General features: G+C 43.1%; 1 protein-coding gene and 1 long non-coding RNA gene across 8 annotated transcripts; one reads left to right on the top strand and one right to left on the bottom strand.

Moving 5' to 3' along the window:
- Nucleotides 1-2,835: 2,835 nt before the first annotated feature.
- On the bottom strand, nt 2,836-52,684 carry LOC102558564 (interleukin-1 receptor type 1). Of its 7 annotated transcripts, none has more exons than XM_006269717.4 (12): nt 52,537-52,684; nt 38,019-38,102; nt 36,545-36,611; nt 32,597-32,813; nt 30,513-30,702; nt 27,433-27,607; nt 22,024-22,089; nt 17,497-17,617; nt 15,653-15,798; nt 12,104-12,247; nt 10,442-10,606; nt 2,836-3,661 (listed from the first exon to the last, which is right to left on the bottom strand). In XM_006269717.4, exons 2-12 carry the CDS (start codon nt 38,028-38,030, stop codon nt 3,264-3,266), a joined length of 1,701 nt encoding a protein of 566 aa, XP_006269779.1. In that variant the 5' UTR covers nt 38,031-38,102; nt 52,537-52,684; the 3' UTR covers nt 2,836-3,263. The 7 variants fall into 7 exon arrangements, with proteins under 7 accessions (XP_006269779.1, XP_059576995.1, XP_014455938.1 ...); XM_059721012.1 differs by having other exon boundaries at nt 52,543-52,684; XM_014600452.3 differs by having other exon boundaries at nt 52,549-52,684.
- On the top strand, nt 39,881-45,831 carry LOC132247768 (uncharacterized). Its single transcript, XR_009459171.1, has 3 exons — nt 39,881-39,980; nt 40,978-43,935; nt 44,576-45,831. It is a non-coding gene; the product is annotated as an uncharacterized LOC132247768 (long non-coding RNA).
- Nucleotides 52,685-57,751: the final 5,067 nt, after the last annotated feature.

Here is a 57,751-nt window from a genome sequence, read left to right as displayed (position 1 = left end):
TACCGCAGGACAGCAACCAAAGCTGGCGCTGTTACACTGACCCATCCACAGAAAAAAAGCAGCTAGGAAAACCACTGAGGCCCCGACCACACATTACATATATTGCACAATTCCCAGGACAGCCATGCAATATATTGAGAACAGCACATATGCAAAGTAATTGTCATGCAGTTAAAATGACTACCCAGATATAAAGAGAGCCAGCCAGCTATAAAGTTACTGCTCAAAAAGGTGTAACAATTCTATAACTGGTTTCTATCCCATTTTCATTTGAACATGTAGCAGGATAAAAATTCGTAAAAGAAGCTAAAGAAGGCACTCTGGAACCAAAAGAAGAGGAGTTCTCTTCAGCAGGGAGGATTTGGGATTCAGGCCACAATCTTTTCAGGCCTTAGGGCTAGAGCTCCCAGGAGAAACTGAGCCCCATCTGCCACTGTGGCAGGATGGCTTGGAAAGTAAGGCAGCTTTAGCCATTAATAATGCAAATGCCCTAGGAATAAGAAGTGCTGTAAGGTGAAGGCACTGGAATTTGAGTAGGAGGCAACCAAAGGAACGGCAAAACAGAATGTACCAGCCAGACACAAGAGCAGTAAATAGAAGAGATGCTGCATTGCTTCCACTACTTAAATCCAACTCCCATCACACTGAGGGGCTCCCATACTGCACTGCTGTGAATTCTCCTATCCCTAGTCTTATATCAATGCAAATCCTCTATTACAAAACCTAACGTAAGAGTAGACCAGCAATCCTACATTCACATGCACAGCTGTACTATCACCGGACCATAAGCCGACTTAGCCAATATTCTTATACAAGCCATCTGCAGGTGTCTTTACTAGCACCTACATCATTGCCCTCTCAAGTGGCATTGCATGGTACTACAGCAATGGTAGGAAAGATCCCCAAAGTTTGGACTATAAAACAAGGCAAAGCACTTTCACCGTTGTACATTTATTACTGGTGCCAGTGAGAATTGTGAGATTCAACCCAGAGCGAGGTTGACACACCAGTGAAAGACAGGTTTAAAAAAGATCTTCTACTTCAGCATGTATGCTAACTCTCCCTGGATTAACCTAGTTGCATACACAGCAGTAAGTAGAAATTTAAGTTAAAATTCCCATGAGCACCATTCTGCCTTGCCCTTCCCTTTTATAGCTGTGGTATTTCTTCCATACAGATGCAAAGAAAACACAGCAATGTTTAGGTTGTAAGACTGCACACAAAGTACAATGTAATAATGAAAGCTCCCAAATCAGTGCTCTCTTCTGCTTTTATATTATACATCAGTGACCAAAGTGGCTATTGCCAGAAGTAGATGTTACCACCGATTTCTACCAACAGGTTCGGTTTCTGTTTTAGTGAACGCACCACACACACTGAACTCCCCAGCCTGAATGATCAGGTACCTGTTTACAGCTGTGTCGACTGCAGATGGCTTTTGATCTACATCCAGAATAGAGCTTGAACTCAAAAGCCTCAATGAGATGCCTCAAACATAAAATTCAAGAGAAGTGTAGATAATAGGAAAGGACAAAAGATACCACTAATGCACTAATATATACAATACAGTATATGTTCAAATTCAAAAGAAAAAACCCACAAACATCATATCATCACTCACAATTACTTGAATGAGGAAAATCGTATTAGCCAAAATGAAAAAATAATATTTCACATATACATTAGTCTGCAAAAGAAGCAAGTTTACGTATTCAGAAAATTCAGAAAAGACACCAAGGCATTTTCTATAAAACTTGCATCCAAATCTTCCACAAAATATAATCAGCAACATCACATCTTTGACGCAAGGTATCTCATACTGATTATACTATATCCAGTCTATGAAAATATTTTTTCTAAAAAATCCATCGATTACCTAGGTTGAATTAAATTCCTTTTAAGTAGTAATTGTAAACAATTTAAAAAGTCAGATTTTTAGTGTCAGAATTTAGTCTTCTGTATTAAGTATGAAAATATCTGACCTTCCAAGTGCAAAGTCCATTTACAGTACTTAAAAGCGGACCTCAAAAATTCCATAGTGGTAAATTTGATAATTTGATGTATTTTAAATATAAATTTTAGTCAAATTCCCCACATTTTACCTTTCCATCTCCCTGTGCAACAGATGCAAATAAAATAATGTGGCATTTAGATTTTTACTTTTCAAAAGCCAAAGAGGAAATCCCACCTGCTTTAGTTTGGAAATGTGCATGAGTATGTTTGTACAGCTCCACAGATTTTACCTTGTATCACTATCCACACATTAAGGGTCATGTATACCACAATAGTTGAGCAACTGTATTTTGTACAATTTGACTTTATTTTTTAAAGCCAAGGTTAGGGGGACACAGTATAGAATTTTAGAAGCTCAGTTTCATTTTCAAAATGACTGTATATGGCAACTGTTACTAACTAGGCCATGTGTGAATTTTAAAATTGGCCAACTGAGATGTGTCTGTGCAAAAACTTTGCCCAATTTTTAAAGTGCATAAGTACATTAGAACACCCATACCCCTTAATGCTCCGAATGCATATTCTACCAATGCTAAAAAATCTTAACTGTTATGCAATGACCAAGAATGTTTTTAACATTAGACTGAAAAGGAATTTATAATAAAAAATAGCCTTGTAACCTTGCATCACCTGCTGTTACAAGCACTGATCTAGAGACTAGTTGAAGAGCAAGGGAGAGTGTTAAGAGGGCAAAGCATTCTTTAATAGGCTAACACAATGTTCCTTTCTTGTGTTCTCTCCCTCCTCCCCTAGGAAAATATCACAGTGATGTGAGGAGTACAAAGATTCATGTTGCACTGGACTAAATGAGACAGTGATTAATAAATGGCAGCAACTGTAACATTTTATTTCAACCAAAACAACAACTGGCTTCAGGTATTAAAAAGTTTGGATATAAAACAATTTCCTTCATGTATATCCTTTTTAAAATTTTCCAGAGTGGATGTTCTAAAAATGCAAACAATATTTTCTTCCTTTACAAAAATGTTCTCCTCAAGAAGTCCTGCTGTGCTTATTAGTGTCATCACTGCACTATTGATATAATGGTTCAACACGTTCTGCCGATCTGGTCAGAAGAAAGGATAACCAAGTCAATCACCATTTTGTATCTTTAGAGGAAGATAATGAGACATCTTCAGTCCTCAAAGCCTCCAAATGAGATGGCCTGTATATAAACACATACACACAAATATCCTTCATTTAAAAACATTAAAATAAGACTGCTAGGAGCCATTGAAATTGAACATGTGTCATCTTTCCAATACTGGTGTTTGGGGAGAACTAAAAGTTCTTGGTAACAAATGTTGTTCTGAGAAAGCTATATTTGCTCTGGATGGCATTTGGTATCGTACATTTTTCCAGAATTTTGTATTTGCTGAATGAGATCTCTCAGAAAAGTCTCCTTTCCATCGGATGGCCCCATGTTTTTCCTTAACGTATCTGATGGATTCCGGCATGCTTGCGTAGTCCTTTATTTTATTGAGTTCAATCAGAATCACTTTAATTCCATCACGGATAAGAGCATTATACACAGCCAGCTGCTGTTCCGAAGTATCTTCTAACACATTGTAACAAGATGATTCTGGTATTAAAACAATTATAATTCTTCTACTTTGGTGGATTGTTTCATCAACAACGTTGATCACAGCTGTAATCAGAGGAAGAAAAGATTTTCAGTTCCTTCAGAAACATAAAGACTGTTTGTTATTTTCCTGTTTTGGCTGCTTAAGTATCTAAACAAATGCCTGGCTAGTCTTTATTTATAACTATTGTACCCATGACTATACCCAGCTGATCTTATTTACAAAAATGAAACCTGCTGTTCCACATGCAGTTTTGGCTGAAGCTATCTATTGTTATGACGCATATTGGAACCAGTGTCAGGAACAAGCCAAACATGTAAAACCTAAAATTTCTATGAAAGGAAAATCAAAGCAAAATATTTGGTCTCTAAATTGTGCCTGTCCCCAAGGCACAATTTTAGTTGAATACTCAATTTTGGTAAATGGTTGACAGTAATACATTTCAGAGGAAAGGACCCTCCCCAAGCACACACTTTTGAGCAAACTGCTGCTAATATTAGAAAGGCCTAGGAATCACAACCAAAACACACCAGCTAATCTATGCCACAGAGATGCAGTCCATGGCTGCATCTACAGTCATGCCAAGGAACAGCTGTTTTGTGACACTGACTGTGCAAGTAACTCATGACTGCTGCACAAAAGCGTCTTGTCACATTTCCAGCCACACAACGCTACTATGCACTAGTCCCATGACAACTAACATGAATACTCAAGTAGTAAAATAAGTGCTCTGTGCTCCTAAGAAGGTCTTCTGCCAGAGTAGAATAGAAGAGTAAAAAAGAAAAAAAAAAACCCTCTTTCTATCCCACATGGAGTATCATTCCATTAGGGGTGCACCGATAGAGATTTTGGGGGCCAATACCAATAGCTGATATTTAACTAGGCATACTAGCTGATACCAGCTGCACGCAGCTGTATCAGAAATCGGAATGGTAAGTCTGTTGTTGTGGAAGGGCACATGGAAGGGGACGGAGACAGATCAACGCCCCCTGCAGTGAGGGACGGAAGGGGCAGGTGCTGCTCAGCCAGGGTGAGGTGGGACACAGGGCGGAGCTGAAGCTTGTTGGGTGGGCAAGGGGGGTGGCTTCTGCCGCTGTGCACACTCTGGTTGGGGGAGGCAGTGTGTGGCCTCGAATCAGCATGGAGTGGCCGGGCAGGTGAGCTGCATCTGCAGGCTGGAGCCAGAGCTGCTCCAGGCTCTTCTTGGTGGGGGCTGGGCTTGAGGCAGGTGGCAGCAATGCTGGAAGGGGGGCTGCAACCACCCCAAATTTTGCCATAGCCCCTCACCCAGTGCTGCCACTGCCCGCCCAGGACAGTCCCGGCTCAACCTCTGTCTTCCCTCACATGCTGGGAAGAGCCAGGGCTACATCAGGCAGGTGGCAGTGGCACTAGGAATGGGGCTACAACGAAATTTGGGATGGCTGCAGCCCACCTCCCAGCGCTGCCGCTGCCCTCCCCAAGTCCAGTCCCTACCGAGAAGAGGCCAGCACAGCCTCAGCTCCAGCCCACAGCTGCAGCTCACCCACCCGCCCCACTCTGCACAGATCTGGAAGCACAAGCACCCCCCATGCCTTTCCAGGGTGCACAGTGACGGGAGCTGCCACCACCCCACATGACCCCGTGGACAGTCCCCAAGCTGTAGCCTCCAACTCCTGCCCCCCCATAGACTAACCTGAATCCAGCTGCCAGGGCTGTTTCCACCACCCTGCCTGGCTGTATGCTGGCCAGATGCATGTGCACACACACATACACATGGCACCCCCTGCCTCCAATCGCCCTCCCCCGCTCCCCCAGCCCAAAGCAGCTCCTTGCAGGCTGGAACATTGCAAGGGGAAACCCATGCTTTCCAACCGTTTTCTTTTTTAAAGAGGAAAATACGTGTTTTTCTCCTTAAAGAGAGAAAATCTACACTTGTCTCCTTCAAATGAGAAAATCCACATTAGTTCCGCAACAAATAGAAAACCCATATTTCTATTGATAACACAGCAGCTCAGACACTGCTGCTTTTGGGAGCCACTTTGATAGGGGGAGCAGAGGAGCAGCAGTGGCAAGCCCAGCCAGGCAACACAGACCACGTGAAGCCCAGAAATGGGAGGAAGGGCACACCTTTGAAGGAGAAGCTAACTGATTCACTGATGAGTTATTAGGCCACCTGCTGTTTTCCTCTTAGGCTATAAGTACTAGTCCCCGCCTTGCCCTTGTTTGCTCCCCCTCTCCTCCTCCTTGGTCCTCCCTCCCTTCCTCCTGCCTGCCCTGCCACCTGGTTCTTGCAGGGGCACTGCATGGCTTCCCTTCCCCCCTTCCCTGCCACACTGCTCCCACTTGAGCTAAACAATAACTGGTAAAATAGATTGTTATCACTGGGCTTATTAGTTAAACAATTAATAATTGAATCTTTCACATCCCTAGATAAATACTTAGTTTCATCAATGGTATATATTTACTAATAAACTTGTAAAATAATATCATGTATCAAGTACATGGCCCCTAATAAAGAGGTGAGATTACGCTGGGATTATAAGGAAAAATCCTTTTTGGGTCACCCCAAACCGCACATCACTGGCACTAGGGAACACTTCTGAAGAAATCTAAGCATGGCACTACCTGACCCAAAGCTTGGTTTTCAAGTGCTAGCCTGCCAACTGATGGCCCCCACGGGCTGTGCGCTAAATGTTGCCATGAATAAGAAACTGCACTTGGGCTGGGATTATATAGCAAAATCCACTTTGGGTCACCACAAAACATGTCTCTGCCATGGAAGGACTCTCCCTAAAAAGACTAGACAGAGTCCTACTGGACTCAAAGCTCAATTTGAGTCCCAAACTGACAACTGAGAGCCCCTCAGGCCTCTGTAATGAGTTGCCCTGAATAAGGAGCTTTTTGAAGGGATTATCAGGCATAATACTTTTTGGATCACTCCAAACTACACGTCATCAGCTCCAGCGGACTCTTGTGAAAAAGCCTGAGCCCAGCATTTCCCAACCCAAAACCTGGTTTCCACGTGCCAGCCTGCCAACCGACAGCCCCCAGATCAGTGTGCTATTTATATTGCTAATGATAAGGAGCTGCTTTTAGGCTATGATTATGGGGCAAAATCCATTTTGGATCACCCAAAACATCACCACTGAAGGACTCTCCTGAAGAAGCCTGAGCAGATCCCTGCTTGAAACTGAAACTCGGGTTTTTGAGTGCCACTCTGCCAGTTGACACCCACTCTGTAAGGCCTGTATGCTGCTGTTCTGCCAGGCGCTGGACAGTAGTTAGAATAGCTGTGTACAAATATAGGAGTTTTACACCAACTTTCAAATTTATCTCAAGCCCCAACCCAGAAACTCAGTAAAGTAAATTTGAACTGGGTTGTTCAGACCCAAAATCTAAACAAACCTGCCTACTCACAAGCAAATGTTAAATTAAAACACATTACAAAAGAAAAGGGGACCAAGGGTACAGCCTAAGCACAACCTTAACTACTGATGTTTAACAGTAACTCAAAAAAAAAAAAAAAAAATCAATCACAGTCATAGTTCACAGCAAAGCAAACTGGGGAGTTGCCACCTAGCTCAGCGACTGCTGGAGGTCTCCTTCACTCTGCTGGGGGTCTCCTCCACACTGCTGGGGGTCTCTGCCACTCCTCCATGCCTAAATTCAGCTCTTTATTCAGGGCTATGTACATAGCACATAGACCTGGGGAGCCTGTCAGTTGGCAGGCTGGCACGTGAAAAAAAGTCACCCTTCCAGTCAGGCAGTGCTCTGCACAGGATTTTTCAGAAGAATCCCCCAGTGACAGAGATGTGTAGTTTGGGGGGTTTGCACCATAATCCCAGCCCAAACTCATCTCCTTATCCACGGCACACAGGCCTGTTGGAGCATGAATTGGCAGGCTAGCAAGTGAAAACCGAGCTTCAGGTCAGGCAGGGGCCTGCCCAGTCCCCAGTTTGGGGTGACCCAAAAAGGATTTTGCCCCCAAATCCCATCCCAAATACAGCTCCATATTCAGGACAATGTACATGGCACACAGCCCTGGGGGGCTGTCAACAGGTCAGCAGCTACTCAAGATATGTGCTTCTGGTCCAGCAGTGCCTTGTCCAGACTTGTTCACAAAAGTCCCCCTCGTGGCAGAGATTTGCTTTGAGATGACCCTAAAAGGATTTTGCCCAGTAATCCCAGACTAACTCAGCTCCTTATTCGGTGTTTTGTAACTAGCACACAGCCCTGGGGGGCTGGCAGACTGGCTGGCTGGTATGCAAAAAACACTCAGGGTTACATACACAGCTCACAGGCCTGGGGGGCCATACCTTGGTAGGCTGGCATGTGAAAACTGTGCTTTGGATCAGGCAGGAGCCTGCCCACACTTGTTCAGAAGAGATCCCCCATGACGGAAAAGTGTGTTTTTGGGTGACCTGAAACAGGTTTTGACCCATAATCCTAGCTGAGATGCAGCTCCTTATTCAGGGCAGCGTACATAGCACACAGATCTGAGGGCTGTCCGTTATGATACTGGAACACAAAAACTGAACTTCAGGTCAGGCAGCACCCTGCCCAGGCTTCTTTGGAAGAGTCTCCCAGTGGCAGAGACCTGTGGTTTGGGATGACCCAAAAAAGGACTGCCACCCATAATCACAGCCCAAATTCAGCTTCTTTTTCAGTGCTATGTAAATACACACAGGCCTGGGGGGCCATTGGTTGGTAAGCCACCATGCAAAAATTGAGCTTCGTGTCAGGCTGGGACTTGCCCAGACTTCTTCAGAAGAGTCCCCCAGGCATAGAGACATATGGTTTGTGGTGACCCAAAGTGGGCTTTGTCCCATAATCCCAGCCCAAACTCAGCTCTTTCTTTGAGGCAATGTACAATGCACACAGCTCCGAGAGGCTGCCAGTTGGGAGACTGGCATATAAAAACCAAGCTTCAGGTCGGGTAGCGTCCTGCTCAGACTTATTCAGAAGCATTCTCCAGCCATGGAGATGTGTGGTTTCAGGTGACCCAAGTGTTTTGCCCCGTAATCCCAGCCTAATCTCAACTCACTATATAAAGTACATGGCCCTGAATATGATTTTACACTTTATTCTTAAATATATATTTTTTAGGGAATTCTATGTCTTTAACATGCCTAATTCATTTCTATCAACCTTTAATTGCGTAACAATTAGCTTTGAAAAAGGAACCAGGAACCAAGATTAAGGAACTGAGAATAAAGAATCAACTTCAGCCTCATTTGTGATAGGAAGTGGGTTCAGTCATAAATACTATACTTTTTCTTGCATACAACATGCGCATTTTCCCCAAAAAACAGTCACTGGTAATACCAGTGCACATTATATGCAAGAAATATGGTAAGAACAGGTTCTGTTGCTTATTGGGAAAAGCAAAAGTAAACTGCAGTGATCCACAGGGAGCATAACAATGATCAAGCTTGGTTCCCTAGCTGCTGCTATTCAGTTACTTACTACAAAGAAAGATTTTTCTTCTCTCCATTCTGCCTTTCAAAAGCAAGGAGTGTATTTTATTCTGTGTCATATACAAGAAAATAAGGTATTTCCTAAAATAACATTTATTCAAACAATTTGCATTAAACGGATGTAGAATTTTAAACTTCATTCTCAACTCGTATGGTTAAGGGCCTGCAGACCAAGCCCTACAAGGAGAGACTAGAGAAACTGGACCTTTTCAGCCTCCGCAAGAGAAGGTTGAGAGGCGACCTTGTGGCTGCCTGTAAGTTCATCACGGAGGCACAGAAGGGAATTGGTAAGTATTTATTCACCAAGGCGCCCCCGGGGCTTACAAGAAACAACGGCCACAAGCTAGCAGAGAGCAGATTTAGACTGGACATTAGGAAGAACTTCTTCACAGTTCGAGTGGCCAAGGTCTGGAACGGGCTCCCAAGGGAGGTGGTGCTCTCCCCTACCCTGGGGGTCTTCAAGAGGAGGTTAGAAGAGTATCTAGCTGGGGTCATCTAGACCCAGCACTCTTTCCTGCTTATGCAGGGGGTCGGACTCGATGATCTATTGAGGTCCCTTCTGACCCTAACATCTATGAATCTATGAATAATCTTAGAGTGGCCCAGATAGTTTTGCAAGCATTATATAAAATAGTCCACAAGCAAGTCTGAGTATTTCCACACACCCCTTTTCCTCAGGAAACCAGTAGGAGATTTCTCCTAGCTTTCAGCACCAGGTACCTTTCTGTACCTTAAATGTCAGAATATTTTTTTTTTTAAAAAGGATTTCTCCAGAATTTCTTTTATTTTAAAGACTATTGCAGAACATTGTTCTGATCACAGTGACCTCATGATACTGAGGAAAACAAAATCTGTGCATATCACATTTTTCCAAATGAACCACTCCTATTTTATTTGTTCTACGTGGGCTTCTGCCAGAGTCAAAAAGTAAAGGGCATTCACACCAGAAGTGTAGACACTTTATAGTGATTTGCACACTATATGCCCTTCCCACCATCCTTGTTTTCCACTTGGTTCTCTCTTGTCAGCCTCAAGGATTGCCCGTTTTCCTTCTTATCAGCTCTCTACTCCCAGCTGCTCCAAGCTAGTTGCATGGTAATGGAAAGGCAGGACTGACTTCAGATGAACAGGGGGAACAACCTCACCATTAACAGGAAGAGAGGAGCAGACAACTGAGCAGGGAAAAGCACTGGAGCAGCGAAAGCACCTACTACAGTGGTCCCATAATGGCCATGAAAAAGGAGGCATGGGAATAAGAAGGCCTGCACTAACTAGACCACATGCAAGATCAGCACACAAGTTTCATTACCTTGTGTTTCAATTATCCTTGAAGCTTACATTTGAAGCCAGTGAAAGAAAACATTGATATTCCAATTTTAAAGAGCTTACCTTCCCCTGGTAAATCATCCCTTCCCAATATGAAGAGATTATAGCCACACTGCCTCTCTAAAACTTCTGGCAGCATCTTCAGTGCAAAAATATCTGGCGAGTAGATGCAGCTTACTTGATTTTTTGGATAAAGAACATATGCATCATAGAGCTTCCCATCTGAAACTGAAGAGTAAGAATATGATTACGATCAACAAGATGTTTTAGGAAAATGATAGTTTCCCTGCCCTTTACACTGCTTTGGTTCCTAATCCTAGAATTAAAAAGACAGCGGTGTAAATAAAAATAGAAATAACTATAGACTTCAGTTTCCAAACTTGACTAAGACAAGAAAAAGCCTTAAAGCTGACTACCTTCAAACATTCTTTTTTATCTGCTAAATAAATGCAATATCACCAAGTATCTGGAATTTAATTGTTACAATACCTCAAATTAATTTACATTCAAAAGTTGTCTATACCTAGATGTTTACTCTTTATGACCAAATCTAAAAGAGAAACATCAACCCACCCCCGGTCGAAAAACACTCCATCACTGCCCACAAAAAAATCCCCAATATTTTAAGATCTGGAAAATAAATTATTTTAAGCAAATGTTACAATAGGCTAAATTTAATAAATTTTACATAATTCCAGTAACAACCCCAATGCACTTAAATAAATGCATTTTACTTCTATAACAGTAAACTTCCTTTTAGGCACTCATAATTGGTCAAGACACCATCAGCCTGTTCTCTCATATGTTGCTCTCCCATTAATGTTAATCGAAATCCAGGCACGTACAGACAGTAAAAAAAAAAAAAAAATTACAAAAACTATGGATGTGAGAGAACAGGCTTCAGGCAGACATTTTCATTTGTCCTTTCCTGCTTTCATAAAAATACATTTTCATATAATCTGTTATTGCTCTTATAAGATTAGTAATTAAAAACCATGGTAAACCATTGCTGTGCAGCTTTGAGTACATACTGTATGAAAGAAGCATACTTCAGCAACTTCTAAGGCAATGAGCAATATGCTGATTAGGATGAAGTCTAGATTTCCGAAAGAACAGCCTGGATGATACTACCAAAACACATAAGCCAGTGAGACTAGTTCTCTGCCTAATGGATGTAGACTGCTTTCTAAATGATTTAAAAGTTTGAGAAGCAAAATTTGTTTTGGTGATATCTTTTATTGGATCAAGTATGTAGTTGGGAGAGATGGTAGACAAGTGTTGAGTAGAACTCAGAGGTAGGAGTGGACCAGGGAAGTTATACGGATTGCACCATAGCCCACCTGTCTGAGGAATGATATAAGCAAAGCTTTATTTACATGCGAGTTCTGACTCCTCATAGAATAGCTGCAATGAGCCTATATTTTCCTCTCTGCAATAAGCTTTCAGACACAAGCATCTTTCATATCTGAGGAAGAAGCAGGTGCATCTTAAGCTAAATATTGGTCTGGCACAGTTACAATAACACCCCTGCCTTAGAAGTCTGAAATATCTACATTAATTTTCTAACATAATCAAAATATGCTATTCACTTTAGATAATCCCAAATAGGATTATTGACATTCCACTAAGGTCATTTGCATTTATTGTACATTATACACAGAGTTTGTTCTGTTAAAACCATGGCCTATAGTCTCAACAAATAACTATATGGATACACAGACCAACCTTTTTTAAACAGGAAAATATGACAGGATTTCCGGTACCAGAGCACAATGTCAATTTTGAAAAGCTTGTAAATAAGCACAGCTAAAACTATTACAAATACCAATGAAATTCCTCCTCCAATCAGGTATCCATGAATATTTGGAACTGCAATAGAAAGTGGGACAAAAAAAAATATATATTGGACATAAAATATAAATTGCGGCATATGTCAAACATAAAACATCTCGTCAATTCTAGCAATCTTTCTTCAAACTGCCTACCTGCACAAGGATTCAGAATTAATAATCAGCAAACAAAACTGGATTTTCCCTGTATTGTTTCAACAAGGACTATTACAGGCAGATATTCTACTGAAGTTAGAATGCTTGCCATCTAGTCCCAATGGAGGAAACCTTCCAGGCAAAAAATAACTCACAAATAAATCCTATTTTCCAAATCAAAACAAAATTCTAGTATTTCTTTATATACAACAGCTAAATCTACATTCTCATACAAGCTTCTGTTGTTAAAAAGTAGCACAATTGTGGAAAAACAATAAAATAAAGAGGAACATATGAATGTGTTCTATTGGTTCTCCATTAGGCTGAACACTCTTTAGGGAAATGACTATCATTTACTAACCGACTACACAGTTTCTAGGACAACACGAGCTCAATATGGTAGAGGTTTCTAGAACACTATAGTATAAGCAACAATGAGCAAAAAAATCCTCCTAACTTCAGTCAGACCTCTGGAAACACAGGACCTATGAAAACAAGCCATATTTACATGACTAAATATGGTTTTAGGAGTATAATTTTAGGCACCCAATTTTGAACAGAGTTTTAAATAATAAGAGGAGGAGATTAGGACCAGCTACAAATAGTGATTTTGTGGCATTAACTACAGAATTCGAAAGAAAACTTAAATAAATTCTAGAAAAAATTCTACTATGTTTCTATAGCATGGATTACTACAATCAAATCTCTGAGAGAGAGGTCAAGTAGAGCACACAGTCAGAAAACATCCCAAAGAGATGCAGTGTCCCTGTAGGCTAAATTCTCCTGAAATTTATGTTGTCTCTACTGTGGGATATGTTTAGTCTCCTACACACAAAGAGTGCTTGGGAAGGTGTTTTTGTCTGATGAAGTGTCTTTAAACATGAGAAGTTTCTCATGATGATATAATCAGAAAAGACGGAGAGGGAAGAGACCCCAAGAGCTGATCTAGACCAAGCTTCTGGTCCAAGCAGGATCATCTCTGCCCAAACGATCCCAAATGAATGTTTTATCTAACCTGCAAATATCTGCATTTGATGTGTACTTTGGGATCCTTCAATTTCTGTGTAACAGAGTTTAGGGTGAGCTTCGTTACTCAGAGGGGCATGGGCAACAGCAAAGCAGTGGGCAAATGGCTGCAACCCCAATCAACCTATTTGGGAACAGGGCCCAGCTGTTTCCTATGAGAGCATGGCCCTGAGCAGTGAAGCCAGCAGTCTGCTGCTGGCAGCCAGGATACCACCGGGCAGAACTGCTGCTCACAACACTGGATGAGGGGGATTATGAGCCTAGGGTAAGGCAGGGGATGGGGCTTGGAGCCCAGAGTGGGAGCTTGGAGCCCAGGATAAGGCTGGGTGTAAGGCCATGGATGCCATCTGCGAGGCATGGGAAACAGTAGGGGAGAGGTCGGAGCCGTGTCCAGGGGCCCTTGGCATCAGGGCAAGTAAATGGGCAGCCTCTCACCTGACTGACATCTCAATCATTATCATCAAGGTATGGCAGGTGAAGAAGTTGGGTGACAAGTGGACAGGCCAACGATTAGATCAGCCCAGGGACGCCCACTTGTTACATTGTGGCATCATTTAAACTTCTCGTTGTTATGACACCTATTTCCACAAGTTTTTAAATGAAAAAAACAGTACAGAGAAACTGTAGCACTCCACGTCTTTAAAGTATGACCATATTTATCCAAATCCAAGATGATTTCAAATTTAAGATCATCCCTCCCCCCCCCCCAAAAAAAAATTAGATTCTATACATGGAAAATTATTAATTTGTTCCAATTTTCCATACATATAATCTAATTGTTGTGGGTCATCTTAAAGTCTGTCCCCTGCACTGCTGTTGCAGGGATAGCAACAGATCCCTGCCCCCTTGCCTATGCCCCCTACCCCCATGCTGCCTGACCCTTCAGTGTCTCTCCCCAGCTCTTGCCCCTGTCCACCCACCATGTGACCCCCTGCCACCTGCATCCCCATGTTTGTGCCTGACTCACCTGCCCCCTGTCCCATCTGCCACCTGCTCCCTAGGCTCTGCACCAGTTCCTGTTCCCCCCCTGCCACCTGTTCCTGGTAGTGGAGTGGTGGCTTGTCACCATGGCTGCTGGAGCCACTGTGCTGAAGTGGCTTTTGAACCCAGAGGAAGAACACTGCCACCACTTCCTCCCCCTCCTCCCCCGCTTCCCAACCATTTCCCATGTTGTCTATTGGAGTTGCTAGCAATTTGAGTTGAGTGTCCAAAGATTCCAAATTTGGCAGCTGGCAAGGAGATGGAGGTGAAAGCAACAGTGGCATTCACCCCTGGGATCCTAAGCTGTGACAACACAGCATCATTGGCTGCAACAATGACAAGCCCCGCTGGCCAAAATTTAACCCCTCATGGACCATCACTTAAACAGCCTTTAACAAAAATAAGACCGGGAAAGTCAAATGTGACCAGGGAAATTAAATCTCTAGAGAGAAAAAGGCAGCGAGCGTTCTAACCCATAAGTGGTAAGTTTAACAGATTTCATAGACATTAGGGGCTAGAAGGGACCTCGTGAGATCGAGTCCATCCCCTACACCATAGGCAGGACATCTGCAGGGAGCAAATAATCCCAGCAAGATAAACATCCAAACTCATCCTTTTGAATGAGTCCAGAGTAGGTGCCTGTACCACCTCTGTGGGGAGTCTGTTCCAGACTTTGGACACTCAGACTCCAAAGAAGAAGTTATTCGTTATATTGAGTCTGAATGGGCCTTCTAGAAGTTTGTGGCCATTACACCTACCTATCCCTCGGGGGGCCCTGATGAACAAGTATTCCAGATCCTGATGCACCCCCCTTATATACTTATAGGCAGCCACCAAGTCCCCCTAAGCCTTCTCTTCGCCTAGCTGAAGAGTCCCATGTCCCTCAGCCTCTCCTCGTAAGGCTTGCTCTCTTGGCCTTTGATCATATGTGTGGCTCTCCTCTGAACTCTCTCTCCAGAAGCCATATCTAGAAAAGGCTAAATCATATGTTTGCTTTAAGATATTGACAGAAAAAAGTGTTTCATTAATAGTTTATAAAAGAATGATTTTTTTTTTAAGTTCAGAATTTAATAAATTTAAATAAAATTATTTAAATCTGGCAACAACAAGGATTTATAATGCATTAGCTAACACACATATATAATTACAACATATCAGTCCTATTTAATCAAGTTATTTTTGCAGCTGAATTCAGCTAGTGTCAACCATTTTCCTGAATTGTTCCCTTTATGTTAATTTATCAGGTAAGAACAGTAATTATTGAAATAATGCTCAGCCTTACCTGGGTGTTCTAGTTTGATGTATACTGTAGTATGTCCATGGGGATAAAAAACATGACAGAAAAATTTATACAAGTAATCTTTATTGGTCACTTTTGAGATGTTGAATTTTGCTCCAGCTATAAGTAGTCCATGGGAAGACTGTTTCCTACCATCATAAGAAATAAAATACCAATAAGTAAATTAAACATTAAGATTTCAATGTGTACTAGAGAGATCTGTCTGCAAATATAATAAAATTAATTTTTCACCTCAAAAATGTATTAAGTAAATTCAGATTGCTTGCAAGCAAACATTAGCTCCCTGATATTGGGATTCAAGACTAGAGTTTATTGGGAATTTCCCATTCATTTTTTTAACAATTTTTTAGAAAATTTGGAGGTTACAGGAGGGGGGAAATGCTAATTAATTCAAACAAAAATATATACATTCTTCAGAAAATGTTTCTCAGGTCTAGGATAGGAGTTCCAGAAGATGCAGATGAAAAAGAAACTCTCAAATGCACCTTCCCTCAAACAGCCCATAGACCAACTATCAGGGTACTCATCTGAAACATAGGAAACTTAGGTTCCCACATCCAAAGCTTACATGAAGCCAACTGCAGACTTCTGTCTATTCTGCAGACTGTAGCCACCTAATGCATTTTTACACAATCAAGTGCCACAGGGCCGGGTGCTGTAACGCTTGTAGTTGTGTAAGTGGTGAAATGCGTGTCAGTGCTAAGAAAATGGCAGCGGTGCACTTTTGAACTAAAAACACATAGAAGGTGGTTTAGTTCAAAAGTGCACCGCCGCCATTTTCTGCGCGCTGACATGCATTTTGCTGCTTATACAACAACTGCACACGGCACAGCACAGTTCACATCAGCTTACTTTTGGAGCAGACTTGATTAATCAGATCCCAATATCAGAGATTAATCAAGTCTGCTCCAAAGCAGCAGATCTCCGGTACATCACGGAACAAAAAAGTATGCGTATAAATGCCCCTAGCCATGGAGGCAAAAAGCTCAGTATCTGCCAATTTACTCTGCCACATTTTTGGCCAAGGCACAAAATAATGGATGTATTGGTGTCTTAGTTTTTACCCTGAATAAAATGCAAGACAACAAGGCTTAGAGGCAATTGACCAAAATGCATGAGACTATAGTGCAACAGAAAGCTTCTTGTCCTGAAGGAGCTTGCAGAAAAAGTAAAATTAAACTTATAAACAGTTTTCCTAAGATGAAGGTCAACCTTTACTTGAACTTCCCAAAATAATGAAAGAAAATACTCTATGAGGGTTTTCAACCTTTTTTGATCAGGGTACCCCCGGCAGCCAGTCAAGAAGCAGGGAGTCCCTTGGCATCCAGTTGACCAGATGGGGGAGCGGTCCCCCAGCAGCCAGTCGATGAGTTGCCAGGCGGCAGTGAAACCGGAAATGCTGCCAGCGAAACTGGAATGCCTCTTGTTTCTTTGTATGGCTGCCTTCCAAAGTACCCCCAGGGGTACATGTACCCCTGGTTGAAAATCCCTGCTCTATGAAACATTTTTTACAAGATCAGCTGATTTAACTGCTTTAATCTTAAAAGACTGTAACCATTTATTGCTGGCTGTAAATGTACTGAACTGGTTTAGAAAATAGTGTTGATTTATACTGCAGAGAAAACTTTCAACTCTCTACTCTTTATTGGAAACTAGGTGAGTGTCAAGAATGTTTCATCTTACTTTTTATGTCCTACAATTTGGATAGCTGCAGAGACAACAAAGATTACTAGGTGGATTCACAGCTAGTGGACTGATTCACAGCAAATAATTTAAAGCATCTTAGTCAGCAATCCATGTGCAATTTAATGTGCAAAAATACTTACTCATAGAACTCTTCCTTGTATGTGTTATCAAAACTATCAACATCACTGTTATTGACTTGCCAGTAAGGAGTCAAGCCATCTATGCCACTTGATACATTACAATCTATGACCACGTGAGATCCTAAATAAAACATTTAAATATAACAATTAAAAATCTTATATTACGTAAGGGGAATGACAGAAGTATGTAAGCAGTTTGGGATACCAAAAAAGTTACCTAACAACAGACTAATTTTTCCAGACATACTCCATACTTAACGTACAAACATTGCATATGCTTAACCCTCAATCTTTGGGGCAGCAATATTCATTGGGACGCACAAGCACACAGGGAGCCTGCTCCAACGTGCTGGAAATCCAGCACGTTGGAGCAGACACGATTGAGTCTGTTGGACCACAAAGCCTCACACGTCACGTGCATCAGTGGCACAGCACACTTCCACGTTGAGAAAATGACGGCAGCGTGCTTTGAACTAAAACACATATGACGTGCTTCAGTTCAAATTGCATGGCTGCCATTTTCTCAGCACAGAGGTGCATTACACTGCTGATACAGGTGCTTCTGACAGTACCAGGAGCTTTTAATTAGCACGGCTTCCTAATTAAAAGCGGCCAGCACCACATCAGGAGCACATGTAAAAATGCCCAAAAGGCCTAAATATTACTCAATTTCTAAGCCACCATAGAATCTTATGAGATCCCACAGTAGCAGGGAAGAAGGGCAGGTTTTGGCTTATATATGGATAATATAACTTGAATCACTCTAGATATTGTAAGACATGTTACTTTTTCATCCTTCAAGGGCTTGCTTTTTGTATGCCACCCTTGGTGATCCACAAGCAGTAATCTGATGAAAGAAGCTGGAGCTGAGGGTTCAATTAAATACAGACAATATTGGAATTCTGCCAAAGCAGTACCAGGTTTAAATACTTCTACTGAGGAATAACATTTAGTAAAAGTATGGCTTGAACTCCAAGTAGCTGCTTGGCAGATGTCTGAAAAGGGTAGTCAAAGAATCTGTCTGAGCCTTTGTGGAAGTGAACCCTTCACTAAACTGGGGAATTTAATATAGCACAGTACCCACCTGGACAGCCTCTGGGTTGATATTGCCCAATCCTTCATTCTCATCCCAAATGCTATTAGTGTCTACGGGAAATCTTGAAGCATTTGTACCTTTGTAAATAGAAGGGGGCCTGTTGCACATCTCATGTCTGCTTAGCTTTACCTTGTTTACTATGTAGTTTGGGAAAATATATTGCTAAATAACTTCATTTGGCTTAAATGTCCATAATTACTTTGGTTAGCACTTTGTGCTTGAAAAATTACTTCATCCCCTAAGGAATGCAGTACAGGAAAGTGTTTACACATTATTTCCCCTCAGTTCTAGCTGATGAAAGTGCTACCAAAAAGTAAGTTTTCATACGTAAGTGCAATAGGGAATAGGCTGTTGGGGCTTCAAAAATGGGTGAGACATGACACAAGCCCAATCAGATCCTCTAATGCAGATACATGAACTAGTGAAGATGTATAAATCAAGTCATTAAGGAACCTGAATATAGCAGGGTGGGAAAAACTGTAGCTTCCAGTGAGAGGAGGATATGTAGAAATAGTTGCTAATGTGGTCCCCAACAGTGTCCCTATTCTCTGTAGAGCTCAACAGCCCAAGATATTAGTGGAGATCTTGAAGCCAACACTGTTCACACCAAATCTTGAATCTCTTCCCACTTAGCAACATAGGGCATTTATACACATACTTTTTTGTCCCGCAACGGACCAGAGAGCCTTTGCTTTGGAGCAGATTTGATTAATCAAGCCTGTTCCACATGCAAGCCGACGTGAACTGCGCTGTGCTGCGTGCAGTTGTATAAACGGCGAAATGTGTGTCAGCACGCAGAAAATGGAGGTAGTGCGCTTTTGAACTAAAGCGCCTTCTATGTGTTTTAGTTCAAAAGCGCACCACCACCATTTTCTGTGCTGGATTATGACATGCTGAGGCATGCTAAAATATGTCCAGTTTAAGAGGCCCCATATGATGAAAATAATCCACAAAAAATGATTTTCATGAAATTGAAAGATGAATTATTGTTATTTCTGCACAAATTTATGAACTCAATATGAATAATAACTGTGGAACCATATATGTTCTAGCAAATTGCCCATCAATAATGACCGGGGTGGGGGAGAGGGGGGTGCAGAGACAGAGCACCGCCACCCCCTCTCGGGGGGGAGTAGAGAGGGGAGGTTGCATGCGGCGACTGCTGCCACCACCCACCCCCCTGCACTGCTGCCACTCTGCATCTGACCTCGTGCCACACCCACCCCTCGCTCTGCATCCAGCTGCAAAACAACCCTCCTCCCCACTCCCCAATCTGTGTGGGGTGGTGGTGCTCCGTACCCACCCGCCCTGCCCTTCTCAATGCAGCAACTGGCTGGAGCCACACCCCCCATGAGCATTGTGGACAGACACAGACAGACTAAGCCCTTTATGTTTCTATATATCTATAGATAAATATTTTTATCATATTAAAATGAAAATTTCCAGGTTTTTTTTTCTTATTATTTAGAGGCCACTCATATTGTGAGGCCCTAAGCTGTAGCTTAATTATTTTAAGCCTAAATCCAGCACTGGCTAACACACACTTCGCCACTTATATAACTGCGAGCGTTGCAGAGCCGGGCACTTTTTAAAGTGCCCAGTGTTGTGGCGCTTGCATGTGTAAAAGTGCCCATAGATTAGTTTCCTAGAATCTTTCTTGTTCTCACACAGCAGCATAGGAAAGAGTCTACCAAAATAATCTATTCCAGATAAAACCATTCCTGACACCTAAGGAACAAGATCTCAATTAGAGCTGGATGGTTGGAGGGAGGGTTTGGCTGTAACTTTTCGAAGAAAAATGAAAAACTGAACACCGGAAAGTTTTGCAGATTTATAATTGATCCCAAAAAGCTTATCGAAAAAAAAAAAAAGGAAAAGAAAAAGAAGAGTCAAAGATATTTCAACATTTCCTAACGAAAATATTTTGATTCAAAATTACCACATTTCAATACTTCTTTCAATTAGATTAAAACCACTATATGCTCAAAAATGCAAACAAAACAATATTTTTAATTTTTATTTTTTGGAAGTGCTTTCTCAGATCCAATATCTATGTCTGTCATCTAAACTCAGGCTGTATGGTACAGGGAGGCAAGAATTGGGTGAAAGAAGTTTCTATTGTCAAGTGGTATCTTAAAAGAGGTAAGGGTTTTTGATGGACAAACAAAAACATCAAATCCAGGTAGTAAAAACTGCCTCAACCATGTATGCGGGAGGATCAGTTCACAAAACTCAGTATGAGAAAAGAGATTGTCCAGCTGAGCTGATACAGAAGGTAGGTAGATTTGCACCTTAGAAACTAACCAAAGTGTGTGGATATATACATATATACTATATACACACTATTTTTGCCTTTTTCCAATCTTCTGAAACTTCACCTGGTCTCTGTGAGTTCTCAAAAAGCAATAGCCAATGCCTTTGCAATTACCTTGGCCATCTCTGTGTGCTACAGGATGACTCTCATCAAGTCCTACCAGGGGTGGAGTCACACCCACATTCACTGCCAATACACTGCTGAGAGCTCTGGTCTCAGCCATCACACACATGCACAGAGAGCCCACTGCAGGTGTGCAGTGAGGTCTCTACCATCACTACATGCCGCATTTTCCCCATCCCCATCCATTCTACTGATTTGAAAGCATCCAGCCTCAGCAATCTCTAACCAGTTCTCTCCCTGTACTAGGTTGGTTATCTATTCTCACTGCTAACTGAGCTTATGATCTGACAATGAATCTGTTTTGAAGGATGACTTAAAGGCATAAAACCTTTCAACCTTCTCCACATTGTCCATTACTAGCTTCCCCTTCCCACTCAGTAAGGCACCTATGCTTTCTTGGTCTGTCTCTTCTAATACAATTCAAATTCTACTTCAAATATAATTATATAATGCTTCTTATTGCCTTTTGTATGTCTTGCTATTTTCATCTTAGTCCCAGAACCAGAACCAGGATTCCAATTAGAGAAAAATAAGTTTTGGCAGATTCTACTTATTTTATTTTAATAAAACAATTTAAAAAGATTCACAATACATAATTAGTGCACACTAATAATATGCATATATATAAAATAAATAAACAAACAAACAAACAAACGAAATCTCAATGTTAAGGAGTTCTCTCTCACACTTCGGGGTCATAAGAAGAAGTTGAATAACACACTTGTTCTGCTTTTTATAGCAAAAGTACATCATAAAGAGGATTAGGCAAATGTGTTTTTCCAGCTGACACTATCACCCAGAAAACTCTGATCTCAAGCCTGCACTCCCTCAGTGGAATACATATGCATAAGCAAGCAAAAAAAGCCTCAGATCCTCAGGCAAAGTCTTGGGCCTACTGAAGTCAGTAAGTTTTGCCACCGACTTCAAAATGGCCAGGAGTTCAACTGTAGTATGCAGTACTGCAGTAGCCCTTTGTCAAAAGAGAATTACTTACCAAAGTCTACTTTAATAGTGTTGTTGTTTGGATAAATAAACTCTGGTTTTTTCTTCACTGGAGTTTCTAACAAAGAAGATTATCATAATTATCATTAGCATTATTATTAAATGTTATCAAACAACCAATACTTATTCCACAAGCTACTATAACATTACTATTTCTGCAGTGTTCTTTTTTATTACTACTTGGCAACAGTGTTACTAGCTAGCATAATTATCAATATACTTAAAGGAATTTCCAAATTGTCATTTGTATACTTCTAGCAATTTGTTATTATTTGGCCAAAGGGGTTAACTCTAAAAGGTAAAACTTAACACAACATTTAATTGTAATACATAAAAATTCTTGCAAGAGTAACTGGTAAGAAGTAGAGACAAGATACTTCTTGGATGTTAACCATTCATCTGCTTCACATATATTTTAAATCACGGGCACTCAACCTTTCTGCCTGAGGGACTGGCTGGGCAGTGCCCGGTCCACCTGTGGGCCAGATCCAGCAGGTAATCTCAATTCAGTGCCTGGGGCAGGCATGGTGGGGCCTCATCCAGGTGCACAGAGTGGGCTGGGGGGCAGCTGAACCCCAACCTGGCCTTCTAGGGAATGGGGACTTGACCCACCCCTGCTGGGGGGGTGGGCAGGCAGGGGGCTGACACAGCCTCAACCTGGCCACACAGGGAGGGGGACAGGGGCTTGCCTTGGCCCAAGCCCAGCCCCACAGGGCTTGGGGTTTGGGAGTTTGACAGCAGGGAAGGTTGCTGTATTAATTGCCATCAGTCCCCCGCTACCAAATTTTCCAACCTGCATTTGGCCCATGGGACAGAGATTGAGCACCCCTGTTTTAATCTACTAAAGTAGATTAGTTTAATCTACTTGCATCTGTATTCCTAGACAAAGACCAAGACAAATCTCCCGATCAGATCATAGACAGAGGAGGGACACCAGCCCAACAATTGTTAGTGCAGACTTAGTGAAGGGGCACTTGGAGGGGCTGGATGGGTTCAAATCAGCAGGCCCGGATGAACTTCATCCAAGGGTACTGAAGGAATTGGCCAGTGTCATAGCAGAGCCTCTGGCACGGCTGTTCAAGCACTCATTGTGCTCTGGTCAGGTCGCAGAGTACTGGAAAAGGGCCGATGCGGTCCCTATTTTCAAGAAGGGGAGGAGGGAGGAACCAGGAAACTATAGGCCAGTTAGTCTTACCTCTATCCTTGGGAAAACTCTGGAAAAAATCATTAAGGATCACAAATGTGGGAGCCCAGCAGGGGAAATAATGCTGAAAGGAAAATCAGCATGGGTTCATTGCAGGTAGATCCTGCCTGACTAACCTTGTCTCTTTTTATGACCAGGTCACAAAATGCTTAGACGCAGGAGTCAAGGTAGATATCATCTACCTAGACTTTAAGGCCTTTGATATGGCATTCTGCTCTCTTAAATAAACTGACAGGCTGTGATGCAGATGATTATTACACAGTCAGGTGGGTGGCAAACTGACTTAGGGGTCTCACCCAGAGAGTGGTGGTGGATGGGTCATTATCGACTTGGAAAGATGAGGGCAGTGGAGTCCCACAAGGCTCGGTCCTTGGGCCAATGCTATTCAACGTCTTCATCAGTGCCTTGGATAAGGGCATAGAGAGCACCTTGTCCAAATTCACAGGTGATAACAAATTATGGGGCAAAGTTAACACACCAGAGGGTAGGGAATGGATCCAGGTGGATCTGGACAGGTTGCAAAAATGGGCAGAATGAAATAGGATGTGGTTCAGCAGTTCAACGAAGATAAGTGCAAAGTGCTACACTTGGGCAAAAAGAACCACCAACACACTCACAGGCTGGGGGGATGACCTTCTCAGCAGCACAACAGTGGAAAGGGATCTTGGAGTCATAGTCAACTCCAAGATGAACATGAGTCGTCAATGTGACAAAGTGATCAACAAGGATAAGCGCACTTTATCATGCATTAGCAGATGCAGGTTGAACAGGTCCAGGGAGATGATGCTTCTCCTCTATGCGGCACTGGTCAGGCCACAATTGATGCACTGCATGCAGTTTTGGGTGCCATGCTTCAAGAGGGATACAGACAACCTTCAGACGGTTCAGAGGAGGGCCACTCGTATGGTTAGAGGCCTGCAGGCAAGGCCCTACGAGGAGTACCTGAGGGACCTAGATCCCTTCAGCTTTCACAAGAGAAGGCTGAGAGGTGATCTTGTGGCTCCCTATAAATTCATCAGGGGAGGGCAGCAGGGAATAGGAGATGCTCTATTTACTAGGGCACCCCCTGGAGTAACTAGGAACTATGGCCACAAATTGACAGAGGGCAGATTTAGGTTGGACATTAGAAAGAACTTCATGGGAAGGGTTACCAGAATCTGGAACGGGCTTTCAAGGAAGGTGGTGCTCTCCCCTACCTTGGGGGTCTTCAAGAGGAGACTGGACAAGCACCTGGCTGCGGTTCTCTGACCCCAGCACTCTTTCCTGCCCAGGGCAGGGGGTCAGACTTGATGAACTACTGAGGTCCCTTCCGACCCCAGCATCTATGAATCTATAAGGTAGAAGTGTGTCTGGACAGGAATACTTCATGTATACAAGACAGGAACTATATTTTGTTCTACATGGTTTATGAAACCCCTGACAGCAAAAAACTGTTCTTACACCACAAGGTTGGGTTCTATTCTTTTTGAACTTTTACCACAGCCAGGAAGATTATGAAAATATCTAAATCAATCGATTAAGCACAATGCTCAAAGATAGCAATTTCAACTTAAGAAACCTTTTCTTGTGGGAGAGTGGTAATTTTCACAATAACTCATCTGATGTCAATCAGCATATGAGGTAGCAATATTGCATATACAGATATAGCAGCTAAGGTAACAGTGGTAAATGCTACACTCAAAGTCAGCAGCAAGCATGACCTCTTGGATGTACGTAAGTATGGCTGACAACACAAACTTGAATACCAGAGCAATTTTCCTATATTACCATATAAGTTTTGTGCGAGCAAGCAAACTTGCTCAGATTCTGCAAGCAAACTGATCATCTAGATCATAAGAAACAGCTTCTCAGCAGATTTTGCTTTCATGGGCTCAGCAGGGGGAAAAAGCCATGATATTATTATTGTATTAGTATGAAACTTCATTTATGCACTCCATTACACTACTTCTTCTACCATAACCCCCAGCTCCCCTAAATCCACAATCCATTAACCATTGCTCCAAACAGTTTCTCCCTATTGACTTTTCCTCAAGTATCATGCTCCATTCTAACAGCATCTCCCAGAACATTGGCTGAAATCTCACTATTCTCTCTGACAGGTACTCAGCATTTTCTCTTCTCTCTGCAACTTTCACTGAAGCAAAAGGAAAAAGTTAGGGACAAGGGAAGATATTTCCAGATGCTTAATCTGCCCTCTCTCTCTGGGAGCTTGTCAAATGTCACAGACCTTAACAGGTTGCTTAGGAAGATGGAGCATCTTCCCCAAAAAACTAGAGCATGTTTTGCCAAAAGCTGCAATTCAGGCAGACCTGCTTTCCAAGCAGCTGTATTTCTGAACCTGAAAGGCGGTCACATCCTTTCCTCTGTAAGGTGGTGAAATGAGCCAGTCATAGGTGACTTTAGGTTTTAAGGTTTTGTGTGTGAATGCTTTATGACTCAGGCTGTCATAGTGATAAAGACAACTGGTCTTAAAGATTTCCAGTTCTAGACATTGCTCCAAAAAAACAAGGAGTAAAAAGTTAAGAGGATAAAAATGAATCCTAACAAGGGCAGATAATTTCCCCTTAAGGTGCAGTCAGGATTCTCCTTTGCCATTCACTGGGTCTATGGCTGTGCTTCATATTAGCACCCAAAGAGACTGATGCAACCAATGAACTTCTGAAGTTTAAGGATGCTGTACAGCTGTGTGTCTATTCTGCTAGAACAGTGACCATCTTTTGTCCTCAGCTACCTACACAAAGGGAAGCACAAATGACCTTTCCCTGAACATCCCAGCTCAGATCCATACATACCTTTGTAGGGATGACTTGGCAGTATTTTCCACTACACCTGGCACTGGCCTTTTTTAGTAAAGTAAACCATTATAGTACCAACAAGGTTATCATAAAAGCAGAACTTGTCACTTTTACTAGTATATTTAAGCCCTCTCTCATTTCCTCTGCTATTCCAGATACATCCAGGACTTGGGATCCCCATTGAAAAGCTATGGGGAGAATCACAAAGCTATGGGGAGAAGTGGACATGCCGGAGGGCAGGGAACAGCTGCAGGCAGACCTGGATAGATTGGACAAGTGGACAGAAAACAACAGAATGCAGTTCAACAAGGAGAAATGCAAAGTGCTGCACCTAGGGAGGAAAAATGTCCAGCACACCTACAGCCTAGGGAATGACCTGCTGGGTGGCACAGAGGTGGAGAGGGATCTTGGAGTCCTAGTGGACTCCAAGATGAACATGAGCCGGCAGTGTGACAAAGCCATCAGAAAAGCCAATGGCATTTTATCGTGCATCAGCAGATGCATGACCAATAGGTCCAGGGAGGTGATACTTCCCCTCTATCGGGCGCTGGTCAGACTGCAGTTGGAGTACTGCGTGCAATTCTGGGCGCCACACTTCAAGAAGGATGCGGATAACCTGGAGAGGGTCCAGAGAAGGGCAACTCGTATGGTCAAGGGCCTGCAGACCAAGCCCTACGAGGAGAGACTAGAGAAACTGGACCTTTTCAGCCTCTGCAAGAGAAGGTTGAGAGGCGACCTTGTGGCTGCCTTTAAGTTCAACAAGGGGGCACAGAAGGGAATTGGTGAGTATTTATTCACCAAGGCGCCCCTGGGGGTTACAAGAAACAATGGCCACAAGCTAGCAAACAGCAGATTTAGACTGGACATTAGGAAGAACTTCTTCACAGTTCGAGTGGCCAAGGTCTGGAACGGGCTCCCAAGGGAGGTGGTGCTCTCCCCTACCCTGGGGGTCTTCAAGAGGAGGTTAGATGAGTATCTAGCTGGGGTCATCTAGACCCAGCACTCTTTCCTGCCTATGCAGGGGGTCGGACTCGATGATCTATTGAGGTCCCTTCCGACCCTAACATCTAGGAATCTATGAAACAGAAATTGAGGACAGCTACATGACTTCTCAAACTTCTCTTCTTTCATGTGTACATAGAAATAGACCTCAAGTCCATTTTTTTTCAAATAGAAGTGGCAGACCTATTTTTAGTAAAGGAAGTTTTAAATTATCCTAAACATAATTCAGAAAGCAAGGGGGAGGGAGAAAGGGAGGGGACTTTGTGTTGGAGTGCTTTACAGTTGCGACTTATTTCTAACGTTCAAGCAAGGACTGATTTAGAAATGTCAAACATCTGTAGTTTTACAGAACAGCTGCACTATTTGAAGCAAAGATTTTTTTTTAAATCATAACAGTTACCTTCAACATCCAGATTAATGGTCCGTGAAACATTATAAAATTTTCCCATATGCATGTATGTTGTAAGGCACGTGTAGTTTCCTTTATCTTGTAGAGTTACGTTTTTAATAGTAAGATAGGGTTCACCCTTTAAAGGCTGAAATCGTGTATCTTCAAGTAATCCAGGCATACATTCCTAAATAAAGCAAAATAATAATAAAAAACTATATTATAGTGCTAAATTACATAACATTGATAATTAAAGCATTTGCAAAACAAAAAACTGTAATCTTTTAACAGCATAAAACATATTTCCCCACCCCACCCAGATCAAAACTAAAATACATTTTTGATCACTGATTAGACACAAAGCTTTAGTCATGAAACACCGGCTTTAGTAGTGAAACACCGACTAGTTATTCTGTTTTTAAAACAGACCTTGTCAAGTACTTCACTTTTTTGCCAAGAAGTTTTGGCTTTTGTTTGTTTGTTTGTTTAAATACCTCAGATGAATTTCCTTATCCCATTCTTCAATTTTTGATTCAGTTTAGAGAGATTTTATTAGATTGTAGGACCCCAAATGTCTTCTACCAACAGTAAGACTGTAGAGTAGAATTCAGGCCTCCTGCATAAAACATTAATTCAAGAGCTTAAAAATGTTCCCCCTTTCCTCCAGGAAGCATAACATGTTCAGGCTTCTAAACAATTTCATTATGTTCTATTAAAAATAACGTTTAAGGAGCTTGCCAATGAAAATTTCAAGAACATTTTTCCACAGGGCTCAAAGGAAAGGGCTGAGAGGTAGACTGAGTCAGAAGAATTATGGTCTCTGCTCAGGGGCAGATCCAGGATTTCCCAAAAAGCGGGTGTCAAAGCAGTAACCTGTGCTGCAGGGATGGCTGCACCCCTGCTCCCAGTTTCCTTCTCCCGCCCACCAGTGAGGGTGCAGCAGGAGCCTTTAGGAACTTGTAAAGCAGGTGAAAGTCTCTCCTTCCTTCCCCTTCATACTCAAAGGCATGCTCCCTCCGTTCTCCTCCTGCTCCACCACCTTCTCTGTTGTTCCAGGGGGAACAAGGAAAGCTCCAAAGCTGCTTCTGTTTGTCACTCCCATGCTGTGCTGGGTTCAGCTGGCAATGGAGATCCGAACAGCAGCAGTGGGGATGGGTGAGGGTGAGGTTTCTTTTTCCTGCACCTGTTCCCAGGGCACTGGTCAAGGAGGAGGAAACTTCTGGTCAAGGAGGAGGATGCTGTTGCTGCTGTCCCTATTCCCAGGGGAGTCCAGCCACATGCAGCCTAGCTGGGACAGGCAAAAGTAGCTATGGGACCTTCCCCTGCCCCAGGACCAGCAGGGAAAATAGCTGCAGCAGGTGGGGGAGCAGGGGAAGGAGAGGGGACAGAAGGGAATTTTACTAGAGCACCTTATAAAGTAGTATTGTGATCTGCTTCTAAAGTAAGATGTTTCAGCATCAGAAATGTGTAATTGCACTGTAGATAAATTTGTAGATAAGAAATCAGTGATTGCACTGTAGATAAAAAGATACAAATGATTCACTACTTACCATACAACTGAATAATTTGTTTGAGTATGAAGAGGAAGGAAGGAGGGATTTTCATCTGATTTAGGGACTTGAAGCCTTCTACAGCATACAATGCATAGAGATACAATTTCTCCATCAAACTAGAGTTCACACTATATAAGATTGTAAAGATCCCCAACCTGAACTGCATCTAAAAGTGAATGGGAAGGGAGGGCAATCTTTGCAACCTAAATATAGCATGCTCCTATAAGCCAACTCAGCTATGGCAATCAGACTACAACATGGTGATAGGTGTAGTTTTCAAGTTCTTCATGTACAGTGCAGTACAGTAATTTAAACCAATAAGAAACACATGGATCACTGTAGCTACATACAGATTACCAATAAGTGAGCTAAAAGGCAGAGGGACACTCAACTACAGAAGTCACACATTGGCGAAGTTCAGGCAAACCTTTTCCTTCCTATGACTAATACAGAAGAAGCCATCTCCTGAAGATGATTCCTGTGGGAAGCACTTCCACCTCATTTAGCCCAAGATTCAGTTTACTCTTATTTAAGGCTCTCTCCTTATTCAGACATACGAGCCTTCCTTTCCACAGCCACCAACGGACTCCTTGTAACAGAATTGTGTTTGTATGGCAAGCCAACCTTTCCCATGGAAAATTTAGCTAGCATATAGCAGAATCTACCACCTTCCAAGTCTGTTTAACAAACAGACAATCCAACAAAATCCAATGAACTGGATTTTGTGTGAAACTGAACCTGCAGTAAAAGTGTAAAGTGTTAAAAGTGTTTATAAGCTTTTAGTAAATAGAGTATGTTCCTGAACAGACTTAAGATTTATAAGCCATAAAAATACATAGATGATGCACTACTTACCATACAATTGAATCATTTGTTTTTCATATAAAACTATGAAAAACAAATCATTCTATTCTATGATAAGTAGTGCATTATCTATATATTTTTATCTACAGTGCAATCACACATTTCTTATCTACAAAGATACCTACAGTGCAGTTTCAAATTTCTGATACTGAAACATCTTACTTTAGAAGCAGATCACAATGCTACTTTATAAGGTGCTCTGGTAAAAACAACCAAGTTGCTGGCAAGATATCTACTCCAGTTCCATGCATAGACTCACATACTTGCTTTTTCCCATTGCCATTCATAGGACACGTCTATGCATGCACTGAAAGTTACTGTGCAGTGTGGGCGCACATCTACACGTGTGCGCCTGTACTGTGCAATAACTATGGTGACTTATGCCGAATTGGGCGTAAATTTGCTACCTGCACAGTAAGGCACATGTAGACACCTTACTGATCAGTGACACTATGTATGCACTCCAACTTGGGAGTAACTTTACTCTCAAGTCAGAGTGCACACAGCATTACTGCGCTGTAATGTCTATATGTGTAGATGTCGGTCTAACAACTGCTTACTGTGCAGTAACTTAGTGCACAGTAAATGCATGTGTAGACACGCTCATAGTTACTTCTCTAAAAAAAAAAAAAAAAATGAACATGATGCAAAAATCCTCAAATTCAAATGCAATACCTTATACCATTGTATTTCAGAAGCAGTGTTATTTTCATCTTTAAAATACTCCAGAAGAGGACATGTAATCTTTCCAGCGGTTAAGGTAAACACTTTCTGATCAAACCTTGTAGTTTCATTAAAGCATAAATCATTATCATTCTTGAAAACGCTTAGTTGTACATATTTTTTGTCAGAGCTGTTAGCTTTCCTGTAATAAGAAGAGCAGCAAAATTAGACCATAAATGGTATGACCTACATCCCCAGCAAAACAAATTAGTGTTACTAAGGTTCTGGATACTCTACTGGAAAAGTAGAAACTGAAGTCCAGCCAAAAGCAAAGCTTTTAAAAAACAAGTTTCTAGTTAGACTTTTAATGCTATATTTAAAACAATATTCGTAGCTGAAAAATCTTAGCCAAAGCCTACCACACAACTAATCAGTTTAAAAATTGCAATAACAAGCCCAGTCCCACAGTCTTTGTAATATCCTTCATCTAAGTGACTCAATATGTGGCCTCTTAAAGGCTTGAAAAAAGCATTTGGTAAAGCTAATTACATGACACACAGGCTTGATTTCTACTCAAAGTTACCAGCTGTCAGTCGGATAGTTTTTTAAAATGTATATTGTTTCAATATCACATCTAGTAAGACATGGAGAACTACCTCAGATAAGTACTTTAAAATGGTATTGCCGTGTTTATCCTCAACAAACATTTCAGTCTCCTTTTTAGTGGAATCAAACCAATGGATTCACCAAGGGCAAGTAATGCCTGACCAACTTGATTGACTTCTATGATGAGATGACTGGCTCTGTGGATACCTTTATTTTAGCAAGGCTTTTGATACAGTCTCACACAATATTCACATAAGCACGCTAAGGAATTAAGAATCATTACTATCTACCTTACAGATCATCCAAAATGGTCTATAAGGTGGATAGAAAACTGGCTAGAGGATCAGCCTCAGAGGGTAATAATCAATGGCTCAATGTCTAGTTGGCAGCCAGTATCAAGTGGAGAGCCCCAGGGGTTGGTCCTGGGGCCAGTTTTGTTCAGTATCTTCATCAACGACCTGGAAGATGGCAGAGTTCCTGGGGATTACAGTGGACAATAGGCTTAATATGAGCCCACAATGTGCCCTTGTTGCCAAGAAAGCTAACAGCATACTGGGCTGCATTGCTAGAAGTGTTGCCAGCAGATCAAGGGAAGTAATTATTCCCTTTTATTCAGTACCGTGTCCAGTTGTGGGCACCATGCTACAGAAAGGATGTGGACAAATTGGAGAGAATCCAACGGAGGACAACGGAAATGGTAGGGGGCTGGAGCACATGACCTATGCAGAAAGGCTGAGGGAACTGTGCTTATTTAGTCTGAGAGGGGATTTAATACCAGCTTTCAACTACCTGAAGTGGGGTTTGAAAGAGGATGGAGCTAGACTGTTCTTAGTGGTGGCAGATGACAGAACAAGGAACAACAGTCTCAAGTTGCAGCAAGGGAAGTTTAGGTTAGAAATTAGGAAGAACTTTCTCACTAGAAGGGTAGTAAAACACTGGAACAGGTTACCCAGAGAGATTGTGGACTCTCCATCCTTGGAAGTTTTTAAGACCTGGGTAGACAAAGCCTGGGATGATCTAGTTGGGGATAGTCCTGCTTTGACCAGAGGGTTGAACTAGATGACCTCGTGAGGTCCCTTCCAACCTAATTTTCTATGATTCTATGATTCAATTAAAATGATGTTATATCTATTATCCATAGCAATTAATTGACCTCAATAAATAATTACAAAAACAGTCTTTTTAAAAGTAAATGTTACACTTTCCAAAATTAGCTTAAATTTGCTCGTACTTATAAGGTACTTTAAGATGAAAAATTATCAAATATGATTTTACATCAAATACTACCAATATGGAGGTAACAAGCAACAGAGGCTAGTATCAATAGGTAAAAATTGATAGCTGAAGAACTAATGCATCTCATATGAGTAATAATAGGAAAAAACATTTATGGTAGAGTAACATGAGAATACAGTATTGTACCATGTGCATTAATGATCAGTCTTTCTGTTTTTTAGGGCAATATCACATTTAGCAACACAGGACCTTACCTTATATTACATGCATAAAAACCTGAATCTTCTAAATTTGCAGGGATAAACCAAAGAAAGTTTTCTCGCTGATGAACCCTGGAATGCCTCTCTGTGCTTACTGGTATATCACTACCATTTCTATACCAAGTCAGATTGTAGTCAGTGTAAAATGTTGGACAGCTGATAGCAACAGGCTCTCCTTTGAGTACAAAATGACGACAGGTCTTGCATCCCTCTATTTAATAACAAAGAAAAATGGCAAAAACATTATCATTGTGAAAAATCTGTTTATGTTAATATTTTTAGAATGATATGTGACGGATAAGCTTTCTTTCAATGACAATTTAATCAGCAGTAAGTTTGCAAATGTATCTGCATGTAGTCATCATTTTCCATTTGAGGACTTCAACCCACCCCTACTTTAAACCATGCAAACATCTCTTAAAGGAGGTGACAATAAACCCTCATAAATTAGTCCCATACTCTCAATGTTGAGGGTAATATACAGAGATGCTTCTAAATCACTGGCCATCTCAACCTTCACAATCTATTTTTCTAGTCCTCCTTAATTCAAGAAAAACAACTCTTAGGATGCCTGTAAATTTGTGCCAGAGTAGACTCGATTAATTGAGTTCTAATTAGAACACTCCAGCAACCCACCACTGGTGGTGGGCGCAATTTAAAGCTCGTTGAACAAGCTTTAGTAAAAGCACCCCTGCCGCCAATTCGAAGTACAGGACGCTGAATACACAAGATGCTGTGCCTCCCAAGAGTGCTCTAATTAAAATGCAACCCCCATTCCATCCTGGAACACGTGTGTAGACCCCCTTAGTTCTCATGCAAGATACTAGACTGACAATGTAGAAACTGTCCTTCACAACTGCAGCACAGGCAGTGGAAGTACACAGTTCCGCCCTGCTGCCAGTCAGACACATTTCTGCATCTGAGAGGACAAAACAGGCTAGAGAGAACAGTAGAGTAGTCAGTTTTTGAAACTATAAGAACAAGATAATCCAACGAACAGAAGTCCCATAGTGAGTCAAAACAATGGTCCATCTAGCCCACTACTGTCTCCAATTGCAGCATGTCATAGATGCTTTAGAGGGCGAATATTCATAGCAGGTGTGTTTGGCCTTATCCATCCCCTGGCGTACCCTTCCTGATATCAACCAGAATTGGTTAGGGATGTCAAAGGATCTACCTAGAACAGTCAGTGGATTTAATAGCTAGCAGTATACCTGTTCTCCATTAATCGGTCTAACCCCTTTTTTAACTTGTTTATATTATCTAACTATGACCTTCTGTGGCAGTGAGTTCCACAAGTCGACTACACACTGGCCACATACACAAAAGATGTTGACTGTGCAGTAGCCCAAGACTACTATTCAGTAACGGTGTGTGGCAGACAACGCTACTGCGCAGCAGTCTCAGGCTATTGCACAGTCCGTCAAAAAAAAGCTGTTTATTGGCACTACTGCACAGTAACTCAGGTTACTGCAGTCATTTAATACTTGTTTATACAAGGTAATCACTAAAATTCACAGGAGAAAAGTTTAAAACAAACAAGAGAAGTCTTATTTGTTTTTCTTTTGACACAGTGGCCACATCTATACAAGACATTGACTCCACAGTCATTACTGAGTAGTCATTTAGTACTTGTTTATACCTGGTACGTATACTTGTTTATACAAGTACTGAATGGCTGCTCAGTAATGATTGTGCAGTCAGCGTCTCATGTAGACACGGACTGTGTAAAAAAAGAGAAGTACTTCTCTTGTTTGTTTTAACCTTTTCTCCTGTGAATTTTAGTGATTACCTCCTAGTTCTTGTATTCAGGGAACTAGACTAAATACAGATTCAATTAAATCCATGAACTTGTATATCTTTATATGATTCAAGCCAGGTCTGTAGTGAGTCACCATTTCAGGCGAAGAAGCTTTTGTTTTAGTCTTTGATGCATATTCTGCCTTTACTTCTGCAAGTTGCCTCATCTCACCTGTACGTCAAGATTTCCATTTAATATAGCAAATGTGAATATTACACATCAAACATAAGCCAGATGTTGGTTGGCTTGGTTCTGTAATAAGTTAAAGCACAAGTATGCAGTGCTTAAACAAAAGTGATAGACCATGCAAAGTCATACCCAGTGACTAAGAAATGCAATGTTTACTACAATTATTTTAAAGAAGTCAGTTTATCATGATTAGATAAAACATGACACACCAGGTGACTACAGAAAGGATCTCAAAGCTTTCAAGCTTCTCTATAAATTTGCAATCCTAAATTCCCATGAAACTCTACAAAACCTCAGTCTCAGACCAAGGTATACTAAATTCCTGCTACAGCCCAAACCGTTTGTTTTGTTTTTTAAAAGAAACCCATGTCTTTATTGATCTTCCACTTAACATGTTTTCCTTTCTTCCAATTTAATTTTCTAAACACTACTGTAAGGAGAATTCCCCTGAAACACCTGGAAATATGTAACTAGCCGTTAGATAACTTCATACAACAAGTAATCACCGTAATAATATGGATAGAAAAAGAAAGTTCTGGTCACTGCCTTGGCATTCAGTGTTTCAAATTTTTTAACAGAAAAAGAAGCTTACAATGCCATCAGAGTGGTCCATGAACCATAAAATATTTATCTTTTGAGAAATCCATGTCCCTGCAGAATCCTTCAAATACCTTGGACTAATGGAAGATATTCCTTTACTCTGACAGGAATTAGGGAGGAATGTGATATAAATAGTCATTGTAATAAGATTATAAATGTAATATCTAACTCCAAATCTAAACAAGACTGCACTCTGCTAGACACTTTTTCCAATCAAGAATCAACTAGTAATAAGCAGAAAGCTATCAGTATTTATATCAGTATGACATCCCAACCCAGGACAAAAAGTACTGTTATCCATTAGGATTACACTGATCCACAGTGTACTGATAGGTACATCTAATATAAGTGTCAAACTCATCCAGCCCCCGGCCAGAAGAATGATGGGGGGCAGGTCCATAGGTCAGATCAGACCTGTGGACCCCCTCCCCCTGCATACCTGAACCAGCAGCTGCTTCAGGCAATGTAGAACCTGTGCTACATGTGGCACAGATCCCAGTGGCTACAACAGACTCTGTGCAACACAGTCTGGCCAGAGCACTACATGCAGTGCCTGCTCCAACCAGTCCAGAACCCACACCGCACACGGTGCCTACAAAAACTATCTACAGCACAGGTTTTGGACTGGCTGGAGCAGGTGCCAATGTGCAGCACATGTCCCAGAACAGGCTCCATGTGCAGCACAGTTGAGCCAGGCAGCCAAGACATGCTGCATGGTTTCTACTCTGGCCAGACTGTGGCACCTGTTCCATCCACTCTGGGATCTTCACTGGACAGCGCAGATCCCAGAATGACTGGAGCAGTCACCAGATCTGGTATGCTGAGGGGAGGGGTAGGAGGTGGAGAATGGAGGGAAGAGAGAAAAAGTTAATGGGCCAGATCTGGCCTGCGGACCAGTCCCACACTACAGGCACACGCTGTGCCCCATGTGGGGCTGATCAAACTCAGGAGCAGCACCAGGAATCAGTGGTGGAGCTCCATGAGCCAGATCTGGCCCACAGGCCATATATATTTGACACCCCTGATCTCCTGTTTGCTCATTATCAGTGTGCTATTATCAAGGAGGGCCATGTAAATTTAGAAATGCACACTTCTAGAAAAAAATTAACACATTTTAAAAAACGGTTCCCTCCATATTTGTGAAATTCCCTCCATTTTATTTATAAAACTATCCTATCACACATCAGTCTGTCCATTCTATCTCTAGCATTTCTATATCTTGTTGGATAAAAAGACAACATTCTCTGTTGTGACACCACTTAACTCATTTTCATCACACACAACATATGCACACATGCTAATCACACTAATTTTAGGCATTAATCAATTATTAAGAAACATGTTTAACTTACCAGTTGAGTATGGAGAAACAAACAGCATTAGATAGCAGATGAACCACAAGAGAGAGTTCATGTTTTGCTACAGAGGGAAAAAAATTCCATTAATATGTTAGTTAAAAATATCCTGGCTGCACTATCACTTTTATACCTCACTGTACCCATTATGTGGAAAAATGAGTGTGATATGGCCCTTCCTGGCGCACACAAGTCACAGTATTAACTGGTCCACATAGAGAGCTCGGTCTACGCTTTGTACCAACATTATATCAATATTGGTTATGACTCTTTGCTGGTAAAAGCATTTTCATAAGTGCATTTATACTGATACATCTTATTTCAGATTCCATGTTGAAGCAAGGCATGGCAGCATACACGCTTTTGTAAAACAGAAAAATGCTCTGAGTGTATAACTATGCTAGTGTATTTAAAGCAGCAAAGGTTTTAAGAGCAGACAATCCTGTTCTTCTCTGTTAGAAAATTATTGCAATGGACATCTGAAGTGAAGGGGAATGTGCCTCTATTTGTTTTCAGTTATAAATATTCAGGACTAAATATTCCAGAAGGTGGCAGGCAAGTTATCATATAGTAGTTATCATGATGCGTTTTAGTTGTGTAACACTGAATATCTAGAGTCAATGTGTATTACAAACCTATGTTTGGCGCCTCTTTTTTGCATATCAAGTTTAAAAAAAAAAAAAAAAATCTTCAAAGGTTTTTAGTCACTGTGTGGTCTTTCTGTTAGTCACACAATACCCATTTCAAAACATTGCATCACATTACACAGGACTGATGTCCTCTTCAATAAAATACAAGACACACAAAGGTGTATAAGACAGAATACTTCAAACAGCCTGTTTGGTCTATTCCAAGCATATTGGCTGAGACTTCAAACAGCTCGTATGCTGGGTTCTACACTGAGAGGACGTAAATGTTTTTAATATCCACGCTCTCAGAATCTGCCAAAGATGAATGTTCCCATTTATTTATAAGATTAGCATGGATTACCATTTTCAGTTAACAGAAGGAGTTTCTTACGTAGGTTTCCCAGAAGAAGATACTGCAGATGCTTGTCCACTAGGCCAGAAAACAACCTTTTAAATTGAGGGGAGGGGTTCTGTTTATTTTTAAAGAAAACTGCATAAGTACTGAACAAATGTTTGTGCAGTGTTAATAATTAACCAAAACAAATTAACTGTTTATGTATCCGAGTGAGATTTTCTAGCAGATTTGACCAAAAAAAAAAACAAAAACAAAAAACCACGGTTGGGGAAAAAGAAGTTCTGAGCATTCGATGCTCACAAAATCGTATACATCGCTGATTCAGTTAATCTATAAGGTGCATCTCTACACTACCTTCAGCCTGAGAAATGGATGGTACAACATAAATTCTAGGGTTTATTGAACAAAATTTGGAGGCTTTACTCCAGATTATAACAAGCTTCAAGTATGCATTCCCTTTAGATGTTACTTAATAAAGGACTCTTACCTTAGTCTTCATTTAGCTGCCATAAATATATTTTTGCTGACATTTGCCAATGAGTTGGTCGTCATTCTTGGAATTTAGACTTATCTGACAAAAAAAAAAAAAAAAAAAGCCTTATAAAAACCTCAAATGCATCATGTACACCTCCAAATCACCAAGGGCAAATTTCCACAGATATCCTAAATATAAACAGGAAGAAAATGTCTTTGCGAGATACAGCTTTTAAAAATTGGTAATGCTCAACCTCTGGCTCAGAAATTCGGCATCAAAGGAGCGGTAGCAGTGTTAATTGCCACTCCCCTACTGCCAAATTTCCAGACCCCTGGGAGGCCCCATGGGCCAAATGATGTAGCCCTGCACACTAGATTATCAGTCTGCAGCTAGATCCAGCATTCAGGATTGAGCCACTGTACAGGATCTGGTCCATGGACCAGCCCATACCACTCATGCAGCCCATGGGGCAGAAGATTGAGCACCACTGCTTTAAATGGAAAGGTGAGGGTAAAATTAGACCAGATGTCTTTAACAAGCCCCTCCCACCCTGCACAGCAGATACGCTCTGCGGATCAGCAGAATGGTAAAGCAGGCAAGCATGGGATGGGTTAAGGGTTCCCCCTGCCACTGCAAGAGTGCTATCAGGTGCTACCAGGAGTATAAGGGTCAAGGAGAGAAATTCTCCTTGGTCCTGCAGCCCTTAGACAGTGCCCTCACTGTCCTTTTCATTTGCTGCTTTTCAGCAACTGCCAACTGCTCATTGACATCCTGCTCTCTTCCCCAGCAAGGAAGATGGCAAGCCATCAATCACTGAGCTCCCTACAAGCAAAGAGACCCAAGAAGCAGCCCTCCTGTGCCCCTCTGGTATAGCTCTCCAAGCAGGGGGCGAGAACAGCTGTATCCTGACCTATTTTTCCAGGACTAAGAATTTCCCAGGAAATCTTAGTGCTGGAAATTAACTGTCCACAGCCAGAGAAAGACATTAGCAACCATCTTAATTGTAAAGATTGCTTTATACCTCCACTTTTGACCTGAAAAGTTGTTCTGGTCCAAAGTTTGCTATATGCTGGATGCAAGTAATCATGAAAATATTTTTTTTTCCAAACTATTCTTGAGCTACTGGTTATTTTTAAAATTCTCACTGATTTTCAGTTTAAAAATATTTGTAACAAGCTGACCTTTGAACTAGAAGCAAACTACTCCCTTCAAGCTTCCTAAAGTTAATGCTATGAAAAAACAGCATTAACTGAATTTGAAGATTACTGACTCTCTGTTCTGCATAATTTGCACCCCCACCACTCCTGACCATATTTACATCCTGGGTATGAATACTGGCATCATGGGTTCCAACAAGAACAGGAACAGGCACCGTATTTGTCCAACTGCCATCCTTGATGGGATGCAGGATTAAAAATAAATAAATAAATAAATGACCTTTCAGTAGTTCACAGGTTACTAAACCCTTCCTTCAATTTAAATGGCAACTACCTCATCATCCTACAGACCTGCAGTTTTCAATTTTTTTAAAAAAGGAAAAATTTACTGAGTTAATAAGTAATCAATCTATCATTTGAGTCTACCACGTGAACAAAGGGCGACAGGTAAGCTCTGTGCATTAGTTGGAAAAAACCCTAAAAAATTAAAATTAATTGTAGCCAACTCAATGATGCGAGTTTGAGCCTGAAACAGCAGCTATTATGAGGCAAAACCAGCTGGCCTACATAAAAGGAAAAAAAAAAAAAAATCACTAAAATTCAACTAAGTGTTAATAATCAATTTAGTTAAAATAGTGCGAAAGACTGCTGTGGCGGAGCACAGGGTGCTCCTGTCACTTTAAGGGCCTGGAGCTGGCAGCCTCCAGGTGCCTGATTAGGGCAGCCATTTTGGGGCCTACATAAACCAGGCAGTTTGGCTGCAGGAGGGTAGGCAGCAACATTGCCTGGCCTTAGGGCTGCTGTGAATGACCCGGAGGTAAGGGGGAGCTGCAAGGGGATGGTTAGGAGGCTCCTGGTCCTGGGCGTGACCTGAAACTGCACCCTGCCGGGAGTGGGTGGTCTGGTGGGGCTCTCAGTGGCGCGGGAGCCCCCAGGAAATGCCAGGCCAGTGATCACCCCGGTGAAAGGTGGGTCGGGGTGCCTTAATCCCTAGCTCCCACTACCACCGGGTGGGTGACCCCCGAGTTGGAGGAGGGCCGAGAGGGCCCGTGTGCGTGAGGGGCCCAGAGAGGGCGGACCCCGAGAGTGGGAGTAAGGTGGGCGAGGTGCTGCGGTTGCTCCTAGGAGGAAGGGAGTAGTGGCACGGTGAGGCCAGAGGAGTAGAGTGAGTGGCTAGAAAGACCCAGCCCGAAGGGGAGAGTCCCCTCGACTGGCCCAAGCTGGGGCCAGGACCAGTGAGGGCCAAAAGGGCCGGGGGCCCACCGCGAAGGATGCCCAAGAGCCGGGGGCCTGGGGTCCCGACTGGCCTTGAGGTGGGCCAGGGCCAAGTAGCCGAAGGTTCCGGGGGAACCACACCTGAGAGGGGAACAAGGCTTCGGGAGGGTGAGGTAGCCCAGATGACAGCGGAGTGGCCGCCTGAGTAGAGAAGACCATAGTGGGGTCTTGCATAGAAGATTCTGGGGCCCAGTGTGGGGGCCGGTGAGGAAGAACACCATGATGCCATCTGCGAGGCTTGGGCTGCGGTATTAGGGGAGGTCGGAGCCGCAGAGCGCCCCTGGGCATCGGGGCAGTCAAAGGGCAGCCTCCCGCTTAATTATCATCATAATTGAACTCATTATCATCAAAGGCGTGGCGGGCGAGATGAGCGGGCGGTTGCCCAGAGACAGGTGGGCGGGCCATGAAGAGCTCGGCCCTGAGTAGGCCTGCTGTCACGGTAACAGGCGGGCGGGCCACAGAGCTCGGCACCAGGAGGCCCCGTCACAACTGCATAGGCATTTTGTGTTAGCTTAAACAAGGGTTTCTTTTCATTTTAGCCTTGGATCAACGGTGTCAAACTCTTCTGGCCCCCCGAGCCAAAGGAGTGATATGGGACTGGTCCACAGATGGATGAATGGTGAGAAGCCAGCCCCGCTGGTGGGACCAGCCCCACAGAACCCTGTTCTGCCATGCCAGATTCAGAGCCTGCAGTGCCCACTCCAACTGGCATGGGACTCAGCAGCAAGAAGCTTTATATCCCAGGCACTTGGCCACTGCCACAAGAACAATGCCAGGATGCTTCCCACAGTGCTGCTAGGGCTCCAGCTCCACTGCTCTTCCCTGGTTGTTTGGCTGGAGAGGGCAGCAGCACTGTGGCTTCTTCCCATGATGGCAGCCAAAAGCCCGGACAAGAGCAACAGTGCTGGAGCCACTGCAAACCATGGGAAGAAGCCTGATACCGCAGCTTGCTCCCACTGTGGCAGCAGCCACATGCCCATAAAAGAGCTGCATGCTGAATCCCCAGTCATACCATGGGAAGAAATCTGCCACTGCAGGAACAAACTGTGGTGCCAGGCATCTTCCCATGCCACTGCTGGGCCTCCAACATCGCAGGTCTTACCCAGGCACCTGGCTGCTCCTGCAGGCCCCCACCACAGCCAGTCAGGGTAAAAGTCTGCAGACTGGATGACCTAGGCCTGCAGGCTGGATCCAGCCTATAGAGCATATGTTTGTCAGCTCTGTCCTAGATAATTAAAGCTAAGCAAGCCATTCAAACCAAAAGAAGTGTCTGCACACAGGCAAGCACTGGTTTAACAAATCTTAGAAATCAAATTCAACTTTCTGTAGATAAGCCCTAAACTTCTCCAAATCTACATACAATAGGCGTGGCTAAATCAGAAGCCACAAGAGATATTATTTCACCATTTGGGAAATGATGCAAGTGAAATCCTACTTATGTTATGCACATTCAGCTAGTTACCTTCCACAACGGTATCTTGATGTGGTCTCTCCCTGTATGCCCTCATTAGTAGACACATTTTGAGGTTTGGGACCTACTCTTGTATCTTTTTACTATTTGGAGTTAAAGTGTGCATTTGTCAAAGGCAGGTAAACCAGATTTTGTGTCTACCAGCCCTCCTTTTCCAAAACTGTAAGGTTTGTAAATAAAGAAATCTTGCAAATAGGAAGGTATGCAAAGGTCACTGAAATGTCAGCAATCACTGTTTGCCGTGCAGAGATCTGCTCTCAGCTATGGTATGGAGACATTGTTTGTGCAAAGAACAGGAGTTTCCAGACAGGCATCACACTCTCTGGATAGCCTTGTAACTCATCAACTCCTCAAAGGGATAGTACTCGTGAGCACAGTCCCTATAATGTGCTCATGGGAAAAATCAGATACTTCCTATAGCTAAACAGAGCCAAAAATTCCTAAGCCTGATGTTAAAGTAGGCCAGGGTCCAAAAGACCTAGAGTTACATAGGTAACACAAAGAAGATTGAGGGAGGAGCAGAGCAGAAACCCCTTGCAGGGTCTCTGGGGTAGACCTCCCTACCTATGCCTCCCGCTGTTGGCTGACATAGGTGGTATAGCTCCTGCACAGCAGCCCTGGGTGAGCCTGCCTTCCCAACAGACTGGATAGGTGGCGCCTCCCGTGGGTTGTTTTGCCAGTGACTGAAATTTAACTATTTTGGATTTCAATTGATGTAATAGTTAGGGTTTTTAGGTTTGTATATTTGTTCATGTTCCCTCCCTATAATAAACCCGCTTTTAGTTGCATATTGCTTGCGAGTGGGGAACTCTCTCATTAGGAGGGTAGTAGAGCACTGGAACAGGTTACATAGAGAAGTTGTGCAATCTCCATCCTTGGAGATTTTTAAGACCCAGGATAGAATAATATAGTTGGGGGGTGGTCCTGTTTTGACCTGAGTGAGGTCCCTTCCAACCCTAATTTTCTATGCTTCTATGATTCTAAACCACATCATTTTTTTTACACTGTGGTCACCCCTCATCATGTCAAGAATTCATTTCCATGTCTATTAAGACAATTATATGGGAAAGTCAATGAGACCTTAGGCATTTGCTTGAAAATGAGTTAGAACTGAAACCTTGCCAGCCAACGTCACTGCACAGTGGAGGAGTAATGATCTTTGGCAGAGGATCTGCACGCAGTTGGCACAGCTGCTTTAGAGGCAATTTGCATTTTTTATAGGAGCAAAGTCCAAGAAGTTCTTGCAACTTCCTATCCCTTGCTGAAGTGGCTTTGCCAAAGATATGCGAGAAAAGGCATACCAAGACGAGAACAAAGTACCAATCACTTCAAAAGCTTATCTGTGCTTCTATTCCTAACCCACTCCTGAGACATGATGATCTTAAGTTTTTCAGGTGACAGAAATTCAAGCTGGTTAGTCAGGTTAGCTGGCATAGCAACTTACTTTGAGAATTAACAAGACCCTTATAGATTAACAATCTATAAACATTGTGTGTAGTGTGAAGGCTTCTGAACACCTCCTGCATGGACTTTGAAGGTACCTCACCACTGGCCTGAAAGACCTCCCTCGTCTATTCCAGGACTTCCAAAATGTATGAATCACTAACAAGTTGCTCAGCTTGAGACAGAAATAAGGGATACCTGATTAGTCAAACAGGCTCCCTGTAGCAGGCTGCTGCCCAAGGCTCCAGCCAAGCTCTGAGCCGTAATGGTAATTGCAGGCTGCTCAGGAGGACTGGGTCAGCTGAGGGAGATAATTAGTGGTGGTCACAGGAAGCAAAATGCTTCCAGGGAGGGGAAGCCAGAGACAAGAAGAATGGAAAGGGAAAGAGAGTGAGAGTATCCTGCCTGACCACTGGCTATAATACTAGACCAGGGACTTCCAGGATCTGGGAAGAAACTTAAGTGCTGCAAGATTGGGAGCAGCATCATGGAAGGGAGCTGAGTTGCAGACAGCCTGAGAGGATAGACTGCAGTCAAGAAGGAGCAGCAGTACCTTGTCAAGAGATGAAGAAGACTCAGACCTGTAAGTTAACCCTTTATCAACTGTGTTTGGGTTACAGTTTGAAGACTGACTGATATAAGAGAATGCCTATGTGACAGGTGTACCCTGGGAATACAGACTGTATTGTGTTTACGGACTGTTTGAGATGAGCAAATCCCTAAACCTGCTACAGTTCCATAAAAACAGCCCCTGCCCCCTTTGCCACTGGCAGTCACCCTCCTGCCTTTTCAAGGAAAAAAAAGCCCTCTTCCAAAGCTCTTTCTAATGCAGAAGTCACAGAAAATTAGCTGTATCATTATGCATTCTTGTGCTCTGTTAAGAAATTGCTGCCTACAGACTCTAGTATGGCCTGTCTTGAAAATGAGTGGGGATTCAATGCACTCATTACAGTAGAAACTGAACATCCAAGCTCTTTTCCACTGGTTGTAACTTGCATCTGTGGCTGTTTTTGCTTCATTTTGGGTTTGTTTGTTTGGTGGTTTTGTTTTTTGGTTGGGGGGGAGGGTTGTTCTTGGGTTCATTTGTTTTTCCCCTTTAGTACTTTTGGGTTTTGCTAATGGTTGTCTTGTTTGGTTGGGTTTTTTAGGCCACACTTTACTTATCTTGCACTCTATATAGTTAATAGTTAAACATCTAATGCAAATGTGACTTGGGCTCCCAGAATTCCTTTTTCCCAGCCTGAACAAAGAATCACTGAAGTACAGAAAGAGAAGCACACATGCCATCAATAGTACTACTGCTGCATCAAGGCACGGACTTCAAATCAACAGTAAATTTTTCACATGGCAGAAATTCGAACTGGTCAGTCCGGTTAGCTGGTTGTACTTTGCACATCATTAACTTTAACTGTAAGTGGGTGTTACATATTGTAAACTATTAATTGGGTTGGTTGGTTTTTGGTTTGTCTTTTTCTAGTTTGGTCAACTTCAGCCTACTTATTATTTGGTTGGGTTGTTCCTGTTTGTAAGCCACTGCTAATCTATTCACACTGTTCATTCAGTGAAGTTCTCTGCTTGTTGAACTACTATTCTATGTGTTTTACTGCCCAATTCTAATGAGAGGGGAATACAGGCCATCCAAAAATTTTTTGAACTAATTTAAAATAAAGTAGTGCACATAGTTCACAGATCAATGCTGCCCTTAGTCCAAGTCCAACTTCACTAGTAAGGAAAGTACATAACAGGAAAGATTAACCTGTGAACCTCACCTACAAAACTCTTCATAGGTCAAGTGAACTACAGAACCCAACTATGGAAGACCTGTACCATAAGCTAGCCCACCCACAGAAGTTTTTCACAAAACATAGCACCAGTTTAGGAAAGGGAACAGTGAGAAACTCCCTGCTACACAGCCACCAAAGCTAACTAGCATGCATAGAGCAAACCATCTACCCACAAAACTCCAGGAGTCAGATAGCCCAATTGTCCCACTATAGTAGCACAGTACCTGATAAGATTCTTCACCCATGTACCCCAGCCACTGACTCATCCTGAGCCAAGTGGTACAAATGAGCCAAGCAAAAGAGAATTATTTTGTTTTTTAAGCTTTCTTGTTGTGCCAACCAGAGCCCTACTAGCACTATCATGCCAAAACCTCTAAACAGCATCAGAGGGCAAAGGACATGGCTGACTGAATAAGTTAAACAGAGTTCTCCTATCAGCCACTTCAGTAGGACCAAGAAGTCCCACACCCTTTGATAAAGAGGCCAGTACAATGACTAAGAGGCCAATTACTGTAATTAAGAAAGAACTGCAGACTAGCAAATAGGCACAAACTTAACCAGCATGGCTAGGGACAGAAATTACACACAAACTGGTGTAAGTGATCAGAAACTAGTTCAAATCCATAATGCAACAGAAGCTCAATGCACATAAACCATTTGCAAAATGGCTGAAACCAATGTAAGATAAACCTGGATGGATGTAGTATCAAACTCAACTGATTTGAGTGAAACCAGTTTATTGAACTTGTCCCAGATCCCCTCCAGATTCAAGTTAATTCAGTCCCCCAGCATCCCAGAATACTTTGCGTCTCTCCCACTAACTTCCCCCCCCCCCACCCCCTCAAGGTGGGTGAGCTAGCCTTGGCTCAAACTGTCTATTGCAGCTGAGCAGGGAGGTGTGCTTTAGCCCCTGGCACCTGCAGACATGTGGCTGCATTTCTGTAATCAAAAGTGAATGTCTGTTCACTTGCTTATTGGTTCAATCTACACAGCTTAGCATAATTCGCAAAGCCTGAATCAATCAATTCAGCCTCAGGCTTGCTGACCATCTGTACTCAGCCTATGTGTACCTGAGGCATAAGCACATATGGTATCCTTCATTTCCCTGTTTTGCTTGGAGCCAAGGCTCTCACGGTTTATTGGGTACTTTCCAGCTGTGGCAAATGGTTATCACCACACTCAGCTGTGTCCTAGGTCTAATTTTTGTAAAAAAGCCTTGCAGACATTGTGCAATGTACATAACACCATATTTGTGTACACAGCGCTTCTAGCATTTAGAGACATCCCCATCATCCCAAAAGCATGCTTTACCACCATTCTGCAACTGCTTACATGCATAATTGAGTGTTCTGTACAGCTCTATACTGTCAGGGTACCGTTCCACAAAACCACATCAGGAGAGGGTAGGCAGCACCCCCCCCAAACATACAGGTAGACATATGAGCTGCCTACATATGTGCTGGTTCATGTTCTAATTAGAAGGCATCAAGGCAAGTTAATCAAGTTTGCTCCACGTTCTAATTAAAATGCTCTACCATGGCTTCACTGGCACGTGGATAAGCCCCCATGGGTTTAAAAACAGTCAATGGGGTGATTTATCTAAATCTTGTCAAATAAAGTTTAAGTAAAATGTCCCATAGCCATTTTTAAACATGCAGGGGCTTAATACTCATGACGTTGAGGTATTTTAATTAGAGCAGCTCTCTGGGAACCACTCTTATTAAAACACCCCCTACCCAGCCTCCAAGCATGTGTATAAGCAACCATGTATTCCATTGATATCCATACTGTTAAAAGGGAATAAAGCTCCAACAGGCAAGAAGCAGAGTTCTGAAGAGATCAGACATTTACTTGCTTTGATACACTGGATCTTTATCCAAGCAAATAAATGCCTGATCTCTTCAGAACCCTGCTTTTTGCCTGTGATGCTTCTATTCAGGAAGAGGTTTCTGTGGTCTACTAGATCCTGCTGTACTAGGAAGTAGCTTCCCCTTACAACAGGGGTGGGCAAAATGCAGCCTGCAGGCCAGATGCGTCCTGCCAGGCCATTCTATCCGGCTCGCGGGGCCCCTAAAAAAAAAAAAATGTAGAAAATTAATATATATCTGCCCCTGGCTGCCTGTCATGCGGCCCCCGATGGCTTGCCAAAACTCAGTAAACGGCCCTTCACCTGATATAATTGCCCACCCCTGCCTTACAGCCAAAGTATTTCCTTGCTCCTTCACAAAGGCAGACTATGGGTACATGTACCCTCAGTGATCCCAGTCCAGTTTGAGTGCTCTCTGAAAACCAGTTATTGCAAACAAATGCTTCAATCCTATCGCACAGCAATAAAAAGTTTCACTATGACAGCCCCAAACCTCCACTGTCCCCAGAGTTCAACAGTTGCCATAGCCAGGCCAAAACCTGCTAGCCATGGATCTTTACTAGTCTGAGGTAGCCAGTTTCCAGACTGCCTGCAATGGCAACACACTTCCATAGAACCACAGACTCTCTTCATCACCGCACTCTGATGCTGGTGTTCTTGCACTGGGCCAAAAGTTCATGAAGAAATTCTGAAACAAGGGCCGTTAATCCTATTTCTGCAAAGCAATGTGATGCCACACTCCATGCAAGTTCTCTTGCCCCAGGAGAATGCTCCCACAATGGACCCATGGCTGATATACTCCATTATAACTGTACTAAACAGTAGGGCTGTGTGGAATTTCGCCAGCTGTTTTGAGCTCGAAACAGCGAAACCAAAAACAAAATGAAGGGCTTCAAAACAGCCTCAAAACTAAACAAGGGCAGTTTGAAACATTGTGAGTTTCAAAGCTGAAGTTGGGCTTGCCTGCAGGGAAACAAAAAGTAAGGAGAGGGAGGTGCAAGAGTGGGGAAGGACTGCTCTGATATTGACTGTGTAGCTGGCCAGTGTCTGTGATCCTTCCCTGAGGTCCCTTCCAATCCCAGTGCTCTGGGGGAGGGATAGAAAAACAGCATAAAAGGCAGCGTTGTTTAAACTGGCCTGCTTTCTGCCTTGGGGTCAGTTACTGAGCTATCTTCCAGAAGCTCAGCAGCATTAGACAACAAAGGCTACTACCACTGATTTCCTACTTGCTAGCCTAGCAAGTGGGATTCAGCAATTCCTTTTGCTTTCTTTCTAGCCCCTTTTATTTTTTTATTATATTCATTGATTGATTACTTTATTTATTCTTCCCCCCAGAATCCTCTTTTTGTTTAGTCTATTTTGATTCTTTTCAAATCTTTGCTCTCTCTCACAGTATGTATTCCATTCACTGTGCAGGGAAGCACAGCATAATTATATTGCATATTATAATATGGAATTTATATAGGAAAACACAAACATACATTTATAGATTTTTATCTTATTTAGTACATAAATATATACAAACAAACATACATACATAACACAAATATACATACATACACTTATCTTAATATCTACATATATTACACAAGTCAGATAGATAACATTACAGAAGAAGAGAGAGATTTTCCAGCACACTAAGGCAAAGACAAGACACAAAGAAACATACCATGAAGCATGCTGGAAAGGCACCTGGCAAGCTTTCAGGGAGGGACAGAAGAAGGGGTAGAAGGAGAGCTGTAAGTTCCTCCCCTCCCCCCCAAACTGAGACTGAGCCTCTTTACTACAACAAAAGGCATGAGGCTGGTTGCAGTGGAGATGTGAGGCTCCAGGTGAGCTCAGCTTAACTGCCTGGGATGCCAGCTTTCGGGCTGAGACCCTTTGTCAGGCTGAGGAAGCACCTGCAGAGAGAGAGAGAGAGAGAGAGAGAGAGAGAGAGAGAGAGAGAGAGAGTGTGTGTGTTGTTCCTGGATGAAAGGAATAGTAAAGAAGCTAGAGGCTGGCATGCAATGCAGGCAAGAAAGCCAGTCAGTGGAAATCAGGGAAAATGGCATCAGAGGGTAAGGGACAGGCTGTGTCAGAATTCCAATATCTATATTGAGTCCATGAGTTTCTGTACCTACTATCTAGGAGGTTGATGAAGTGCACTTATAGGCTCGTCTGTAAAAAGCGGTTGAACTGGCACCCGTCTCCTTGAAACTTGGCATGCCCCAATTCCTAGAAGGGCTCTATTTGGCCTGATATGAGAGATGCACACTCAGGACATACAGTTCCTATCAGAGCTGTCCACATTGTTTGGTAAGATGCATTATAAGCAGGAAGAAAGCATGTCAAGACAGCCAAGGTGTTTGCACCCACACCTAACTTCTAGTGAGAAAAGATTTTATCTTGTTTTCCAAAAAGATTTAAGAACCTGTTAACATGCCTATTTAAATGTTAGGATTTTGCTATTAGTGGGTAAATTTATCTTTCAAATAGCAAATTTTACTCTTGTTTTGTCTTGACAGTGTATTGTGCATATATGAAAATATGTACATGGGGACAAGTTAAACAAATATGGAACTGCCAAGTTGAAAAACATGATGTTTTGCTGACATCTCTGATTAAATTCTTTCCATTTGGGATAGATTTTCAGAGGCAGCTTGGATTGCAAGGCTCAATCCAGCCTCTAGCTAGTTATATTATCAGTACAGCATAGAATACAGAACAACAGTTAGTTATGCAGAAGAAAAATGGCATGGAACAAGCAACTGCCAGGTTTAATTTTAAATTTCTTTAGACAGCTCTGCCAATACACACCTCTTGTGCAAAAAATGACTTCAAGGATACATCTTTACTATATAGTTAACCCAAGGTCTTTTTCAGGTTTTAGTCCAACACTCTCCACTCCGTGCCAAGACTAACAAATACAAACAAAGGTACTCTCTCCTGACCAGATTTAAAACCCTACTATCCCTCACTGGGGGTCTAGATTAGAACCTAGCCTCTGCTTTTACTCAAGCAGTACAAACACAAACTAAATGATTTAGTTTTGACAGTCCTCCACTGCCCTTCCCGCAATTCCTCCAACCCCTCAAAAGGACACACAAGATTTCCCACAGCTGACTGGAAAAAAAAAAAATCACAGCAAAGTATGCCTGCAGAAAGAACCATGGGATAGTCTCACCCAGACATATCTCTGAAGGGAGACAGAGTAAAAGATGCAGATTTACAAATTTACTCTGAAGATGCTTGGCTAACCTGGGTACTAAATGATCAGGTAACTGCAGGGAAGGCACAGCCTAATCAATACTTCAAACCAGTGCTTGGAAAACACACTTGTGCTAACAGTGAGTAAAGGGCCTAGTGAATTTAGACGCTTCAGCTGTGTATCTATGAACAATTTTACTTTCCCTTAAAACGGTAAGTTTCTACTTCTTAAAATTAAAAGTAACCTTAGCAAGTGAAAAGAGAAGCATTTGCTGTCTCCCATGCTTTCATGCAGACTGCTAATAAAACTCACTACTTTGCAGGGCAGCAGGAGAAGAAAATTAACAAGGCTGATCATTTGTACTGCTGATACGCAGAGTGACTGTCAAATCATACCAATTTCATATTTCTGGCAGCTTTCCCAGAGCAATCTGGAATTATGTTCATGAGAAAATGAGGAGGAGTATGGACAGATTTCCTCCCATTGCTTGCACAGATCACTGCATAGTGAACTCCAAGCTTATCGAAACATCTCTCCTCCTCCTCCCCAAAATAAAATGATCACAACAAACCCATTCTAACTAATACAGACACATACATCTTACCAAAATGTCCCATTAGAGTATCAGCATTCTGGACTTGCACATGCTGCACAACACAGCCCAGATATGAATAGTGTTAAAGAATATTTAAGATCCTGTGGTCTTATCAATTGACTAATAAAGATATTAGACTTTTGGTTATTTCAAATACATGGTTAATGGTGATTTTTATACAATTTTATATTGAATCTTGTGCTCTTTGTGCTACAAATACTTCTGATAATTCCATAACTAAGCATAACCATGCTACAATTTTACTTTCTAAACACTATTTTCTACTCTTTTTGCACTCAATGATCACAGTTTTTAGTAAGCATGCAGTATAAACCTGATGTAAAAGTTCTCTGACAAATAAGGAAATCATTGAATACATCATAAACAGAGAAAAACCAACAGATTATAAACACGGATGCCTTAGTCATGCAGGCACACAGTCAGGACATCCAAAACAAACAACGAAAGAAAGGGCAATGAAACTTAGTTTAGCCATTCAAAACAAATCATAAATGACACTACAATGGCACTTAGTTCAAACACTGAATTCCTTGGCATAAAAATACAGCTGAAAGCCTTCCAGAGCTAATGCCTACTATATTTTCCCAAATAGCTTTTTGCACCATATCCCTGTATTATGTAATGAATCCAACTTTAGTCATAAGTAAGTTGGGTGGAAAAGCTAAGAAATCACCCCTCTCATATTAAAATAGAGGAAGAAAAAGAACAAACAAATGTATATACAAATGATCAATGTACAGTTGTAAATATACAACAACAACAACATTAAAGTTATCACCCATGTCTCCATTCAGCAGAAGCTCAAGTGATGCACTACCATCTACTCCAAGATTTAAAAGCCTCTTCCACCTCACAACTTTCATCAAGTGTCTCCCCTCCCACCTTGGCTACTGCCAACTCCTCCTAACAAACTTGCCTAAGACCTATCTTGACCATGTCCAATCAAGGAGTAGGATCATAGGAAAGTCGAGTTAGAAGAGGCCTCAAAGTTATCTAGTCCAGCCTGCTGCTCAAGGGGGGGAGGGGGATCATCCCCGACTACACCACCCCAACTAAGCCTCTTCAACCTGCTCTTGGTAATTTCCAAGGATGGGGACTCCCTAGCTCCTCAAGGCTCCACCACCACAGTCAAAAAGCTCATCTCCAACCTAAAGTTTCACCTGCCGCTGCTGGAGGCTGTTGCTCCTAGTCCTGTCCCCTTGGGCCACAGAGAAAAGCCCATCTCCAACTTCTCTGCAACCTCTCCTTGGGTATTTGAAGATGGGTATCAAGCCCCCCTCACTAAATAACCCCTAGTCCTTGTAGCCTTCCCTCCTGCGCCTGGCTTCCTCAAATCCTGTGTGCTGCAAGGCGCTGAACTCTTTCCAATCCCTCCACATCCTCCCTAAAGCAGAGGGAGGATTTCCTAGAAGAGGGTGGAGATCTTTTAAACGGACCTGGGATGCGGCTGGGAGCAAGTCAGAGCAGCTTGGGCAATGCAAGCCCTTCTTCCCCGAAGCCTGCCTGGCTGCATCCCAGCGGCACAGCCGGGCCAAAGATCTCCCCTTAAGAAACACCTCTCTGAACGACTGCAACACCCAAACGCAGCCTCCCCTCCTGCACGCGGAGCACCCCAGCTCGCCCGCCCCGAGCCGGGCAGGGCTGGGACTGCACGATCCAGCCCTGATTTCCAAGCAGCTCCCCCACCCCGCGTGCAGGAGGCTCCCATCGCGCCAAGCCAAGCCCACCTCCACCTCCACCTCCGGCAGGGGAAGATCCGCCCGGCGGACCCCGCCACAACGACTGCCCGAGGCAGCACCAGGCCGGCAATAGCAGCCACAGGGCGGGAACACCAGCGCCGCCTCCGCTCCAGCCGCTCTACCGGCCGCGCTGAGTCAGCCCTGGCGGGGCCCCGCCCCCTCGGACACGTGCGGGTGCTGAGTCACCCCGCGCCGAGCTCCGCGCTGCCCCGCCGGGCCCGGGGGTCATCTGGGGTCAGGCCTCCGGGCCCGAGCGTCCTGCTCCGCTCAGCAAGCAATGCGGCGCTCTGGGCTCGGAGCTGACGCCTTTTCTTCGACCCACTAAGACATCGCAAAAAAAATAAAAATTTCTGCACGTTTTCAGGCACACGCGCCCTTCCTCAGGCTCAGGGAAAATTAAAGACAGTAAAAAGTCCTCGTAAGTAGAAAAAAAATTGCATTTTTTTTTTGCAATGTCTTAGTGGGTGGAATAAAATCATCTCTGAACCAAGAGTTCTAGAGTTTTGCAATTCTTTTCATCTCCCACCAACACGGCTACCAAGCACATCCCTGCTCCTCTTCTTTTTAGCGGAGAGCAGTGATGCTCAACTGGGGGTCACATTGCCACAGCCTGGGGTGCAGTGAGAGCCCGTCGGGGTACACCGTGCAGTACCTGTTAGTCTTGTCAGAAGTACAATAATTATTGTATTTGTAGAATAATTCCAACCCTCGGACAATGTCTGATCGATAATAGGCAACGTGCTCAAAATGCACAATAATTTTGGAAATATGGGTTGCAGCTGTGTTGGTCCACAGGCAAAAGCAATCAGAACTCTTGGTAGAGGTGATATTTTTTTATTACATCAACTAACTAGATAGTTGCAGAAAAAAAATGGAGACAGCTAATTGACGCAACAAATGCAATACTCAAATCGCTCTCAGGGAGACCAAACTGACTTGAAAAAAAAATTTATTATTATTAATGTATTTTGTGTTCCAGGTTAAATCACCTAAATCAGTTCCAAATCATACCAATAGAGCAGAGCTCAATTGTTCCAAAACCCATACCAATTGAGGACTCAATTGCTCTAAAAGCCACGTGTGGTGCTACAACTGAGTATTCTCCATCGCAGGCTCTCACCCTGGGACTTCCGATACTCCCCAATCCATTGGCAGGCATTCTAGTGCAGGCCCAAGCCCAGAAGTCTTGGCATTCAGCTGAAATCACTCAGGAAAACTAAACTAACCTTAGGGTTTGTTGTCAGCACTTTCTTATGACAGCTTACCTCAAAATGAAGAAATGTTTCAACTATGATGAACCAGTTCTCACTCACTGACGTGTTACAGTGAGCAATATAAAGTAAATAAGACTTATTTGCATACTTATTTGGAATTTTTTTCAGTATACGATAGTTTTTCAGCAAAACTTTTTTGTACCAGGACCCATTTGCAAACACTGATGGCCAGTCTCAACCCGGTGTCCCTCACTCCCAGCTCACTGCCCCCCAGCCCTAGGGCCCCGCCCCCCAGTATGTGGGGAAGAGGGTAGGTATGTGGGGCAGGGGGAGACCAAGCAGACCCTGGCATGCTGGAACACTGCCAGCCTGCAATGGAAATGCTACGATTTCCCACAGATTTTTCCTTTAAAGGAGAATCCTTTTTAAAAATTTGAGGCCCTTTCATATACAGGTTTCCTCAATTTATGTGGGTTTGATTTATGCAAATTTGCTCTTATGCGATGACCCTTTTTATACCTGAAATTCAATATATGTGAGGTAAATTCACTGTTATACTATCAGCATAGTTGCACTCCCTCCTCCCCCAAGCAAGTAAGTCTGAGAGGCGAGGGGAAAGGGCTGTGAGCAGAGGGGATGGGTAAGGGGAGGGGAAAGGGCTGTGGGGCTGGGGCCCCACTCACCGCAGCCCCTGCTGCAGCTGCTCTGGGAGCGGCTGATGTCAGTGGTTTGTAGCTGCTGGGCTGCACCATGCCCCAACCCCCCCCGGGGCTCTACTACCCCCAGGACACCATGCCCTGAATCCCCCGGCGCAGTGCAGCATAGCCCACTGGCTGCAAGCAAGCAGCATCCACTGCTCCCAGGACTGCAGCAGGAGCAGGCAGCCACCTGCAGTGGGACAAGAGTGTCTGCCGCTCCTGGGGTGGCAGCAGGGGTGGCACCAGGCTCTTTGTGATGCTCAGGGTGGGTGGCAGCCCCACTCACCCCACTGCTCCACTTCTCTCTACTCACTGCAGCTCCTGCTGCAGCAGCCCGGGGAGCGGCCGACACCAGCTGCTTGCAGCCGCTGGGCTGCACCATGCCCTGAACACCCCACCATGGTGCAGCCCAGCGGCTGCAAGCAGGCAGTGTCTGCCGCTCCCAGGGCTACAGCAGGGACAGGCAGCAGCCTATAGCGGGATGAGAGCGGGCTGGGGACAGTGGCCACTACAGGCTGGGACCAGCAGCAGCACCAGGCTCTTCCCAGTGCTCAGGGTGGGCTGTGGCAATGGGAGGGGGGCTGCTGCCACCCCAAAATTTGCCAGAGCTCCCCACAATCTGCCCTCCCAGTACTGCTGCCGAGCGCTGGGAAGAGCATGGTGCCGCCACCAGCCCCAGCCTGCAGTGGCCACCATCCCCAGCCCACTCTTGTCCCACTGCAGGCTGCTGCCCACCCCTGCTGTAGCCCTGGGAGCAGCAGACACTGCCTGCTTGCAGCCGCTGGGCTGCATCATGGTGCGGGGTTCAGGGCACGGTGCAGCCCAGTGGCTGCAAGCAGCTGGAGTCAGCCACTCCCAGGGCTGCAGTGAGTGGAGAGAAGTGGAGCAGCGGGGCTGCCACCCACACTGAGCATCGCAAAGAACCCAGTGCCACCCCTGCTGCAGCCCTGGGAGCAGCAGACACTTCCAGCTTGCAGCCGCTGGGCTGCGCCATGTCCCTCTGCCCGCCCCTTCCTTAGCCCCAGCCTCGCTCACTCTCTCCCTCCCTCACCACCGTGGGAACACATCCCATCTGTTTCATTGTAAACTGGGTTTGCTTTATGTGAATTCGATTTATGCACTGCTCCTGGGGAATGCATCTACCACATAAATTGAAGGAAACCTGTAGTCTCGAGACCCATAGGTCAAGAAAAGCTGATCTAGAACACTGAGGAGGGATGAAGGTCATCATCAACACTGGTACTGGGGTCTCCATGGAAATCATCCACAGCGATGCAAGCAGAGGCTGCTGCGAAATGCAGTCCAGCTGCTGGCCAGATCCACCATTATGTCCACTGCTGATCTAAGGGGTCCATGAAAGATGACTGATGAACCAAATGTGTCTTTGACTGCCACTACTTATACTGCAAACAGAATAAAGCACTCCTTAATAAGTGAAAGAGGAAATTTTATTAAATAAAGAAAAGTTGCTGAATATGGATTTCAGCCTTTCATGAAGTGAAAGCTGAACTGGCATTTTCTGTGGGGTGCCTAAAGTCTAAAAATGCTAAGAGCCAGTGGCTTAGAGACCAGCTAGTGCCACCCTGCTCTACCCTCTGGTTAACCTCAGACTAATATAACTGACCACCTCTCAAGTTTTAGCTTTCTTCCTTGTCCCAGGTTTAAGGCTGCCATCCCTTCCCACTCTCTGTGCCCATCCCAACCAACCTGATTTGAAGTCAACATCTATCAAAACACACTGTCCATGAAAAACAATCAGGCAGTTTTAGCAAAAGACAAATGTTTCATTCCCCTAAAACAGTCCCTATAGCCTGCACATGCTGAGCTCTCTGGATCACATTTGTGTGGGCTCCTGCCAAGGTCCATTTCCAAAGGTTGTTGGTTTTACGTTCCCTTTTCAATGTTTCTTGTCACTTCATGGGTCAAGGGAGCAGGCCTCTCTCTCCTGTATTAGGCTGGCCACTTTTTTTCTGTCCTTTGTTTGGTGCTCTTCTTTAACCAGTTCCAATCATGATACACAATTCCACCTAAGGAAGGTCAGGCTTCTCCAAACATCTATCTGCCTTCAGATTTGTACCCCCTTCTCCAAATGTTAATCTCCCCTTAGCTACACAGAGACTATACAAAGTGCTATATGTATCCTATCTGCTTATAGGATCTAGCACACCTACAATATTTCCTTGTGACAGTATGAGATTTTGGAAAACAACCATGTTTTCAAAGTCTTATTCTGGAGCACTTTTAGGGCCCTTTGTTTTTCAAGTCTTGACAAAACCATCATTCAAAAGACAAAAATACACTTTAAAAAAGGGCACACCCATGTCATCCCAGCCTGTTTACAAATTAACAGTGAAATGTACAGTGCATATGTCTCAGTGGAGGATTTTTCTAGTAAGAGAACCTTTGCTGTATAAGTGTTTCAACTGCATATCTGTCCAGAAACTAACAGAATTAAAAAAGAAGTAAAAGAAGTTTTTGATATGCTAGGATTTCTTGTAAAAACCCAGGAAACAGAATAGCTTTTATTAATATTTCTTCTGTCTGTGCTACACCATTGTAGATCTAGTTATTTATTGCTTTTCTTTTCTTTTTTAAATTGTGATCTCCCATTCTAACTTTCTGAGACTGTTCTCTTTGTCTTCTGACTATGAGTGCAAACAAGCATATGCAGAACTTGACTCAGGTTTAGGCGACTTAATTTAAGCCACCTAACATGAGCCAGGATTTGTGAGGGAAGTGTTTGCCACTTGCTGGGAAGAGGTGCAGGCAGCCAGAGGCAAGTAAGTCTATGGGGGAGGGCCTGGCAGGATCCGGGCCAGGGGAAAGCTGATCTGTGGCGGAGGAGGTCTGAGGGGTGAAACTGACAGGTCCAGGGAGGTTGGCGGGTCTATGGTATGTCTGAGGAGGGGGATAGTCATAAGGCGGCGTAAAATTAACCTGGTCAGGGTCAAGGGGTAAAAACAGGCCAGCCCCAGAACTGTGATGAGCGTCCTAGGGCTGTTCTATGAACTCATGCGGGTGTTCACTAGGCTGGGTTAACCTCTGCTAGATAGTGTAAACCTTTTCCTGATCTAAAGTTTGTTCACCTAGGATTGGTTAGGGAAATCTTATGTATGTAGTAGCATTTGTACATACCCTAGACCACTGACAGTTGTCCAGGGTTTTTTCCTGAACTAAACTGACAGATTTTAAACATGAGACCTAGCATACAGAAACATTATAACTTTGCTGTTTTTCATCATAACTAAACAAGTTTTTTTTTCCTCTTTCAGTGTTGTTATTCTGTCCAGT

The sequence above is a fragment of the Alligator mississippiensis genome, chromosome 1 (assembly GCF_030867095.1).
Source record: "Alligator mississippiensis isolate rAllMis1 chromosome 1, rAllMis1, whole genome shotgun sequence".
Classification (NCBI taxonomy): domain Eukaryota; kingdom Metazoa; phylum Chordata; order Crocodylia; family Alligatoridae; genus Alligator; species Alligator mississippiensis.
This window is presented reverse-complemented; position numbering and strand designations above follow the sequence as displayed.

Bases quoted from the DNA above. Each gene is read 5' to 3' on its own strand.
- LOC102558564 (XM_006269717.4), bottom strand. The intron at 30,703-32,596 runs GTAAGGTCCTGT...TTCTTATTACAG, and splicing joins TTTTATGCATGTAATATAAG to GAAAGCTAACAGCTCTGACA. The intron at 22,090-27,432 runs GTAACTGTTATG...CTTCTTTGTTAG, and splicing joins CATTAATCTGGATGTTGAAG to AAACTCCAGTGAAGAAAAAA.